The 72089-nt window shown below is 35.9% G+C and overlaps 5 protein-coding genes across 5 annotated transcripts; 4 read left to right on the forward strand and 1 right to left on the reverse strand.

The window, feature by feature from the left end:
- The first annotated feature begins 7330 nt into the window (after positions 1–7330).
- LOC101954626 (olfactory receptor 52R1) lies at positions 7331–8275 on the forward strand. The gene has a single exon (XM_005323112.3). The coding sequence runs from the start codon at positions 7331–7333 to the stop codon at positions 8273–8275; it is 945 nt and encodes a 314-aa protein (XP_005323169.2).
- A 7401-nt stretch (positions 8276–15676) lies between these two features.
- LOC101954903 (olfactory receptor 51F2) lies at positions 15677–16627 on the reverse strand. Its single transcript, XM_005323113.3, has one exon. It carries the CDS (start codon positions 16625–16627, stop codon positions 15677–15679), a length of 951 nt encoding a protein of 316 aa, XP_005323170.2.
- A 14851-nt stretch (positions 16628–31478) lies between these two features.
- On the forward strand, positions 31479–32423 carry LOC101962382 (olfactory receptor 52R1). Its single transcript, XM_005323308.2, has one exon. The coding sequence runs from the start codon at positions 31479–31481 to the stop codon at positions 32421–32423; it is 945 nt and encodes a 314-aa protein (XP_005323365.2).
- Positions 32424–48046: 15623 nt separating this feature from the next.
- LOC101955184 (olfactory receptor 51F1) lies at positions 48047–49006 on the forward strand. The gene has a single exon (XM_005323114.2). The coding sequence runs from the start codon at positions 48047–48049 to the stop codon at positions 49004–49006; it is 960 nt and encodes a 319-aa protein (XP_005323171.2).
- Positions 49007–56765: 7759 nt separating this feature from the next.
- On the forward strand, positions 56766–57722 carry LOC101955479 (olfactory receptor 51F1). Its single transcript, XM_005323115.2, has one exon. It carries the CDS (start codon positions 56766–56768, stop codon positions 57720–57722), a length of 957 nt encoding a protein of 318 aa, XP_005323172.2.
- Positions 57723–72089: the final 14367 nt, after the last annotated feature.

The raw sequence follows: 72089 nt of genomic DNA on the forward strand, positions 1-72089 counted from the left end.
GAAGCATGCAGCATTAGGAATTAGGTAAAAGTCTTAAACAGCTAGCTATTAAGGACCCTAAAATGAATACCACAGTTTAAAACCCACTTGGAGCTTACTTTGATGATTTAACTTATGGTTACGGGATACTTCAAAATTGTATAGCATAGTTCTACCAAAAATTCTGGTACAGTTTGGGGAAGCTAAAATTTCTGTGTTGATATCTTCTTTCCCCACAAGTGGATAGGTTTTTGCCTTCTTTCTGCTGGTGGTCTTCATCCCCAGGTTCCTCAGGCAAAGCTGAATCCCATGACATCCCAGCAAAGAAACAGCTTGAGAAACAATCTGAACACAGGGATATGCATAACTGAATGTTACCTTACATTCCAACCTCCCACATAGTCTGGAGACCACAAATATTGGAGGCTGTCTACCTCTGTAACATACCTAGGGAGTCAGTCAGCCTCCCTAGATTGCTTTATTTCTCAACCTCAAATGTTATGCTTGCTGTTGTTGTTCTTAAGTTCCCTATACACATAGGTACTTTTCTTTATCCATATTTCATAAAGTACCTTGTTTGATATCTTTATCTTTTAGGTATTTAATCCATTAATGGATAAATTTATCTATGGAACAGCACCAGTCTCCAACTGCTCAGCACTAAAGATGTCTCTTAGTATATCCAAGGTTATAGTGGAGACAAATGGGGGTCTCTCAGGATATGGAAGAGCACTCAATGCCTTGAAGATAAGTCCACTCTCATTGCCATTTCTTCTTATTCCACTTTATACCTACGGGCCAACTCCTGGGAGCTAATGCTATACATTATGTCACTATTGCCTTCTTAAAGTCATTCTAACATTACAGTAATTATCAAAGACCCCTTCTGATTCACATTTTTCAATGCTTCTCTGAAAAACTCCAGGGACAGTTTTAATGATGACCATGAGAACCAGAACCAGGGCTGTAAATGAATTATAATGAGCAGATTATTTGTAACATCTACCATCACCAGGTGGTAACTGAGATCTTTATATTGCACCAGCATCAAGTGTCTCTTATACCTAAGCATTCTATGTTCCCCCCTAGAGCACTCTAAATGTTTGGTCTTTTAGAGAAAAGTATCTGATAATAAATAATCTTCTTGTAAATGTCTTTTAGCAACACTGTCCCCACCTTCAATATTGAATCAAAAATTACATTTAATTCAAAAAATTATATTTAATTCAAAATTAAATATAAATTTAATAAAATGAAATATAAATTTAATAAAATTTTAAATCTTCAGCAAGATTTTAGTTGGAGAAGGATTTGCCTGCTTTGTAGTAATTTACCATATATTACAAGAAAAACAATATTAAAGTTCACTGTTGATTTTTTTCCTCTCATGGTAAAATGGTTTTTGTAATCTGTTTAAGAAATATTTACTTTCTCTAAGCCTAACCCTAACCCTATCCATTACCCTAAACCTAACTGAACCCTAAATATAACCTGAACCCTAAACCTAACCCTATCCATTATCCTAACCCTAACACTAATTTGAGCCCTAACCCTAAACCTTAACCTAACCCAAACTCAAAACCTGACTCTGATCATTATAATGCACCTAGCTCTAAACCTGAACCTTACCCTAAACCTAACTCTGACACTAGACCTAGCCATAAACCTTACCCTAAAACTATGGGTGTTTAGAAAGTGCAGATAAGGCTGGACACTATGAACCTGCAACATCAACAGATCATTTATGTTTTCATTTTTAGCAATAACTCAGTGGTACAGGAGTAGCAGTAGACAATGAAGTTTTGAATCAGTTCTTGAGTACGTTCATGAGTGGGGTTGAAATGATAGGCAATAAAAATTAGATTTTATACAAAGAAATTTAAGGAAAAAAGTTATGTATATATATATATATATATATATATATATACATATATATATATATACACACATACACACACATGCTACAGCTATCACTATATATTAAATGTGTATTAAATGTTTATAATGATCTTCATATTGTATACCATATACTACATGTACAAATATTCACATAATGTGTGTGGAATGGGATGATGAGGAAGAACACTGGATGAGCAAAAGCATTAGGAAAAAAAGGATATGGTAGTTAAATAGGAAGGTGCTCAAAAATACAGAGTGCTAGTATTTCTGAGCTGTGACTAGGTTCAGGTCAATTTTGTACATCATTGACTGAGTTACTATAGACACAAAGGTCAATGACAGTGAGAATATGAAAACTGTGAAGCTATAAAGGTGACCAAGTTTTCTCCATACATATACTGAAGAGTCCCAGGACCCTCATGTTAATATCCTCACCAACATTTTCTTCCATAAAATTTTCTTTCCGAAATCATTCTCTGAACCACTTCCATAAGCCCACAATCACAGTTTCACTGGGCTTGTAATACTACCCAGAAATCTTTGTGTATCTACTGGAGACAAGTTCAGAACAGGGCCAAGAGCCAGGATCCTAAGTTCTCAATGCATCCTGTAGAGTCAATAGCTTCTGAAATAAATGATAAGGGCACCATAAGACAGCCACCTGGGAAAATACTGAACTTTCTACTACACATTCCATCTTGAGGAAATTTACTCCTTGTAATAAGTTTGAAAAGTAGTGTTTTTGACCTACTAAATTAATTTCTTCAGGAAAATGGACATCATATCTTCTTGGGGTCACTGTCTTTTCAGGCTGGGAAAGAATCGGAAGATGTGAAAACACCAGTTCTACTCCCAGTAGTAACATCTGTTTGGGGACAAAAGTTCTCCTAAGATTTAAAAAAAAAAAAAAGGAAGAAGTGTATGCTGTCATGTTTAACTAAACAGAACAAATAAAAAAATAAATAAAAGTATTATTAAAAAAGAAAGAAGAAAACGTGAAAGCAAACTCACCTGATTTTATTAAACTTAGACTTAATATATCAAAGCTAAACAAAAGACTAGACAAACAAAAATAATTTACGTTTGTAAACTGAGATAACCAAAATTCCAATGTACCATTTCAGCCTGCTCCATAACATAATACAATTTTCAGTGTTTTCTGTACACTCAGAGTCCCCTTTAAAATTCAATTTTATCCCATGATTTTGTTATTCTGATATCTTGATATGTCCTGACCTTTGTGAAAGAGATCATCATAATCTACCATAGGCACCTTAATATAACCTTAATAACTTCGGCATTTTTCTTTCTAATGTTGTCTTTTGTGTCTTCTGGAGTCTGACAGTTCTCCCTTCTGCAAATTAACCTGTTTTTAAGTGCTTTTGTTTTTCACTTTCCTTTGACAACTCATGTAAGATGAAATTCCAAAAAGTCAGTGGTGTGCAAAAACAATGAATACGAGAAACTCAGCAGGACCCTATGTAGGAATTGGGAGAAAGAGCTCTGCAGGTTTTAACTCTTAAGTTTTAGGGAGGAGAGCATCACAGCCTCAGGAAGTTTCAAAAATGACCATAACAGGATCTCCAGCAGAATTTCCATTTCTTTTTGTATAAGCAACCATTCAGAAATGAGGGCCTTGGAACCATGTCAACCTCAGTACACAGTGAAGCACCAGTAGGTAATCAACACCCTCAAGACCATACCCCTTATATGTAAACACTTATTATGGTGTGGTGTTCCTCAAAATGCTCCTGCATTAATGAAGGAATAGTGTAAGTAAATGATTAGATTATGAGAGCTATATAACTTACTGAGTTCATCTTGGTTTGAACTGACTGACTTGGTGGAAACTCTAGGCAGATGGAGCATGGCTAGAGGAGAGAGCTTCACTGGGGACAGGCCTTGAAAGAGTACATCTTTCCTGTGGCTCCTTCTCCCCACCCTTCTCTCTCTTCTTCCCAACACTTCCATGCATTGAGCAGTTTTCCTCAACTCTGCCATGTTGTCCTTCCTCACCTAGGGCCCACAGTAATAAGATGGCCCTCTATAAATGGAGACATCTGAAACCATGAGCTCCAAATAACTTTTGCTCCTCCAAATTGTTCTGGTTGGGTATTTTGTTCACAGTAATAAAAAAATAACTAAAATAATACTCATATGCATGCATGCCAGTATGCCATTTTACACTATTAGGTATGTAGCTAGGCGTGTGTCTTCATAAAGCATGTGCATTCAGTGACTGCACACTAACAGAGTTACATTGTCATAATAATACTGCAAGCTTAAAGCAAAGAAGTACTCAATTCTTTCAGAAAACACAAGCTTATGCATACACACACATACATGCAAATCCAGTCCCAGATACAAATATTTATAGATAAACCTCTCTAATGCATACTAAAACACATGAAATATCAATATATTCTCAAATTACACAAAATATCCCTTCAATTATTTGTATATATATGTATATACTCTGAATAACAAAATATAGGTGTACAGTTTTATTTGGGAGAAGATAAGCTCACACATCTAATTTCACACATTGTTACACACGAATTAAAATTCCTTGTCTTTGCATTGTGTACACAGTGGAGAGAGGAAAGTTAGGGGTTAATCCTTCTAGCTTTGGTCTCCAGTCTCAGAGGAAGCCAGTATGAGTATGAGGCAGTAGAACTTGGGTTGGGGGGGGGGAACTAATGCTTGGAGGGAGGAAAAAAACAGGCATATCCTTTAAATAGACTCTACTCTGCAGTATCTGCCAAGGCTGAATCCCAGGGGCCTGTTAAAAACCTCTTATGGATATATGTGGCTTGGTCAGAGACAGAGCACAGCTCAGTGTGACTGATTTTCTGTCCCTCAGGCACCTGTGCTCTTCCAAGACTGCAGTGGGATTCAGAGCCTCCAGGAAGCTGGAAGGCAAGGAAGTGCACTGTGCAGAAGGGTCGGACTCTGGGAAAACCATGTCCAGAGATCCACGACCACTGAACTTTACTATGAGATGAAGAGAAAGAAGCAGGGCTCCATCTGTGTCCCCCATGGAGACCTAGAAAGGTATGCAGGCTGCCTCCCACACCCCTCCCCATAAAGGAAGTTGTATCTGAACCCCACCTGCCTTCCACCTTGGTTTTTGGTACCCCAAACTGAAATAACAGTCTAAATTTCCCTGAAGCTACTCTTTAGCAAGATTTCAGCCCATTTTACCTTCTATTCCTTCATTGCCTTCAGCAACACAGGAAACAGAAGGACACAATTACTTAACATAATTAGTGGATGGAGTAATGCTGGTTCAACAGAGCCAGCCAGCCATCCCTGGATTCAAACCCATATTCCCAGAGGATAACCGACTTCTATTCAATTTGTGGACATGGTTCTTGTAACTATATTTCCCCAACTAAAAGTTACACAGTGTCTTTACAAGTTTTATTTGGGAGAAGAGAAAAAAATTGAATCATAAGTTCAAAGTCAAATCACCTTAGATCTAATCTTTGAAAGGAATATGACTTAATTACAGCTTCCAGTGTGCACTGTGCTAAAAGAATTTATCTTGGGGGGAAAAAAGAGAAATGAACATATTTAATACCAGGGTAGAGAAGGAAGGAGTGTTGCAAAAGATAGGAAACTATGTCATTCTTCTATTTTTACCATTTAAGGAATGTGCATTCCCCTCCCTGAATCCAAAGCAAATCTGATAACCTATGTGTTCTGTACTGTTTCTGTCTCAAACAGAAAACATAAGACTGAGAAGATCAGGCCTTGCAAAACACAGAGGGCCCCGGCTGCAAATAATGTATTTCTGAAGTTTGGGAATATGCTTAGTAGTGATATTTGTTTTAAGCAAACCTATGCCTATTATATGGGAAGATTGGGAAAATTTAGGCGTAGAAAAGACCTCAAAAGTCTAAATCTCATTTCCTTCATAATTATAGGTCCAGGGCAAATAAGAATAAGTTTCGGCCTATTTGGGGTCTCAAAAATATCATTTATAAGAATAGCCAATCTAGTAAAACGAAACATATACTCATATCAAGAGGTGATTTGCTAAGCGGGGGCTAGAAAAGATATTTTTCTTGCCTAGATGTGTCTGTTATGAAAGAGATAAAAGCTAAAGCTTTGAATTGAAGATAGGAAAACTGAGGTTAAGTAGTGATAAGGTGCTAGGTGACAACAGTCACCTGTGTCCTATGGATTCTGAAATAGGGAACATTCATCAGGGGAATCTAACATGGAGTCAAATCACATAAGGCAAGTTCAGACAGAGGATAGTGCAGCAGTGTGCTGTCAGCAGGGCCACCTCTACTATGAGAAACAGAACTGTCTTAGGAGTAGAACTCAGAGTAGGGTTAAGTGGGTTTTTCTGGGCATCTTAGGATATTGTTATATAGATAAAAGGCTGTTACCACAAAATAATGACACTTATTTTTCATTTTCTTCAGCAAATATTTATTAAGCCTCTACTTGGTACAAAGCACAGAAGTGTTAGTCATAGTGTAGAGTTTCAGACTGACTCCATGTGAATTCAGCAGCTAGGACTGCCCTTGCCAGACCATAGCCTGAAAGCCAAATCCAGCTGCACCCTGATCTTTAAATAAGCTTTTACTGGAATAAAGTCACACACATGCATTTATGTATGGACCACAGCTGATGATTTTGCACTACAAAGATTTTTTTGTTTGTTTGTTTTGTTTTTTATTGATTAATTTAAAAAATAAATGATAGCAGAATGCATTACAATTCATATTACACATATACAGCACAGTTTTTCATATCTCTGGTTGCATATAAAGTATAAGTTTAAACTGATTAGATGGCACAAAAGCTGAAATTTTTATAATCTGAAATTTGACAGGTCAGATGTTACCTCTAAAGAAACAAGAGGAGTCATTACAAAACAGATGTTTATTTATAGATGAGCAATTGGTCCCTCAGCCATCTCCAAACCCAAATCCTCAAGGTAACCATCCTAGAGTCAACCCAAACTCAACATCACTCATACATACCTCTGGTCCTTTAATCCTTGCTGCTTTTAAACCCTAAAATGTTGCCTCAGAAACTTAACAGAGGAATAAAAGGACATATGGGAAAGATTAAACAATCAGATGCCTGTTGTGAAGAATTAAAGGGGTAAAACCACATTTGCCAAGATGTATTTTCCTTAACATATTTTACTATCAAAACAAATATTGATTCTGGAAGCATAATTATACTCAAAGATGGTATTTTCTAAGTCCATTTTGAATGCCATTAATATGAATACAAAATACTGAGCAGCAGCAACATTTTATGCTACAAAATTTTACATGTTAAAATAGTGAAATTGGTTTTGGTTTATCACTAAATCCAATTGCCCCATTCAAAAAGGCTTATAATTATTAACAATCATTGATTTGTTTGTTATCACTTGCAGAGTGTAGATTATGTTTACACCTGAGAAAATATTATCCTTCCCCTGATGTTGGCTTCAGGGAACGGCTCTTCTCATCCCGTGTCCTTCATCCTGCTTGGAATCCCAGGACTGGAGAGTTCCCACTTTTGGATTGCCTTCCCATTCTGTGTCATGTATGTCGTGGCTGTAGCTGGCAATATCATCATCCTGCATGTAATCAGGACCGACCACACCCTGCACCAGCCCATGTACCTCTTTCTGGCCATGCTGGCTCTCACTGACCTGGTCCTCTCCTCCTCCACACAGCCTAAAATGCTGGCCATACTCTGGTTCCATGCTCATGAGATTGAATACCATGCCTGCCTCATCCAGGTGTTCTTCATCCATGCCTTTTCTTCTGTGGAGTCTGGGGTGCTCATGGCTATGGCCTTGGACCGCTATGTGGCCATCTGCTTCCCACTGAGGCACTCTAGTATCCTCACCACATCTGTGGTGATCAAATTGGGGTCAGTTGTGATGGTGAGAGGGCTGCTGTGGGTGAGCCCCTTCTGCTTCATGATCTCCAGGATGCCCTTCTGCCCCAACAAGGTCATTCCACAGTCCTACTGTGAACATATGGCTTTGCTGAAGTTGGTGTGTGCTGATACCAGAGTCAATCGTGGATATGGGCTCTTTGTGGCCTTCTCTGTGGCTGCCTTTGATATCATTGTCATTGGCATATCCTATATGAAGATTTTGAGGGCTGTTCTTCAGTTGCCTTCAGGCGAAGCCCGTCTCAAGGCTTTTGGTACCTGTGGTTCTCATATCTGTGTTATTCTTGCCTTATATGTTCCAGCCCTTTTTACCTTCCTCACCCACCGGTTTGGCCATCAAGTGCCCCATTTAGTACACATCATTTTTGCTAATGTCTATCTTCTGGTACCTCCCATGCTCAACCCCATCATCTATGGAGTGAGAACCAAACAGATCAGGGACAGGGTTGTCAGAGGATGTTGTGGAAAAGAGCCTTGAACCAAGGATCACAGTGTCCCCACACTCTCAATTGCTCCATTGATCTGACATAATGATTAAAGTTTGATAAGCCACTATATATCATCAATGTTATAGTTTCCATATGAAGTGTCCTCCAAAAACTCCTGTATTAATGTAGGAATATCCAGAGGTGAAATGATTGTATCATGGGAGCTCAAACATCATCAGCCCGTCCTAGTTTGAATGAACTGAATGTCTGGTACGATAGGCATCTGGAACATAGCTGGAGATGAGTCACTGAGGGCATGCCCTTGAAGGGTACATCTTCCTTGTTGCCTCTTTCCTCCATTTCTATGCTTCCTTGTTGCCTTGAACAAAGCAGTTTCTCTCTACTGCACCCTTTTCTCATGATGTTCTACCTCCCCTGGGCCCAGATCTGTGGCCAACCAAACATGGGCTGAACCTCTGAAACCATAACCCAAAATAAACTTTTTCTCCTTTAAATTGTTCTTGTCAGGTCTTTTGATCACAGTGACACAAAGCAGACTAAAACAATCACAAATTTATCTCTGTGGACAACTAGCTCAGAAGCCATCAATTAATATTGTTTGGATACAAGGTGCTGCCCAATAAGCTCATATGATAGATAATCTAGCAATGTTCAGAGGCGAGAAGATTAGGTTGTGAGAGCTGTAACCTGTGACCTAATGAGTATATTAATCTAGCTGATGGATTGATCATTTGTAAGGACTACTGTACTCCTGTACTAGATGGTAACTGGTGAAAGTAGGTCCTGGGGTATATGCCTGAGCCAGCCAACCATGGACTAAACCTTTGAGGCCATGGGACAAAAATAAACAAGAACAGCTAAGTTGTTTATTTTGGACTCAAAACTAAATTGTTCTTCTCAGGTGCTTTGGTCACAGTGATGCAAAGCTTATTAATAAAGCAACTGTCCTGAAGAAAGAGGAACAGTTTTCATGATACTCCAGAATAAGGGATATCTGAGAAATATGATGAATAGTGCAAACTTAATTGACTTATGTTCATTATCACAAGAAAATTTTTTTTCATGTATTAAATCAGTAAATATTTTAAAATAATGCCATCTTCTATATCTTAGTGAGGTAAAAACATCTTTATGCTATCAGTAAAAGTGCGAAACACTGTTTAAAAACAATACAGAAATTTGCATCAGTTAAAAGAAAGACATTTTCTCCTAAGGAATCTCTTTGTAAAAACAGAATTTGTGAAACAAAACAAGTATAAAGACATGGATAAAGTCATTATTTGTAAAAATAAAATGGAATTATTGAAATATTATACTATAATAAACCAAGAGACACAATGTGTAGCTAAATACCGTGTTCCACTTGTGTGTGCAACAAGTAAAGAGAACTGTGAAAAGTGATCAAAATATAACATTAAATTAAAATAAATGAAAAAAAAAAAACAACTGCCCATGAAGCCTGATGCCAATTCTAAGAAGAAGACACGTACAAAAAAAAATATTTAGAAAATACATCCAAATGCTAATTAGACATCCTTGGAGCAATGAAGCTTGTGTCATTTTTTAAAAAGTGTTTTTAAATATACATGACAGCAGATGTTTTTTGACATATTATACATACATGAAGTAAAAATTATTCTAATTAGGATCCTTTTCTTGTGGTTGTACATGATGTGGCATTACACTGTGTTTCATACACAATGATGGGAAAGATACGTTTGATTAATTCTACTGTCTTTTCTATTCCCTCCTTCCACCTTTCCCTCCATTCCCCTTTGTCTTATTCTTCCCCCCCCCCACCCTCCCTTGTGGTGGATTTGCATCAACATATCAGGGAGATCATTTGGCCTTTGGTTTGGGGGGACTGCTCTATTTCATTTAGAAGGATATCTACCAGGTCCATCCATTTACCAGCAAATGCCATAATTTCATTCTTCTTTATGGCTGAGTAATATTGCATTGTGTGTGTGTGTGTGTGTGTGTGTGTGTGTGTGTATCCCACATTTTCTTTATTCATTCATCTATTGAAAGACACTTAAAATTGGTTCCATAGCTTGGCTCTTGTGGATTGAGCTTCTATAAATGTTGATGTGGCTGCATCATAGTAGCATGCTGATTTTAAGTCCTTTGGGTATATACAAGGAAAGGGATAACTGGGTCAAATGGTGGTTCCATTCCAAGTGTTCCATAGTGGTTGCACCAGTTTGCAGTCCCACCAGCAATGTGTCAGTGAACCTTTTCCCTCACATCTTTGCCAACATTTATTGTTACCTGTATTCTTTATAATTGCCATTCTGACTGGACTGAACTAGAATCTCAGTATAATACTCTATCTGAGGTACAGGCAGTAAAGATTTTCTCCCATTCTGTAGGTTCTCTCTTCATGCTATTAATTGTTTCCTTTGCTGTGAAGCAGCTTTTTAGTGTGATATTATGTCATTTATTAAGTCTGATTTTACTTCTTGTGCTTTAGGAGTTTTACTGAGGAAGTTGATTCCTAAGCCAACATAATGGAGAGTTGGGTCACTAGCAATTAGAGGAAATGCAAATAAAAATTACTCTAAGATTTCATCTCACTCCAGTCAGAATGGCAGCTATTATGAATACAAAGAACAGTAAGTGTTGGTAAGGAAGTGGAGGGAAAGCTACATTCTTACACTGCTGGTAGGACTGCAAACTGGTGCAGCCAGTATGGAAAGCAGTATGAATATTTCTTGGAAAATTGGGAATGGAATCACCATTTTACCCAGGTATCCCTCTCTTCAGTCTATACCCAAAGAAATTAAAAACAGCATACTACAGTGACACAGCCACATTAATGTTTATAGCAGCAAAATTCACAATAGCTAAACTGTGGAGCCAATCTAGATGCCCTTCAGTAGATGAATGGATAAAAAGAATGTGGCATATATACACAATGGAATATTACTCAGCAATAAAAGGAATAAAATCATGGCTTTGCAGGTAAATGGGTGGAGTTAGAGCAGATAATGCTAAGTGAAGTTAGCCAATCCCAAAAAACCAAATGCCAAATGTTTTCTCTAATATAAGAAGGCTGATTTATAGTGGGGTAGGGAGGGGGAGCATGGGAGGAATAGACAACTCTAGATAGAGCAGAAGAGTGGGAGGAAAAGGGACGGGAACGGGGTTAGAAATGATGGTGGAATGTCATGGACATTATTATTCAAAGTACATGTATAAAGACACAAATTTGTGTGAATATACTTTTTATACAACCAGAGATATGAAAAATTTGTGCTGTATATGTGTAATAAGAATTATAATGCATTCCACTGTCATATATAAATTTTAAAAATTTTAAAAAATAATGGAGAGTTGGGGCTACTTTTTCTTCTTGTAGGTGCAAGGTCTCTGATCTAATGCCTAGGTCTTTTATCCACTTTAAGTTGAGTTTTGTGCAGGGTGAGACATAGGGGTTCAATTTCATTCCACTATGTATGGATTTCCAGTTTTCCCAACACCATTTGTTGAAGAGGCTATCTTTTCCTCAATGTAAGTTTATGGCACCTTTGTCTAGTATGAGATAACTGTATTTATGTGGTATGTCTCTTTGTCCTCTATTCTTTTCCATTGATCTTCATGTCTGTTTTTATGCCAATATCATACCATTTTTGTTACTATAGCTCTGTAGTATAATTTAAGGTCTGGCATTGTGATGCCTCCTGCATCATTTTTCTCACTAAGGATTGCTTTGGCAAATCTGAGTCTCTTATTTTTCCAAATGAATTTCATGACTGCTTATTCTATTTCTATGAAGCACATCATTGGAATCTAAATAGAAATTACATTTAATTTGTATAGTGCTTTTGGTAGTATGGCCATTATGACAATATTATTCTGCCTATCCAAGAATATGAGAGATCTTTGCATTTTCTGAGGTCTTGTTCAATTACTCTCTTTAGTTTTCTGTAGTTTTCATTGTAGAGGTCTTTTACCTCTTTTGTTTGATGGATTCTCAATTTTCTTTATTATTTTCCAAGAGGAAAATTCATTGCATTGAGCTTATTCATTAAAAGATTAGAGAGTTACCAAGTAAATAACCTAACTTTACATCTCAAAGCCCTCAGGAAAAAAACAAATCAACACTAGAAGCAGAAGACAGAAATAATTAAAATCAGAGCCAAAATAAATGAACTTGAAACAAAAAAAATCAAAAAAATCATTGAAACAGAAAGTTGGTTTTTGAAAAAAATAAGTTGATAAACCTTTAGCCAAGCTAATGAAGAGAAAGAGAGAAAAACTCAAATTACATATACATATATTTAAATTTATATATAAAATACATATACACATATATCAGGAAGATGGACATACTATAATGGATAGATAATTTATTATTATTTTTTTCTGAGAAGAAAAAACACTCCTGCACTGAAGTAATAAAAGATAGGTTTCCATAAAGGAATCTGAAATATTTTAAATTTCAGAAGCTGTTTTTTCTTTTTTTTTTCATAGTTAGACTTATCTATGAAGATTGCTTCAATGGAAATAGGATCTTCATGAACAGTGAAGATGAAGGGATTTTGAGACCACATTGGCAGTACTTAACAATCAGCTATAATCAGCTATAATATAATAACTGCAAAGAGTAGCAAAGATAATGGTGTTCCTGGAAACAAGCCAAGTAGACAGTCAACTATGATGTTATTCGGCAAACATTTAGTTAGAGAACTGCTGGGCTCTAGATTGATCTTGACCACCATAATCAGAAATCAGGAATCCTCAGATTGTGTAAATATTTAAGTCACTCTATGTATACAGAATCCATTAGTTGAAAATAAGGCTTTGTCTCCTCCATAAAGTAGCCTGCAATGTCACTGCCAGAATAAAATTTAAAAATTATCCAAAGTTTTCCCCAAATGAATATAGGACCATTTAAAACTATAATTGCTGCATTGTAGAAAGAATAATACCCAGACTCTTTGAGAACTGTTGGATATAGGCTGTAATACTAAGCACCAAAAATGTCATCAAGCTCTTTTTACTGTAATATTATTGAGAAGGAATAGTTATTAGAGTTGTGGAAAATATTTATCTCAGAGTGAGTTCAGTTATTTTTCAGGTCTGCTGTGATTATTCTTCAAATGCTAAAGTGTTCACTTCTATGCTAAAATGTATAATTGAAGATAGTATCCTTAGCTGCTGGAAAAATTCTCATGTTCTACTCAGATCTGTGGCATTTGAAAGATTATGACAGTAAGGTAAAGTACAAGGTCAAAAAGCATCTAAACAGTTGGTCCCAAATTTCATGGCACATATCGATCCCAAATGATGGTGACTCCATGAAATCATATGCAGAGATTCATCAGGGGTTCCTGAAACAGTGCCAAAAAGAAGAAAATATAGGTTTGATTCACTGGTGAAAAAATTGGTGCTAACAAAAAATGAAATACTATGACACAATATGGGTGGCCATAAAAAACAGTGGTGAAGGAAAATCCTTTTAATGGACAAAGTTGTGAATAGTATCTTTGGCTATTAACCTGGGTATGCATTATGGGTTGGATATGAGGCATTCCCCAAAACCTCATGATTAGAGTATGAAACCTATGACCTCACTAGTGGATTAATCCATTTGATGAGTTTGTAATTTGAAAGGGTTACTGAACTGGATGATATCTGTAGGCAGGTAGTGTGTAACTGGAAGAAGTAGGTCACTGCAGCATGCCTTTGGGGTTTATACTTTGTCCCTGGAGCTTCACTTTCTACTTTTGCCATCATATGAGCAGCTTTCCTTCACCATACCCTTCCTTCATGATGGTCTGCCTCACTTCAGACCCGAGAAATAGAAGTGGCTGACCATGAACTGAAACCTCTGAAAATATGAGCCAACGTAATCTTCTCTCCTCTCAGTTATTCTTGTCAGGTATTTTGGTCATGGTGATAAAATGTAGACTGACACAGTATGAAAAAGGAATTATTTAAGTAGAATCAAATAGATTTTGCTGATAGGCTTCAGTTGTTGCTTAGGGTATGAGACCAACGACTTTGGAAGAAGAATAAGGAAGTCTGGAAATTATGCGATACGCATATGGATATAGACACAAAGGGCAAAAATATTTGTATCTCACATTAATCACCAGACAGTACCCACTTTAGAGTAGAAATTCAACAACCAGGTTTTAAAAAATATATCTGTATATGGATATCAACCAGCCTTGCTTCCCCAATGCTATCCCATTGAGCCCATAAATGACCTCATAATGGCAGAGTAAGTGATAAACATAACCCAAAACTATGTGAGTTCCCTTTCACAAGCCTAAAATTAAAGATTTGGAAAATAGAGTTATTCTCGTTTCTGAAATGTTACCAATAATATTACTAAATTTGTGTGCAGGTATCTTTCTCACTGGGGATAAAACCTGGGGTTTCTCTATCCCTCTTTCTCTCTCTCTCTCTCTCTCTCTCTCTCTCTCTCTCTCTCTCTCTCTCTCTCTCTCTCTCTCTCTCTCTCCATTGAACCCAAGGATACTTAACCACTGAGCCACATTCCCAGCCCTTTTTACTTTGAGACAGGTTCTTGTTATGTTGCTGAGGCTGGCTCTGAACTTGCAATTCTCCTGCATCAGTCTCCTGAGTTGCTGGAATTACAGGTGGGAACCAACATGCCTGGCTATTACCAAGTTTTAATGTTTGGCCAACAGTAGTGGTAACTGGGTGCTAAACACTTGATGTAATATTTTATGTTCATGTTGGATATGTTCTAGCACATAATAAAGGCAAGATATCTATAACTAAACAAGACCCAAAGTCAAATTACCTTGATAGGTAATTTTAGGACTTTCTCATAAAATTAAAAGTCACAGAGGGAATCAATATCCTCAAGAAAAACAATTGCTTTTGCTTGCCATTATGAAAAGAACAACCCACTTACTTAAAAAGTTTCCCACATTGAGCTGGGCATGGTGGCACATTCCTGTAATCCCAGAAGCTTAAGAGGATGAAGCAGGAGGATCAGAATTCAAAACCAGCCTCAGTGACAGTGAGGCACTAAGCAAGTCAGTGAGACCCTGCTTCTAAATAAAATACAGGGGGAAAAAGGGGGTTGGGGATGTAGCTCAGTGGTTGAGTTCAATCCCTAGTATCCCCCGCTCAAAAAAAAAAAATAGTTTTCCCACATTGTTTCTGAACTTTTAAAATTGTATGCAGAGTCTGAATTAACAATTAATACAGGTCTAACATTGTTTTCAAATATGAATGGTCATCCACCTATAGTATCTCACTTTACATTGAAAAATACATATAATTTAGATGTATTGGTATATATTTACCATCAAAGAAACTGAATAAGCAATAACATAAATCCAGTATGTTTATAGTTTGGACTCTTTGAGGCATGTTTGGTATTTCACCTGATTATTTCAGAACATTGTTTTCATAAATGGCTTTATCACTCTGAAATAATGCGATTAGATTTGGCGCTGCTTCTGAAATAAGATCCTGATAATGGCCTTTCGAATCTGCTTGGTCTTCACACTGTAGATGATAGGGTTGAGTACAGGAGGGATGAGCAGGAAGACATTGGCCATGATGGTGTGGACAAATGGAGGTGCTGAATGGCCGTAGCGGTGGATAAGAGACAAGCTGATGAGAGGGATGTAGAAGATGGCAACAGCGCTGATGTGGGATACACAGGTGTTGAAGGCTTTCCGCCGCTCCTCTGAGGAAGCAATGCTGAGAACAGATCGGATGATGAGAATATAAGAGAGCAAGATGCAAGGGCAGTCAAACCCTGTAGTGGAGAAGAGTGCAAACAGACCGAGGATGCTGTTGATTCTGTTATCTGTGCAAGAGAGCTGAATGAGATCCACATGGTAGCAGTAAGAATGGGAAAGGACCAAAGAACTGCAGAAGGTCAGCCTCTTGACAAAGAGCACGACTGGCAACATGACAGCAACATTCCTTATCAACATGATTACCCCAATCTGGGCAATCCTGGCATTGGTGAGGATGGTAGTGTATCTCAGTGGGTCACAGATGGCTACAAAGCGATCAAAGGCCATGGCCAGCAGAACCCCAGACTCCATAAAAGTAAACCCGTGGAGAAAGAACATCTGGGCAATGCAAGCATTTAAGTTGATCTCTCGGGCTTCAAACCAGAGAACACCAAGGGTAGTGGAAAGTGTGCACAGGGATAAGCTGAGGTCGGTGGCTGAAAGCATGGAGAGGAAATAATACATGGGCTCGTGGAGGCTCTGCTCACGGAGGACCACCAACAGGATCATACTGTTTCCAGAGAGCGCGATGACATAGAGGAGACAAAAGGGAATGGAGATCCAGACCTGGCCTGCTCTCAGGCCTGGGATACCCGTCAGGAAGAAGATCAGAGGGGGAGCATTGGTACTATTGAAGACCAACATAGTGAAGGACTGCGAAGACAGGGATATTTGAATAATGGAACACAACACATAATAAATATATGACTTATCACTTAGCACATCTTTCTGGCACTCCAAGTTTCACTAAATTATTATTACTAATTCTCAAAGAACTTTACTATTTTCTGAGTTTCCTAGAGCTGCAACCTTCTCTCTCATTCTCTCAGTGTTTCTCTTGAATAGGAAGGAGAATAATTTTATGCATTTTCTCAGCTTTATATTTCACCTATATTATGACGAATTTCTAATAAATATCTGAATGCCAGTTCTGGTTTCCAGTTTCCAGACCTGAATTTAGAACTTTCTTCTAGGCATTTCCATATGGATTTTCCCAGATAAAACAAACAATATGTTCAAAAGCAAATTGATCACTTTCTTCTAGAACTGCCTATTATTCTATTAGTATAAAACTTAAAATTTTCACAAACATGATCCAATTATCACAATTCTTTGTTTTTTAACCCCTTCCAATTAATTACCATGTATTTTCTACTTTACCTCTAATATTTCTCTCTTGGTCTACCTCAGCTTTAGCTGAGTACAAAACTATATCTTATAAATCTTGACATAGTCTAACTGGACTACTAAATTAGCTGGAAAATAATAATAATTTGTTATTTTATTTGTATAATAATAATTACATAATAATATAAATGGCAAGGACTTTAAAGCAATAACAACTTCCATTTATTAGCATTTTCTCTCTGCCAGAAAAATTATATAATTGAGAAAAAGAACCTTTAAAGAAGAATAGCAATAAGATAACCACTTGTGATCTTTGAAGTACCTGAAGATTATCCATTAGAAAACCAGAATGGAAATATTAATTATCTACATTTGCAATAAGAGAAGCTAGGAAAATATTTTTTAAAACATCAAAAGAAGAAATTCATGGAAATAAAGATAAAAACGAATTAGTTAACAACAAAACCAGAGCCGATTAATTTTTTAAAATAACTTATTTCAAGACTCATCCAGGAAATTTTTTAAAAGCACAAAAAATTAAAAAATATAACAAAACTAGAGAGAAATATTCCATTAAGCATACTTAAATAGTATGCATAATTATAGCAATATATTTGACATCATGTATATGGTAGATAATTTTATAGGAAAATATCAATCAACAAACTAGTTTAGAAAATAAAATCCCAATAAAGACTCAAGTCATGTACTGTGATTTGGGACAAAGACCATGTATTTTGATTTAAATAAACAAAATGAGTGTTTTATCTATTACAATTCATAAAGCAGGGAAGAGAGGACACATGGTGCCCCAGGGGTTATTTGGTTATGCCTAGGAACACTTTTCATTATCATAACTAGGAAGGGAGTGTTACTGGCAGTTAGTGCGTAGAGGCCAGGAGTGCTCCTAAAATTCACAAGACAGCCCCTTACAACAGAGAAATGTCCACCCCAAAATATCTATAGTACCAAGATTGAAAAATTCTAGAGAATATGAAAAGATAGAAAGTTACTCATCTAGTCACTTATGAAGGGAGATACAAACACTATTAATATGATATTTGCAACTCAGTACAACTCTTTTAAAAATAATAGTTCATATTTATTTATACTACAGACCTTGTCTTATGAATAAAAAAATTACTCAAATTAAGAAATCTATCAATGGTGTGATTATATGAGTAAATATAAGAAGAAACATGATTTTCTTAAGAGATGAGAGAAATCCAGGAAATTCAACAGGGATTCATGAAAAAATTGTGAATAGGAAGTAAGTTTTTCAGTGAGGAGTATCTTCCAGAAATTCAGAGCAAACATGAATATTAGTGAAATATCTACTAAAAGAATTTTCATTCAAAGTTTGTTTTCATTAAAATGAGATAACACATAAACTATTACAACTATTATTCAACATTTTTAGATAGTAACAGCAAAGAAGAAAGGTAAGCTAATAGGAAGAAAATGTATTATCTTGAAAAGAAATTTTAAAAGTCTTTATGAAGGTTTTTATTGATTTTTTTTTCTGAAAACCCTAAAAAATACTATAAACTCAAACTAGAATTGATAAGAGTAACTAGATAAAAATCAAAATTACAAATTAATAGATTTTTATAAAATTCATCACTTTGAGAAAATTTTATAGAAATAGGCTTTATTCACATGAGTTGTAAAGCTAGAAAAGTTATTGCTATTAAGTTCATGTTATGCAGCAGAGGGAGGTCTGTAATAATATACTAAGGAACTTTAAGAATTATCCTTATTTCTTAATTCCTCTCTTGAACCCAGGATTCTGCCATAGTGAATGTATAGGAATTTTCCCCTTAACACATAAATTCAAAGCATTATTTATCAATAACATTTAAGAATTTTAATTGAAAATAATAGATCCTACAGTATAGTAAGCACTATGAATATGCAAACCTGTTTATTAAAATGCTGAGACAACAAAGAGAGTGGGCTGGCCCTTTAACATATCAGAATATAATATAAAGCTAATGAAACTAATGAGGTATATTACTGACAGAGGTATAAGAATATGTATTCCAAGAAAAGAGTATTCCTTCCCTAAAAATGCAAATATGAGTGACAATGGTATCTTCTAGCATTAGAAAAACAGATTATGTGATTAAAGGATTTGTCCAATCAGCTACCACCTTTTTTAGAGTATGAACTCTATTTTACAGTTATTTCCTGTGTTTGCATTAACATTTATGAGATGTGCACCCACACAAAACCATACAAAACTACTAAAATGCTTTTATTAAAGTCACTAAGTAAAATACTAATATCAAACACTGCATCAAACTCAAATACCACTGATTAGGAAAGATATGCATAAACAAAAAGAAGCAGAGCATGTTCTTGTATTGGAGCACCAAGACCAGAGAATGCAGATGCTTCTAGTCAAAAGTAATAGTCTAAATTAAAGTACAGAAAGTGAAATAGAAACAGAAGCTTTGAACATATTTTTTAAGACAAAATAAACAAGATTTGGCAAAGCTGTGCAAAGCTAGATGTGGGGTCAAAAACAAAATAAAAACCACAACATGATATACAATATGGAATGGGACAGCCAAGGACAGAAAAGTCAGTAAACGCATGGTTAAACCCCCTCTACTGGGCTGGGTTTTGACTCAGCGGTAGAGTGCTCGCCTAATGCCTACAGGCCCTGGGTTCAATCCATAGCACCACATAAAAATAAATAAATTAAATAAAATAAAGGTATTGTGTCCAACTACAACTGAAAAATAAATATTTTTTTTAAAAAACTCCCTCTACTAAGAAGATAAAAAATGTCCCCCACAAACTCATCATTCACCAGCTTGGTGATAAAATAAACATAAAAATGCCTGAATTTTGATCTTAGCTGTTGGAGCCAACATAAATTTGCAAACAACTCAATACACAGCTTCTACCTTATGGACTTTTCTTTTAAAATTATTAATAAAAAGTAGACAAAATTAGTGTTTGTGAACCATTCCCATACAGTTAGAATCATCATCATTCATTTTTAAAAAATATGAAGACAAGCAGGGCTGGGTGATGCACACCTGTAATCCCAGCAAATAGGGAGGCTTGAGACAGAAGAATCAAAAGTTCAAGGCCAGCCTCAGCAACTTAGCAAGGACTTAAGCAACGTTATTGAGATCTTGTCATAAAATTAAAAAAAAATAAATTAATTAAAAGGTTGGGATGTAGCTAAGTGGCAAAGTACCCCTGAGTTTAATCCCTATACAAAAATAAAATAAAGCCAAAATCCCAGCAAACAAAAAATAAATCCAATATCTGGGGATAGTATCCCACATATTTCTATTAAGCTGGATATGTCTATTATTGCTGTTGTTATTGTTGTTGTTGTTTTTAGGTTTTTGTTGGGGGGTAGTAATGTTCTGTGGTTTGATTGATGGTAGGGCAGACTCAGAGGGCTACAATACTAAATATAGATGTCAGTATCCAGAAGTTTTGTTCATGGAAGAAATTGGAATACATGATTATTCTGGCCAAGGAAAATAATAAACATAAAGATAGAACTCTGTACCCTTGTTGAATACAAGTAGGAACTTGATAACTCATTACCATCTATGGTCTTTTACCTATAAACCCTGGACTTTAAAAATATCCCTGGTCTGCCTATTTCCAGTTAATTCCATGCTGGTTAAAAATGTGAAGATTTATTTGAGGGACATCCTTCTAAATATGAATAGGTACTATTAAGAGAGTCAGAGAGAGCTCGGAATACTAGGATCCTATAGAAATACAGAGCTGATGCCAAGTAATATGCCTACAAAAACTTATTTTATAACAAATAGGGACAAATAATAAATAAGCTAATTTAAAAGCTGAGTAAAGCAGAAATAAAATATACAATAAATATCATATTTAAGACCACTGCAAATCACAATAAGACTACCCAATTCCCTTGACATACTGGGCTTTGAGTTTTCTGGAAAAAAAAAATATGTAGTTGCAAGTATCTTGCTTGATCTCACTTAATCCCACAACCTTCCGCTTGAGCCTGTTACTCTGAACTCCTCTCCCCAGTATTTCTACCCTTCACTCTGATTCACAGTCCTTTGCCTCTAAGCACCTACATCACCCCTCTGCATCCCTATTTCTCTACTCTACCCCTCCCCTCCTCCCTATCTAGCATTCCACAGTCTCTTTCTTATGGGCTTCCTCTTTAGGTCCTAGTATCTTACCTCGCTCCAACAGAGGAGAGAAGACCTCTCCACTATCCAGACAGTCAGCTATATGTATGTCTGGCTCATCGACCTGGTCCTCTTAAAAGGATCACATAATGTAGTACAACCCTGCTGCTAAGAGACACTGAGGACTTCATGCTAATTGTGACAGCTAAAATTTCCCAGGAGACTCCTCACATGAGACTGAAACAGGTCAAAATAATGTTTGCATCTCTTTTTAACTATTTTATTATCTTTCCAATGTTTTCAAATATAATGTTCTTTATTACTTAATTGTATTTAGATTTTAATTCCTAAAATTGAAAGTCTGGAGAATGAATGTCCCCGTATTTCTTTCCTTTCTTCCCCATTTTCCAAATTTAGTCACCTATAGCATAATATTTTCCTAAACAAGATACATAACTTACTGTCTTACAGTCATAAGTCTATCTTTGTCTTAAGTTGTTAAATTTCAGTACTACGTAAGCTTTGATTGAAATACAATTAAATAAATTTATTTGACAAAGAATACAGAATATGTATGGTGTGGTTAAAAAAAAAGAATAGCACATTATTCTCTATAATTAAACATCTATCACTATAAAAGAAGGAGCCCCTTAAAAGAAAATTGATTCTTGCCTGGTATACTGGTTCAACGGCCCATCACTATGTCAAATTTCTTTTTAATTAATTTTGAACCATGGCTTTCTAGAAGAACTTTTATGATTTCTCAGAAATTCAGATTTTTATATTTTGCCAAATAGCAGAATAAGGAAAAGATTTCTTCATTTTTCTCCCAAATAACTTATTGTCATTTTTTCTTAAGAATATCAGAATTGTTCTCTTCTGAGATTACTTTACATAGTGGTTGAAAGTAAATTTAACTTGTAAATTGAACTTTATCAAAAGCTGAATTTATTGTATACCTTATTTCATTCACTGAAGTACATATTCTAGGTTTCTTTTTAAATTTATTTTGGAGAAAAAATGATGAATTGTCTGTATTTCTGTTTGTCTAGAACCTCTCTCCTTTCTTCTTGTTATACTTAACAATCACATTGACTGTATGAGGAGGAGGAAATTGCTCACATGGTAGTATTCAATAGATGAATGTTCCAGCTGGCCCACATTCTATTGAATACCTAGTGTTGTAGGTATATTTAATTTGACCTATTCTAATAAACTTGTAATGGGATCCCCTCATGGCATAAATTTCCATTTTCCTAATGAATAATGATGCTGAGCACATTGTCACGTGCATATGTTAATCATTTGTATACCTTCCTTTTTGAAATGTCTATTTAAAACAGTTGCAAATTAGTGCACTCTGGAAAGCAGCATGAAGATATCTCAAAAAATGTAAGAATGAAACTACCATATGACCCAACAATCCCACTCCTCAATATATATTTAAATGATCTAAAATTAGCATACTAAAAAAATTGAAATAAAAAATAAAATCAGCATACTATAGTGACACAGTCACATCAATATTTATAGGAGTATAATTCACAGTAGCCAAGCTATCAAACCAACCATGTTATCCTTCAACAAATGAATAAAGAAAATGTGGTATATATACACAATGGAGTATTATTCAGCCACAAAGAAGTATGAAATTATGGCATTTGTTAGCAAATGGATGGAAATATAACCTATCAACCTAAGTGAAATAAACCAGACTCAGAAAGCCACAGGCCAAATGTTTTCTCTGATATTCTAAAGTTAGTCCAAAATAAAGAGGAAAACTGAAAAGAGAGAAAAGGAGAGAGAGAGAGAGAAAGGGAAATTCAAGGTGGGGTCCATAAAAATAGTAAAAAGACTGGTGGACAAGATGAAGGGGAACGAGGAGGAGGGGAAAGAAAAAGGATAAAGGTAAGTGAAGAACAGAGGAATAAATAGAATCTAACTTTCTTATGTAAATATATAATAAATGCACCACAGTGAATCTCATAATTATGTATATATACAGACAGTAACCCCCCAAAATAAAAAAATTTTTAAAAACTAAAAGTAAATAGCAGAAAGATCCATAGAATAGAGCAAAGGGAACAAGGAGAGGGAGGAGGGGTGAGAAACCATAAATACTGAGTACTGAATTTGAGCAAATTATATTCCATGCTAATTAATTATTTCAAAATGAACCCTAATGCTGCATACAACTAAAAAGAAAAAAATTAAAAACCAGTTGCCTGTATTTTTAATAATCTCTTTTTTATTAACTGATTTGGAACTTTCTCTATCAGATATATGCTCTTTTTGGTTTCCATTTTCGCTTTCATAATCGTATCTTTTGAAGATCAGCCTTTTTCTTTTGATGAAATTCAATGTTGAAGTTTTTTCCTCTTTAGATTAATGTATTTTATTTCTTATATAAGACATCTTTGCATTCTCCAAGTTTATTTCATTTTCTTTTGAACTTTATAGCTTTATCTTTATACTTTTTGGTTCTATGTTACATCTCATATTAAGATTTTTAACCTTTAGATAGAAATCAGAGTATGTTTGTTTTTCATACATATATACAGTTGTTTTAGCTCTACCAAGACATTTTTTTTCTGCACTGAATTGCATTGATTTATCTGTGGATAACCAATTAATTACATGTTTAAAGAAGTTATTTTTTGGTTTCGTCATCATTTCTCAACAATGGGCAGCTCTATTTATAAATACAAGCCCACCCCTAGAGAATGTGGGACACTTGACAAATGTTTAGAAGGGTCTCTGTCATTATAAATAACTTCATTAAAACTGAATTTAAAAGTCTACTATCCAATATGAGGTATAGTATTTATAGATGATGACAGTTTAGAACAATAAGTAGATACACATTTGTTGTATTATTTTACTAGGACTGCTACAACAAACTACCATAAACCAAGGAGCTTAAACTGGAAACTCATTTTTTTCACAGTTTTGGAGGCCTCAAGTTCAAGCTCAGGTATCAACTGGGTTGGGTCCTATTCTTGAAACTGAGGGTGAATTTGTTTCATGCCCCTCTCCTGGCTTCTGATGGTTTAATGGAAATCATGGCTTACAGATGCATTACCTGGATCTTTCCATTCTTGTTTAATTGCCAGGTCACTATGTGTGTATCTCTGTATCCAGATTCACCATACTCCAGTTTGACCTTGTCCTAACTAATTTCACCTAGAGTTGCACCATTTCAAAATAAGGCCACATTTTGAGGTACTGGGCATTACGGCTTTAACATATGAAATTTGGGACGATACCATATATTCTACTTTCTGTTAGGCCACGATGGCCTCATTTTTCCATACAAAGCCAATGCATTTTATTTCTGAAGCTACGTTAGTGAAAATAAATATTTGTTACATTAAAATCAATACTTGTGCCATCACATTTTTTGCAAAAATAAATTAATTAAAACTAAATTAATTATGGGAGGTCACAATTTACCAATAATAATTGTTCAGTCAGGGCACATAGAGTGTCTTGGTTTGCTTTGGCAGTTTCTACAACCTTCCCAACAATGTTGCCATCAGCCTGATGACCTCAGAAATTAGAAGAAGACAGCCTCTGGACCCAGACATTTCTCCCAGCCAGATTTCTTTTAACCAGAAAGTGGTACTGAGCCCTAGGTTGTAGAAATAGTTGTGGTGAAAGCACCATGCTTAGATGAGTAGGAAGAATTGAAATGAACAAAGCCTGGAACACTTCTCTAGGCAGAGAGAGAGAGAGAGAGAGAGAGAGAGAGAGAGAGAGAGAGAGAGAGAGAGAGAGAGAGAGGAATTATCTTCAACATCATGCCTGGAAATTCTGCTTCCTTAGGAGATGCAGAGAATAATGAAAGAAATTTACCATAGATTAGGAAACAGAGTCTTTACAATAATCTTCAACATATTGTTATCATTATCATTTTCTTCTTTTAAATTTTTTTTTAGTTGTTGACAGGCATTTATTTTATTTATTTTTATGTAGTGCTGAGAATCGAACCCAGTGCCTCAAACATGCCCAGCAAGTGTGCTTCTGCTGAGCCACAGCCCTAGCCCCTCATTATCATTTTCTAATATCATGTCCTTGCACAGTTAAAGAGAGAGGATGCAAAAATAAGTTTGGGTATTTGGAAAGTGTGGATAAAGCTGGTCTCCATGAACTTGCAACAGAACAAACCAATCATGTATGATTGTTTCTAGCAGTTGCCATTGGTACAGAAGTGGCAGGAGACAGCAATGTGTTGAATGGCAACTATGATGAAAAATGATAGTAGAGGTTATTCTCATGAATAAAGTTGAAATAAAGTTACATTATATGTCTATATAATACTCTATTCTATATATGTGTGTGTGTGTGTATTTATGTATGTGTGTATATATATAGATGAATGGATGATATGGAAAACCATTCATGCATGAAAACAGGATGCTATATTTAAACAGAAGAATGCTTAAAAATTCAGATCCCCAGTATCTTTGAGCTATAACTAGGTCCAGGCCATCTTGATACATCTTTGACTGTGATACTATGGCATAAAGTTCAATAGAAGGGAGGGTATAAGAACTGTAAGGCAATGGAGGTGACCAAGATTTCTACATGAATATAGAACATAGTGAAGAGTCCAAGGACTTTTATGACATCACCCCCAACACCATTTTCATCACAAAAATTTCTCCTAAACATCCTTCTCTGCCCCACTTCCATAAGTCCACAAGTTCACTGTTAGCACTTTAACTTGGCTCATATCGTAAATCATTGTGCATCTACTGGTGACTGAACTTCAGGACAGGACTGGAGGCCAGGACAGGACTGGAGGCCTAAGTTCTCAGTGCATCATGAAGAATTACCAGTTTTTGAAAGACATAAATGATATAGACCCTGTAAGATGGTCAATGTGGAAAGATTGAGCTTTCTACTCCACATTCCTCACAGCAAGCTATTCCCACCTCAAATTGAAAAATAAGTGGTTGATTTAAGAAGTACCTTCCTTAGTTAGGTGTCTTTTTTTCTAAGAGTCATTGTGTCAATCAGGATTATGGAAAAACCAGGAGATGAGAAAAACGCTGTACCTAACCCCATAAGTCCCATTATATTGGGGGGCAAAAGACCTTTGAAGGAGGAAAAAAAGGAGGAATGAGACATGAACTTTGTTTTGTCTTTAATATACTGAGAGTTTATACACTAAAGTTAAATGAAACAGCAATGAAAAATAATATGCAATCACAGATAAAAATGAAAATTCCAATTGTAATGGCATCTTTATTCTTGATACAGAAAAAACTTAAAATATCTTCTGTAAGCATGAACTCCTTAAAACATTAATTATACTAATGATTTTATTTTGTTGGATATTTAATATCTAAATATGATAATCTCAATCTACTGTATGACTATTAATGTTAACTTGATAACCTTGGCAGCTTTTGTGTTATTTTTCCTAAAAAAGTGTATGTTGGGATTTGTGTTTTGTGAGGTGTATTCCCTGAAGTCTGATGGATCTTCACTCTGAGAATTAATCTATTCTTTCTATTTGTAAAGACTTCTTTCTCAAATATCCCTTTGACATTCATCAAAGATGAAATAAAAGAAATCAGGGAATTTTTAAGAAATAAACTAGAAAACACCAACAGTCCTACGTAGGGATTGACAAAGACAGGGAGCTCTGTGAAGACTTCAATTATCCATGTTTAGTGGAGGGCCTTCAAGACTCAGACATTTTCAAATATAAATATGGAAGTATCTTTATGCTTTAGTTGGCTTTTTCATTGTTGTGACCAAAAGACTTGACAAGAACAATGTAGAGAAAGAAAAGTTTATTTTGACTCAGTTTCAGAGGTCTCAGTCCATGGTCAGCTGACTCCATATCTCTGGGTCTAAGGTGAGGCAGAAAATTATGGCAGAAGAACATGGCAAAGGAAAGTTGTCAGGACATGGCAACAGGAAGCTGAGAGCTCTGCTAGTGAAGGTCAAAATATAACTCCCAATGGCATGACCTCAGTGGCCTGCCTCCAGCTGTACTCAACCTGCCTACAGTTACTGCCTAGCTAATCCATCAATGGATTCAACTACTGATTATGTTATAACTCTCCTAACCCAATCGTCACCTCTAAAATTTCTTGCATTGTCTTATGCATGAGTTTTGGGGAACCCAGCACATCCAAACCACAACACTTCATCAGAATTCCCTCCCTGGATAATCACCCATTCAGAAGTGAGGGAACTTACATTCTTGTTATAGTGAAGCACAAATGGATTATCAACATCCTCATCAAGCCCACACCTCTTACATATACATACCCATATATATATATGCTCATGAGCCATCTCACACTTTCAGGTATGTAGCAGGGCAAGTGCTTTCACAAAGCATGTGCTTTTAGTGACTGCTCATTCCTAGAATGATGATATTGCTAATTATACATACTTAAAACAAATAATTTGCCATTCTTTCACATATATGCAACCTTAGACACATATACATTTACATGTAAATTCAGTTCGTTACATATCTATTTATTGTCACATCTCTCAAATACATGCATTAATATACATGAAATATCAACACCTATTCAAATTGCATGAAATATTCTTTTATTTATAAATACATAGAAACTCACTTACAAAAAATACAATTGTACAGATAATTTCACATATATATAATCCCAACAATGCACATGCACTCAAATCTCCTCTTTGCATTTCTGTAAACAGAGAAGAGAGGGAAGTTAGGGGTTAATGTTTCCAGTTTTATCTTCTACTCTCGGAGGGAGCCAGTAGGAATACAAAGCAGTGGGAATTAGAGGGAGGGAGGAAACCAATGCTTGGGGAAGGGACAGATTAGTCATAGTCCTTTAAATAGACAATGATCTAAGGTTTTTGCCAAAGACTATGTCCTAGGACCTCTTTAGATATGCTTGTGGCTATGCTCAGCTTTGCCAAAGAGCAGAGCTCAGAGTGAGTGATTACCTGTGCCATAGGCACCTCCTCCCTTCCCAGACAACAGTGGGATTCACTATCTCCAAGAACATGCAAGGCAAAGAGATGTACTGTGCAGAAAGGCCTGACTCACTGAGAATCCCAGATCCTGATAGCCACGACTGTTGGACTTCATTCTGAGATGGGGAGATGAATCAGGGCTCCCATTCTGTCCTCCAGGGAGACCTAGAAAGGTAGGAAGACTGCTGCTACACTCAAACTCTCTGTGAAGGAGGTGCCATCTGAATCCCACCTGCTCCACACCCTACAGCGAGTCTAGTTCCCCAAAGTTATTCTCCACCAAGATCTCATTCCATTTACCTCTGTCACTTCACTACCTTCAGAAACACAGCTGACTGATGGGTACAACTACTTCCATACAAGGGAGAAGTCATTAAGCCAAGGGTACCAGAGCTGGAGTCAAGCCATATGCATAGATGAAAGCTACTCAGTGTGAGAACAATGCTGTATAACCAAATTTCCTCAAATGACAGCTACATAAAGGTTTTGAAAGTTATATTTTGAGGAATATAAAAACATGGAATCAGAAGTTAAATCATTCTAGCTCTAATGTTTGAAAAGCACATAACGTTGGGGCTGGGGTTGTTGCTCAGTGGTAGAGCACTCGCCTAGCATGTGCAAAGCACTGGGTTTGATCCTCAGCACCACATAAAAATAAATAAATAAATAAATAAATAAATAAATAAATAAATAAATAAATAAATATTTTTTTAAAAAAATTTAAAAAGCATGTAACAATTTAATCTTTCAATATGTATTGTGCTAATAAGAGTTCTTGCTGGGGTGAGGGAGAAAATAATTAATAGCAGGATAGAGTAGATCAAACAGGGGTTATGTTGGGGTTTGTATTGGATAAGCCATGTCTTCTGAAGGCTGACTGATCTGCACTATGAGAATTAATTTCTTCCTTCTGTTTTGAAACAGAAGTTTTAGGAAAGAAGGGAAATTATATTGTTCTTTTCTTATAGTTTAGGAAATTCTAAACCTCTCTAAACCCTACAGCAAACTAATAAAGCTGTGATTTTCTAATTTGGAAACTTCACATGCTAGACAAAAATGACTAATAATTGGTCAACATAGTATCTACTAAACATGACTTGTAGCCTTAATTCTGTCTGTGTTCAGTTCTTAAGTCTGAAAGGAAAAGGCACAGGAATTTCTGAGAGTGAAGACTCTAGATTCCAGGGAACAATAGGGAAACATTCAGAGAGAAAATAAAGCTACTTGTCAAGAGTCCTATCTCCCATTTCAGATGCAGTTCTAAGATCCTCCCTGTTCCTACATCACCAGCCCAAGCAAGAAAGTCAGAAGGAAGATAGAGCCCACAAAATCAATGAGGAAAACTAAGAGACACCTCTTAATAGGGGAGTTCTGGCCTCTAAAATAATAATTTGAAAAGCATGGGTATGAATGGAAGGGAAGACAGAAAGTGGATTTGGAAAGGGGTTTACCATGTAAGCAGTTGAAATGTGGTGGTGAAGGAGTCACTGCTCACAAGGAGGGTAGGAAAATTTAGGCTTATGGGCAAAAAACAATGAAGATGTCATCTGAGACACGGATGCCAGCAGGCATTGCTACAGCCTGGTCCAGACTCAGCAGTTCAGTGAAGGAGAAGTGATCCAGAATCCAAACGCTGATCTTTCTCCAATTCAGTACACATTGTACAACCTCCTTCATGTCTGCTTCTGTCATGATAAGTCAGCCACCTCTGCCACACCAAGCCAGGATGGGAGTCCCAACCACTCACTATGTAGCAATGGCAGCAGTGTCCACCATTAGGAGCCCTGACAATAGAACCATGAGCCCTGACAGTAATTTGGTATTTCATGGGAAAATGATCTAATGACTCTCAACTCTATTTTATCATTGTAAAATGAGGATACAGAGGTTTTATTTTAATTAGAAATAATAAATATGTAAGAACCTGCAGTGCTGTGTCTCAAAAAATAACAACTCATTCTACAGCTGATCAAAGACAGTGAGAAAGTGGACCTTTAGGTGATACCTTTTCCAGGATCTGGTGAAGGAATGAGGATGGCATAAGCATGATTTTCCAATTTGCACTTAGCCTTGGTGACTATGTCCCCACAATGTGAGAGTGAAATACAGGTGGCAAAAGGTGGAGAAAAAAGAAAAAGAAAAAAAAAATCTCTGACTCCAACAGAAAATCTAATGCTGGGAAGATAGGCCAGGAAAAAGTAAATAAAAGTGAGGTTCTAGACTCTAGAGAAGGTGTATATATGAATTGTCACCATGCTCTAAAGAACATCTGTCTTGAGCTAAATTCAGCCTTTTTCAAGACAGGATAGTATAGTTTCTGGTATAGAGCAAAATTTATAAAGCCTGATCCCCATTTCTCTCATACTATTATAATCTAGGAAATATTTAAAAGAGGCTTGGCCTAACTATGACATTAAAGAAACAGTTGTGGGAAACAATTCAGTTTAGGAAAATGAGGTTTTCTTAGTTCCCACAGATGATGTATTAAAGGGGTTTGAAATGTTATTCTTCTTTCATCAGTATTTCTATTTTGAATAGAGTAACAACGAAGGCTTTCAAATCAAGGCATAAAACAGCTAAGATTAAGTAGTGAAAAGGTATTGGGAATGAAAAAAGTCACCTCTGTCCTTATGGATTCATGATAATTGCATCCAACATAGGGATCAAACTATAGAGACAACCCACATAAGGCAAGGGCAGACAGAGTATGGTACAAATAGTGTGCTCACTGGCAGCAGGCCACCTCCATTTGATGAAAGGAAATAACTGTCTTATACTCAAAGTAGAGGCAAGATGGCTCTATCTTGATATTGCTATGATATTGTTAATCAGGTAATAATTTTTTCAATTGAATAATGGCATAGAGGGATAAAAAAGGACATATGGGAAAGGCTGAGTGATCAATTAGTTGTAAAGAATACAAGGGCGAAAATTATCATGACATTATCTATCATTATAATTTTCATTTAGCAGATTCTACATTTAAGAAAGTATTGATTATGCTAGAAATAATTATACTTTCAGCTACTATGTCCTAAACTCACTTTAAATAATGAATAACATCATTTTACATTACAAAATTTTATTTCTTTTAAGAGTTGAAATTATTCCAGATATTAGGGAGCCTACCTACCCTATCAACCAATTGTGGAATCAAAAGACCAATAAATAATAATAATTGCTTTGATTGTTATCATCTGCAGACAATAAATTACTTTTACATCCATCCCCTGATGTTGGCTTCAGGGAACAGCTCCTCTCATCCCATGTCCTTCATCCTGCTTGGAATCCCAGGACTGGAGAGTTCCCACTTTTGGATTGCCTTCCCATTCTGTATCATGTATGTCGTGGCTGTAGCTGGCAATATCATCATCCTGCATGTAATCAGGACCGACCACACCCTGCACCAGCCCATGTACCTCTTTCTGGCCATGCTGGCTCTCACTGACCTGGTCCTCTCCTCCTCCACACAGCCTAAAATGCTGGCCATACTCTGGTTCCATGCTCATGAGATTGAATACCATGCCTGCCTCATCCAGGTGTTCTTCATCCATGCCTTTTCTTCTGTGGAGTCTGGGGTGCTCATGGCTATGGCCTTGGACCGCTATGTGGCCATCTGCTTCCCACTGAGGCACTCTAGTATCCTCACCACATCTGTGGTGATCAAACTGGGGTCAGTTGTGATGGTGAGAGGACTGCTGTGGGTGAGCCCCTTCTGCTTCATGATCTCCAGGATGCCCTTCTGCCCCAACAAGGTCATTCCACAGTCCTACTGTGAGCACATGGCTGTGCTGAAGTTGGTGTGCGCTGATACCAGAGTCAATCGTGGATATGGGCTCTTTGTGGCCTTCTCTGTGGTTGGCTTTGATATCATTGTCATTGGCATATCCTATGTGATGATTTTGAGGGCTGTTCTTCAGTTGCCCTCAGGCGAAGCCCGTCTCAAGGCTTTTGGTACCTGTGCTTCTCACATCTGTGTTATTCTTGCCTTATATGTTCCAGCCCTTTTTACCTTCCTCACCCACCGGTTTGGCCATCAAGTGCCCCATTTAGTACACATCATATTTGCTAATGTCTACTTACTGGTACCTCCCATGCTCAACCCCATCATCTATGGAGTAAGAACCAAACAAATTAGGGACAGAGTTGTCAGAGGATGTTGTGGAAAGGAGCCCTGAGCCAAGGATCACAATGTCCTCATACTCTCAGTAGCCTCATTGATCTGGGGACATAATGATTAAAGTTTGACAGGCCATTATGCATCATCACAAAGTCATCTCCTGGACAGCCAACCCAGAAGTTAGCAACCCTCCTGAAGAAACAGGCACAAGTCTCAGGATATGGAGAACTCGAGATCTGAGTGATTTGATAGATAATGACCTAAGTTTACCATTACAAGAAAACTGTTTCATGTGTTAAATCAGTGGATACTTCAAAGAATGTTATCTACATATTATGAAGGCTAAAACATTATTTTATATGATTGATAGAAGGAAAAGTGCTGATGTTGAAGACCCTGGCTACTCCTATGGTATATTCTGAGGCCAGAAATTCTGAGATCAGAGGGGGAATAAAAGAAACACAGGTCAATGCCTGATTTTTCAGAGGATGACCCTTTCCTGAAACCTACCCCAAACCAGATAAAGCTAGAGTCTCAGTCTTCAGTTTCCAGTTCTCAATGAATCTTTCTTAAGTGCCCACCATCAGAGAATTCCCCAGAGTTGGATTTCTCTAGTTTCTGGAAGTCTAAATGACAGCCCTATTATTTCCTACAGGTTTTCATCACTGAAGGTTGGCACAGGCAAGCAAATGTGATAATCTAATTATATTTTTTAGATAAGGATACAGAAGCCAAGGAATTTAAGCAATGTCCTTGGCTTTACTTCTGAGATAGAAAATAGAGGAGAGCCAGAAATGGAAAAAATAAACAACAAACAAATAAATAAATAAATAAAAGCTCCAAGGCAGAAATTGGCTCTTCCTGAGAAATCAGCTAGAAGTCTTAGTGAGATATAAGTAAAAGGCTATGGATTGCTTATTTCTGAGAAGAAACCCAAAATTGTAATTCATACTAGTGATGCTCCTAGAGGTGTGCAAAATGGTGCCTTAGGAAGAAATTTAAAATTACACTTTATTTATACCAATGTTTGTATCCTGAGTGTGCTAGTACTATTTGAAACTTAATGCTTTGATAAGAAGATCAAGGGCACAGGGACAGGATACCTCCTCAACATATATTTTCATTTTAATTGTCTTTTGACTAGTGTAGAAAGGGGTCAGTGGATATTATAAACTAGACTTTCAGCAACAGTTTTCTTACTACCAAAAACATAGTACCTGCAACAGGCTGCTCTGGGAAAGATGGTATAAAGGGAAGTTCTACCATGGGAAGAATAATTTTTCTCTGGAAACAAAATATAGATGTTTAAAATGCAGTGATATAGACTCCAGATGAAATGGAATGATGACTTGAATTACCAACAGAACTTTTTTTAGACTTTTTTGGTGCATTATAATTATACATAATAGTGGGATTTATTGTGCCAAATTTATAGATGCACATAACATAATTTGATCAATCTTATCTCCAATAGCTTCCCTTTTCCTCTATCTACTTGTTCTTCCTATTGATCTTCATTCTGTTGTTGTTGTTGTTATACCACATTATTGCATACATATGATACACATGTACATGTATATATGATCATGGTCATACATGGAGATACCATAATTCAGTAGATTTAATTTCCCATTACTTCCCCATGTCCTCCACTCCTTCCTTTCTCTCAATCCTCTTCCTTTACTCTATTGTTTTCCCTTATATTTCTGTGAAATCCAGTTTTATTTCTCTCTCTCTCTTGCTCATTCTCTCTCTCTCTCTCTCTCTCTCTCTCTCTTTCTCCCTCTTTCTCTCTCTCCCCCTCTCTATCCTTCCCTCTCTCTCTCTAACTTTCTCATGTGAGGGAAAATATTTGACCCTTTACTTTCTAAGTTTGTTCTAAGTTTGGCTTATTTTACTTAGCATAATGCTCTCTAGTTCATCAGTTTGCCAGCAAATGACAATTTCATTCTTTTTTATGGTAGAGTAAAACTCCATTGTATATATAAACCACATATTTTAATCTATTCATCTGTGGATGGGCCCCTAGGCTTGTTCCATAACTTGATTATCAACATAACAAAGATTTGGTTCTTTGAAAAAATAAACAAGATTGATTTTGTTAGCCAATCTGACCAAAAAATACTCCAATCAACAACATTAGAGATGAAAAAGAAGATATTACCATAGCATTTCTAAAACCCACAGGATCACTAGGAGCTGTTTTGTAAACTTATATTCCAATAAATTTGAAAATATAGAAGATATGACATATTTCTAGACCATATGACCCTCCCAATTGAACCAAGAGTATATAGAAAACCTAAACAGATCAGTAACAGACTTAAACAATAATAAGACAACTTCCAAAAATAGAAAACAGTAATAAAACAACTTCCAAAAATAAAAAACCAAGGACCAGATGGATTCTTAGCTGAGTTATACGAAACATTTAAAGAAGAAATAATGCTAATCTTTCTCAAACTATTACATAAAATGTAAATGGAAGGAATACTCCCACATTCATTTTATAAAGCTAGAATCACCCTGATACCAAAGCCACACAAATAAACACATTAAAGAAAGAAAACTACAAAACAATATCCTGATGAACCTAGATATAAAAATCTCAAATACAGTATTAACAATCTGCACTCAATCTTCACATTAAGATGACTGAATACCATAATCAAGTTGAATTCATCTCATGAATGTAAGGTTGGCTCAACATATAAAAGTCAATAAATGAAATTCAACATATAAAATGAAATTAAAGACAAAAATCATATAATCATCTTGATAGATGCAGAAAAATCCCTTAACAAAATCCAACATTTATTCTCTTTAAAAACACTAAAGAAACTAGAAAGAAAAGGAACTTACCTCAATATCATAAAGCCTATATATGGCAATTCTAAAGCCAACATCATTGAATAGAGAAAATCTGAAAAAATCAGAAATGAATCCAGGATGTTCACTCTCAACATTCCTATTCAATATAGTTCTTAAAACTCTAGCCATAGTGATCATGCAAGAAAAGAAAATTAAAGGGATATAAATAGGAAACAAATAAGTCAAATCTTTTTTTTTTTTGTGTGTGTGTGTGTGTGTGGTGCTAGGGATTGATCCCAGGGCCTTATGCATGTGAGACAAGCACTCTACCAAAAATATAAAAAATTTTAAAAATAAGTACATGTATAAAGGTATAAATTTGCATGAACATACTTTATATACAGAGATACGAAAAATTGTGCTCTACATATGTAATAAGAATTATACTGCATTCCACTGTTGTAGTGTATTTAAAAAAAAGGAAATCCAATCATGTCTGTTTACAGATGGCATGACCCTATACATAGAAGACCCAACAGAATTTATTAATGAAACTAATTTTATTAAATCCAAGTGGAGGATTATTAATTCTGTCACATATTCCATAACTTCAATGAACATTTCTATGTATTGTTTTGTGTAACTATCAACAGTAATATTTTCCTTCTTTTTTTGTTTTTTTCTCAACTCACTGAGGCTTTTTGAGGGAAACCACCAAATCATTCTTTTTGGTGTAGGTTTAACAGTTCAATGGTAGCCTGGAATATGGTAAATGGGTGTAAGTAGGAAAAGTTTATTTGTTAAATGACAAATTTTACTTGAATGATAAATAGTGTGTTCTAAAGAGGTCTTGTGTAGGATTTTAAAACATAACTATCAATTTTATAGACTCTCTATGGACATTCACTTTCACCAGCCTATACAGAAGTGCATAAATCTAAACAGCATTGCTGGTTTATTTACATACTAGTCCTGGCATGCTTCAAGCAGCAGCTACTGAGGAAACTGGCCCTGAAACATCATCCTTTTCCCCAAAGTTCCCAGAACTTAGGCCTAGGATTGCCGGTGGTGTAGCCAAGGAGTGAGCAGAGAGCTATAGAGTTAGGTCACCTGGGGTCTAGTCCTAGTTCAGGTCTTTTGTTCAGTACCAATACCTTTTATCATTTCCTCACCTCTCAGAGAGAAACCATAATCGTTGCTTTCTTCCCCTCAAACAGAAAGTATGCTACAGTATGGATCTTGAATATCCTCCAAAGACCCATGGGTCCCCAACCTGTGACACTTTTAGGAGGTAGTAGAGCCTTTAGGAGGTAGACCTAGTGGAAGGTCACTGGGAGCTTACCCTTGAAGAAAATAATGGAACCACCCCATTCCTCCCTCTCTGCTTTCTCATAGCCTTGAAGTGAATAGGCCTCCACCACGAACTCCTGCAATGATGCAGGGTGCTGCCACAGACCAAAAGCAACAGAACCAAGCAACCATGTACTGAAACCTCTGAATCTGGGGGTCAAAATAAACTTTTCCCCTTTTATACTGATTATCTCAAATATTTCATCAAAGAAATGGAAAGCTGACTAGAACAAAGCATTTATGTATACACAAGGAGTCTATCTACTTATGAATTCCCCCATTTGAGGGCAGGGACTTAATGACAAGTATTCAGAAATACCTATAGTGCTTTACTCAAAAGCTGGAATATTGTACTGATTAGGAAGAAAGTATCAAGTCTCCATGCTGAGCATGGGAAAGACAGAGCCTAGTATTGAAATCAGTGCTTACAATTCAGTCATGAGAGAGAGACCTTTAAAAAAAAATAAATAGGGGCTGGGGTTGTAGCTCAGTGGTAGAGTGCTTGCCTCACGTATGTGAGGCACTGGGTTCGAGTCTCAGCACCACATAAAAAAATAAAGATATTTTTTAGAAAACTAAATAGAGTTTTAAAAAATAAATGAATGAATTAAATAGGAAGTATGTGTTCCAAGTAATACAATGACTCTGAAATTAGGGTGAAATAAGTTTAAGGTAGAAATGTGTTAAAATGATTCTGAGAACCAGAAGACATCACTAGAAAGGTGACAAGTAGTCTGCGTTCCAAATGAGTAGTTTTAATTCATCAGATGAATGAAAATGGAAAGGAAATTTGAGGCAGAGGAATTAACATCTGTAGACATGAACCAAGAGAGATCAAGACACAGGAAGTGGATACAGAGACAAATCAGGCTGTGGAGCAAAACACAGGCTCTGTCTTTCTGAAGAGCTTAGGTTTCAGCTTACAGGACAGAGATTACTCATTACACGTTTTGACCAAAGAATCCTGAGCAAATTCTGAGTGGGGATTTGTCCTTTAGGAATGCTTAGGGGAAAAGTTGAGTTCCAAGAGGAAAAACAAAAACAACAACAACAATAATAACAAAACCCTGAACTTGCCCCAGATCAAGAAGGCAAATCACAGCATCAGTTTTTAGGATGCTATAAGGAATCAAATGAGCATCAGGAGAACAGGAAAGATTCTAATAGCACCTGTTTCTCCCTCCCTCTCATCTTCTTTTGGTTTTTTGTTTGTTTGTTTGTTTGTTTGTTTGTTTGTTTGGTAGATAGAAGGGTATCAGGGACTAAACTCAAGATCACTTGACAACTGAGCCACGTTCTCAGCCCTATTTTGTATTTTATTTAAGGACAGGGTCCCATTGAGTTGCTCAGCACCTCACTTTTTCTGAGGCTGGCTTTGAACTCATGATCTTCCTGCCTCAGCCTCCTGAGCCACTGGAATTACAGGTGTACATGATCGCACCTAACCCTCCTCTTTTTAATTTTTCCAATTTCATTAAATTTCATGTTTACAAAAGGTAAGAGTGTTCATAACTGCACACAGGACTAATGTAAAATTAATTTATTTCTTTATATATAATTTAATTTTTAAAATTCTTATTAGTAATGATACAACACCAGGATTACACCCTGACATTATCACATTTGACTCATTTCTGTTGAAGATTTATTGATTGAAATTTTTATTCTTCATTTATAAATCTGAGCCTGTGGTTTATAAGTACTATCATTAGGTGAAATTAGATACATCCCAACATTTTTAGGTTTAATTTATAAAAAAAAATTTGTTTTTATTGGCATATGATAAGTGGCTTTTTGTTTAGATCATTTTCTAATGACTTTACATTTATAGTCTCCAGTCCTTCTAAAAATGTGCTTATTGCTTGGTTAGTCTCTGTAAAGTGTATGTATCTCCCTGAAATACTAGTGCAACCATCATCTTCTGATTAAGCACCCTCTCCCTGCCTCCCTGCTCACACACATACTTGCCTCTCTGTCTTTCCAGTGTGGGAGGATTCCCAAGTATGGATCTGTTTCCCAATCTTTATAGTTATGCCATGATTGTTGAGAGAAATATTGCTGTTTTCTGTGTGGCCTGCACTAACTAATTCTGTGACCCTATGCAATTCTTCCTGAGCCTTCTAGTTTTCATGGGGAAGTGTTCTCATGTCCATTTCATCTAAGACATTATCCATTTTATTGGTTCTAAGCCTATAAAATCAAACACTATACCTGCCTTGATCATTCCAGGTTTGCTTCATCCATGGTTTGTCTTCTGCTAGTCACAGGTGGTCAATAGATGCAGCCATCTGCCTTCTATCCCACCATGTCATTTCGTTCCAATTATTGGCACCAAGAAAAGAACAGTGATAGCAACACAGTGTTCTGTGAATGAACCCCCTTTTTATGTTCTGGATCCCCATCTGCTTCAACCAGGGCATCCCCTTGACTTCCGCTGGTGCATGCACACACCAAATCATATCTATGGACTCCTGTAGTCTTCCCATGGTTGGATTACAATAGCTATCAAGATGCTGTAGCTATCTTCTGGAAAACCTCTGCCCATGGTATTTAGCACATATGTCTGTACATTTGTGTCATCCTGTCCCAGTGTATCTTCAAGCTCTGTTTTTAATTCTCTCATTGCTTTAGTTGCCCTAAGCTCAAAGTGATTTCTGTCACTCTGCTCAATGTCTGCCTACTGGTGCCTTCCATGTCCAAAAACATGTCTTAATCTTTATCTTTGGAGTGAAGTTTAAGCATACCCAGGAAACCATGGTAGAGAAATGTTGTGGGAAATTTTTCCTAAAATAGAAGCATCTATTTGGTTTTCTTCATTCTTATCAGACAAGGGCCAAAGAAGTATAAATAACCATATTTCTCAAACTCATCAAAATTATTATCTATCATTAAATTTCATCTAAGAAAAATTTTTAAGCATATCTAAGTGAGGAAATACTCAATATGTTCTTGAAGAGCGAGGATTCAGGAATCTTTGTCATGAAAAATATAATGGCCCTCCATTAGATTTAAAATATTTAATCTATCATGATTTTACATAGACATAGAACTATTCTTAGGTCAACTGACAGAATAATTCCATGCTAGATTTTTGCTGGACTGTTTTTACTCTTCCTTATATTAATTGAAGAAAAACAAAACTTAAAAATAGACAACTGAACATATAAATTTTGAATCAAGTTGTAAAAGCCATAAATTTGTTTTATATGAGAAAGAGGGAAATATTGAAGGATTTGGTCACTTTTACATTCCTGAGGACATTTTTATCTGAAAGTCAGTTCTCACAGTAAGGGCCCTAGAGGCAATCTCCACTGACATTTCAGGATAGATGGGATCTTTCCGATACCCGGAAAGAATAATACCTGTATTTATACCCAAGAGTAATTGGAAAAATTAAATATAATAACTTGTGTAAAAATAGAAATGCAAATAGTCATGACATTTATACTATTTTCACTCACTGGCCTATGGAAATTGATTACTGGAAAATCCATGGGCTTAGCTATCAGGAAGATAGGAAACTCAAACTAGCTCAGCAATTCATGAATTGTTTTATTTGAGATAATCACTCTACTTCTTTTATTTTATCCTTTTGTTGTTACTAATGTAAGACAGCATGCTCATTTAATAGGGTTATAATGAAATGAAACATATAAATGAACTATCAAGCACCTGACTTTTAATGAGTATCCAGTATATTCTCATACAACACATAAATAGCAATATATGTAATCCCTGTTCCTTTTTTTCTGTGTGTGGCCACCTAAAAATCTGTAGCCCCATCTCAGGCAGTTAAAAAATCATCGCTTCTCCAAGAATACATCATGTATGTGACAACATAAATTTATGTTCATCCAAGACACCAAAATTGATTTTGGTTTACTGGTTTTTAAACCTCCATCTGATTTTCTTGTATTTCCTAATGATGCAAGTATTAATGACAACAAGCTCACTGTCCTGAAGAGTAAGCACCTTCTTATTCTGATCAGACAGAATGAGAATGATCATTGCTTCTTTCATTCGTCCCTTAGGGCAATAGAAAATTCGTAACACACAGCCAGGGCCTTCCTCCTAGATGTTGCAAGAGATGAGCACACCAGTCTTTGCAGCAGCCTATCTGCCTATGGAGAGAGCATTTATCAAAAATAACCTTCCCTGATCAAAATATATTATATGCATATACAAATATGCCACAGTGAAACCCATTAGTCTGTATAATTAAAATTCACTGATGAAGAAAAAGCTTCATTAAAGTATAATACTGAAGGTTGGTAAGGGGCTGGAGGAAGGCCATAAGGTGGTATTATATTGGAACCATTTAAAATCTCTTCTTCTTTAAGAGAAAAATCATCTGAATAAAATAATTCCCTAGTTTTCATTATTTATTATTTGTGCTTTCCCTAAGTCTGTATCTGTGCACTGAGCTGTCTGGGTGTGTGCACACATATTTTGAAAACATAGCTATGTGAGTGAATGTGAGTGGATACTCCTTTCTCAGGGTCAAGCGATTCTTCTATTTCTTTTGCTCTTTATTCAAAAACACTGAACTTCAAAATAGCTGGTAGACTTTTTAATGTCCCTAAAATAAAGAAATGATAAATGTTTGAGGTGATATGATTAGTACATTGTGTGAACATATTAAAATATCACACTGTACCCTCATAAATATGTACTATTATTACATGTCAAAATAAAATTTAAAATCTATAAAATTAAATTTTAAGAAACACTAAACTATACATGCACAAGTGGGCAAAGCTACAAAATACTAACAATTACAAGCAAAGAACACTCTCATGACCTCACATTAATAACCAAAAAGCAGGTGCCAAAAAAACAATGTTCTTAATATAATATCTGATTTTGTCTCTGCGTGTGGCTTTTAAGTCCTTATCTGGGTATAAAAGTCTCACTACTTTTCAAGTGTAAGCCATGCTCTGACAACTGCAATTTTTGCCATCCCCTTATCTCATACTCTTCCCAAATGTCCAGTTCCTGTGCTCTTGGGGAGAATAAACTACTCAGTTTTCAGAGCCCATTTCAAAATAGGAGAAAAGCAATTTACTAATGATGCAATGAAAAGTAACTTGAGAGAAAGATGGTGGGGCTAATGAAGAATGAAGCAAATTATAGCCAAAAGTCTATGTATTAATTTACCTTCCCTATCTGTGATCAAGAATTATTTACATGTATAAAATATCTAAGAATAAATCCCAAGTGTGTAGGGGGCCATTTTCATCCAGTATGAACAGATTAGATTTGGGCTAATTTTCCCAGGGATGCTGCAAAGACACAAAGATTTAGGAAGATAGGTTGCTTTGAGTAATGATTTAATTAAAATGAAAATATAACATATATTGCAATAAATGTCACTCTATATATTAATGTTTCTATGCTCATTAGCAACCACACATTGTAGGGTATAAAAGAACAATCAAGTTGCATTTCTTTAAGCCATTAAGTAGTGCCTCAAAACAACAGGAACATTTTATCTCTCAGTTTCTTTAAGTCAGGAGACTAGTACAGTAAGCTTAATCCTCAAAATAAGGCTGGTACCTCACTTCAGCCTTAGCTGAAGAAGGATTTGAAAATAAGAACAAAGGTCAGTTTTGGTCAGAAAATCAGGTCAGGAAGATGGACGCAGATTCAAAGGAATTGGAATGTTGATACCTTTAAGACACTTTCAGAGCTCTTCCTCACTTATGGTCAAGGTCATCTGCTTCCAGGGAATTGCTCCTCCCAGCTAGGAGTTGTTAATGAGTATCCCCAGGGTAGCTACATTTCTACCCTTGACTCCACCTTTTGGGCAAGGTGAGAGGAGGTGGCATGAAAACAAAGGAAACCTAAGATCTATAAAAGGGGCAAGCCACCCCCCAGTCCCTGGGGCACCAGCTCTGGATCCCCTCTTTTCTGGAGGAGTTTCTCTCCCTCTCTTCCTCTCTGCCTCTTTCCCTCTCTCCCTCTCTCCCTCCCTCCCTCCCTCCTTCTCCTTTAAATAAAACTTATTGCTCTTGCCTTGGTATTTTCTGGGTGTTCAGTCTTCAACACCAAGGAATAGGACCTGACCCTGATCTTCAAGACCAGTTTCAGTATGCTTCAAAGTTCTCATGGCCCTGAGCAGAATCTCATGGGTACTTGTGGCCTGTTGAACTGAAGGACTCAATTTCTCACTATGTATGTCTGGAGAAGGCCACATTTACCTCCTGGTTGATTGATGGCTAGAGCCTGCCCTCAGGCTTTGCTGTATGAACATGCCCAACTTGCAGCTTGTTTCACCCCAGTTAGGATGTGAAGCATGCACGTGAGAACCATCACCATCACCAGATTCTATTGGTTACAAGAGAGTCACAGTTCCTACCTCATGAGAGGATTACACAGGGGCTTGAGTACAAGAAGCAGAGATAATCAGAAACCATTTCATTATTTCCTGATCAAACCAGTATAGAAAGAATTGGGTATAAACTTTATTGAGGTTATTAGATCCTTGAAAGCATGGGTCGTGACCCTTCTGATTCTTTAACAATCACTCAAAATCCTCACAATGATTTGATCACTGTCCATTTTTGTTCTTGATATTTATCTGTGAAAATGCTCAGTAGGAGGCCTATGTAGTTACAGTGCTTGAATTGAACCCCTCAGGCTTTCTGTCATTAAAATTTCTAAAATAAGAAAACATGTGTATAATAATCACACAAAAATAGCTAAATGAGGATCAAATTGATATTGATACCTAAGAAACACAATAATCTTTCCCCATGTGTGTCTTCTCTATAAAGGAGAAGCACAATGTTCAGGTGTGGATCTTCTCCTTTCCTGTGGATCTAGAATAGCTGGGATGTCAAGAAGTCTACCTCCATTACCCAACAGCCTACATTGACAAGGGAGGTCAAACTCCTCCTGAGAAACTGATGTAACTCTATTTTTGAAAATAAATAAATAACAGCAGCTTCTATCTGAAGGCCTGTCCTAAGAAAGGGGGCATGACCCTTGTCCTTGGAAAAACCCTCAGAGCACTCCTAGGCACATACCCACCCTGCTGAGTTGTTTGTCTTCAAATAACAGGAGAAATCTGCAGCGCCAGGTGTCCCTGACTCAGTTAGGCTAGGTGGGGACCCATAGCAACCCCCCTAGCAACCTCCAATCAGCTTGAGACAGGGAAAATACCTGGGATGCCAGATGACCCCCAGTAATTTATGGTAGTTGATAATATGTTGGGAAACCATGTAGTTTAGCACATACTCCCCTCGTGGCTTAAACCAATCAGTACAAAGGAATCCCCCTCTTGTACTAACCAATCACCCCTACCCAACTTGTTTCCGCCAGTGAATGTGCTAATCAATGTTAAAAGTTGTTTGATTTTCCCGCAGTATGGAATGATTTGCTGTGTGATGTTGTGATGCATAGAGTATCTCCCCAAAACCTATAAAATCTCACTGAACAAAGGACTAAGACTCACTCCCTGGGACTGCAGCATGGGAATGGTTGTGAGTCCAGGCTCAAGCTTGCAATAAAGACTCTTGTGTGATTGCATCGGATTCGGCTCCTGGAGGTCTATTGGGGTCCCAAGAATCTGGCATTACACTCCAAGTCCAGAAACTTGAACTTACTACTTCACTAAAATATTAAGTAACAGAACAAGTACACATGTACATGAGTATTGTCCATACACCTCAGTGTCTCCAGACAGGAGTACAATGGGGCTGAAATATTATATCAGACTGTTAGGTAATAGGTAGCAATGGGCAATGAAATGCAGGCAAGGTCACAAATATTCTTTAAATTACTTTAGGATCCTTCTTTAAATGACTTCCAAAGTAAATGAGAAGCAAAGGAGGTGATGGGAAGACACATCAAGGTAAAAGTATTGATGGGACTAAATCTTGACAATGTCCACTGAGGTTGGTGTGAAGCTAGGGATTATGGCTAAAGGTATCTCCATTTGACTGGTAAGGAAGATTCCTTTAATAGCGCAGGCACACTAAGGTAACTTCTGACCAGCTATTGACCCAGTGACCACATTAACATGGCATTGACTTGAAGATGAAACCCCCTAAATAGGATGGCCACCATGACACTTCCCCATAGGACAAACTAAGGTCAAAAACTCCACAGCTCAAGGTGAAGGAGGAGTTGAACATCTGATTGGCAAAGAGTACAGAAGGTGATCCCCAGTTATCCTGGTAAACATCAAACAGTAATAAAATCGGGGACAGTATTGTCTCCTCTGTCATTCTCTGCTTGGAGACGGCCCACTCTCTCCGTTGAGAGTGCTTTTAGCTTAAGCCTCACTTTTCTTTTACTTTATTTTCACCTTACTTTCACTTCTAATAAAGTTCTCCTGCATGACTCTCCGTGTCTGACTAAATCTTCTTTCCTAGGAACACAAGGGCCTAGGTTTGGAGTGTCAGTTGCCTGCTTTCCTGTGATAAGATCAGGTACTGACTCATTCTTGGGGGAAAAGCTTGTAGGTTGCTGAAGAGAGATGGCTTTGAGAATGAACATATTATCCTCTTTAGGACTCCTGGGGATTGGGATACAACTTTTCCTCCCTCTTCATTATCACTGTGAGTATCCCAATCAACAGTAGTTTGTTTTCCTATCTTCCTGGCATACTTAAAATCCAAAGACAATAGCAAGCATACTCCTATTTCCCAGTGGTGAGAACAAATCTAAATTTTCCAAAATGGATCAAAATCTAGTAATTAAACCAACAATTTTGTGACTCCTAAAAGAAAACAGGGTCAGCACTCCAACCTACAGGTTCAGGCAACGACTTCCTCAATAGGACTCCAAAAGGCTCAGGAAATAGCATCAAGAATTAATAAATGGAGCCAGGCATGGTGGCACATGCCTGTAATCCCAGCAGCTGGGGAGGCTGAGGCAGGAGGATCATGAGTTTGAAGCCAGCCCCAGCAAAAATGAGGCACTCACTTAGCAACTCAGTGAGACCCTATCTCTAAATAAAATACAAAATAGCATTGGGGATCTGGCTCAGTGTTTGAGTGGCTCTGAGTTCAATTCCCAGCAGCATCTCCCTCCCCCCAAAAAATTAATAAATGGGATGGCATTAAATTGAAAACTTCTGGACAGTAAAGGAAACAAGACTGAAAATAGCATAAAGGATGGTATAAAATCTTTGCTAGCTAGTTTTCTGATGCAGGATTAATGTACAGAATATAAAGAACTCAATATACCTTCCATTTATTTTCATCATTCAATGTAAGTGGGAAATATGTTATAGGACCCTCCTACTACACACACACACACACACACACACACACACACACACACACATACACACACACACAACAGAAGGCACAGATGCTTTAATACCTTGTATAAAATGGTGTTGTGCTTGCATATAGCCTATGCGCATTCCACTGTACATTTTAAAGTGTCTCTAGATTATTTAGAATCTCTATTACAATGAACATGATACATAAATAATCATTATACTATAGTGTTTAGGGAATAATGACAAGAAAAAAAATCTGTTCAGAAAAGATGTCATTTTTTTTCCAAATATTTTTCACCTGTGGTTGGTTGAATTCACAGAGAACACATACATATGGAGAACTGTTTTTTAAAAGTCCCTGGAGACCTCTCTTCACTTGAATTAGTAACTAAAACCCTTCTGAGATTTCACAGCACTGCCTTATGTTTATAGATAGGGGAGAGGGATTTCAGCATTTCTTGGATCATGACCCAAGGAAGATCCATATCTTTCTGATGATCTCACAGTTCAATCCCAGCTGGGTATAAAGTCCGTGGCTTCAGAGTTTTATTCCATCTGCTAGCAAAGACAGAGAAGGCTCCTCTGCACATGTAGCTGATAAAAAAAAAAAGGTAGAGAAAAATGTTCATTGTATTGACTTTGTGCTTTGATTGCTTCTTATCAAATATGCCAATAGTCTTACAGAAAACTTCAAAACCAGTAGGGCACACAATAATGTAACATTATCTAATGATTTATAACTAAAAATTTGGAAGATTTTTATCAGAATTAAATCCCAGGTAATAAGAGATTTAACAAAAAATACTGAAAACTGACACTTAAAAATTATAATGTGTATACTTATTACAAAGGATTTATGAAATAAAGTTTATATTTTGAAAAGCTTGATTTAAAAGTACTAGAATTATAAGTAACTAAAACTGCTATTATTTCATTTCAAATCTTGCTAAATATTAGTTGTATAAATATATACCTTTAAAAATATTTGTAGAATTATAATTGATCAAGTTTCTATAACAATTCTTTGTCTATAAATTGCAGATCTCTGCCCTATCTTAAGCCAGTATCTAACATTCCACACTTTATGGATAGCAGGAAATGTCTCTGTATTTATTCAGAGAGAAAAAGGTAAACGTCTCAGATGATAATTGTTTTGCATAACTCTCCACCAAATTACACATTTACAAATTACTCAAATTAATGTCTATGGAAGTGCTAATCCTCATCTTTTTAATGTGTTTTACTATCATGCCGTGCATTAAGTCACCTACTACTTTCCTCAAGGACCCACATGTCAATTAATCCCTCTCATTCTATATTCTTATTCTGCCACCCTCTACTGTAACTTTAATCTTACCTTGTAAATGTATGCACATCACTAATTTTTTCCAATCTTTCAAAAACCCTCCATCCCTCCTGGCTTCATTAGTCATGGTCTATTTCTCTCCTTGCTCTCACTGCCAAGTTACTAGAAGTAAAACACATCAAAACCTCACTACTTACTTTTCCATCCATTCCTCAAGCCACTGTGTCAGGGTGTCTATTTTTACATGTTCAACTATTTTTTCCATGGTTGCTAATATGCTCTAAGCTGCTTTTGATTTTTCAAAATTTTTCCAGACTTGACTGCTTCAACAAATTGACATTGTTGTTTATTCAAAATCAGTCTCAGCATCGAGTTCCCTTGGTTTTTAAGTTTCTCTCCTAACATTAAGGAATACAGTCTTTTTCAAAAACTGCCACCAAGCTCTATCATCATTATATTTCTTTTGAGTCTACTATCTGAGGTTGTCCACCCACACTGTTGGATATAAATCATACAATTAAAGGATAACTTCTATATTATATATTCCTTATAAAATCCAGAGATCTGTGCATGGATATTCACACCTACAGGGCCACTTCAGACCCATGGACATTTTTTAGTGGATTTCTCTCACTCATTACACAGCGCAATATGTTAAAATTTTAATGCACTGATATTTCTCAACTATCTCTATCTGTAGAATCAGAAGGATCTTAAAAGGCTATAAATATAACAGTAATTATCATCAAAATGTGTAGTTATGTGAATATAGTAGACTTAAAAATAAAAATCCTGATATCTTTCCTAAATGTCCCTATTTATAAATGCTAAGTGAAATTATGATATAATTTAGTGTATTTTCAATGACAGAGACATTATCTATGACTATGGATAACTCTCTTAATGCAAATAACTCTAAATATTTCTACATAACAATGTAATTTATTACTTCTACAGGATGTGAGCCTTGTAAAAAGAAATGCTACAAATCCAGGACAACATGGACATCCTCAGTAATTTGACATCCAGATTTCCAACCTTCTCACTCACTGGCATTCCTGGCCTAGAGTCTGCCCAGGCCTGGATCTCCATTCCTTTCTGTTGCCTTTATGCCATTGCCCTGTCTGGGAACAGTATGATCCTGTTAGTCATCAGCACCCAGCACAGTCTTCATGAGCCCATGTACTATTTCCTCTCTATGCTGTCAGCCACAGATCTGGGCTTGACTCTTTCCACAATGTCCACAACATTGGGTATCCTCTGGTTTGACGCAATTGAAGTCAGTCTGGACAGCTGCATTGTCCAGATGTTTTTTCTTCATGGATTTTCTGTCATGGAGTCTGGGGTGCTGGTATCTATGGCTTTTGACCGCTATGTGGCCATCTGTGACCCTCTCAGATACACTACAATTCTCACTAATTCCAGGATCATTCAGATGAGTCTCCTGGTAATTACACGTGCTATAATATTAATATTACCACTACAATTGCTCCTTAAGCCTCTCTCTTTCTGTAGAATAAATACCCTTTCCCACTCCTACTGCTACCATCCAGATGTGATTAAATTAGCATGTTCAGACACTCAAGCCAATAGTATCTGTGGATTGCTTGCTCTCATCCTGTCCACAGGGATAGACATGCCATGCATTGTTCTGTCTTATATTTTGATAATTCACTCTGTCCTCAATATTGCCTCACCTGAGGAACAGCAGAAGGCTTTAAGCACCTGTGTCTCCCACATTGGAGCAGTAGCTATTTTCTATATCCCCCTGATGAGCCTGTCCTTGGTACATCGCTATGGTGGGTCAGCCCCCAAAGTGGTCCATTCAATGATGGCCAATATATGCTTGCTTCTGCCGCCTGTGCTCAATCCTATTATCTACAGTGTCAAAACAAAACAGATTCGCAAGGCTATATTTCGTCTGCTCCCTACAAAGTAAAATGGATTATTACTTTTGAGAAAAACCTGATATAATTTACTTACACTATAGGAAAGAAACCCTAGTAGGGCACTGCCTATTTAATATTACTTTTCATGTTTTCATTTATACAACATTTAGTAAATATATTTTGTATTCAGGCAAGAGCACTTTCAGGAGAATATTTAAAAGGTAATGATTGAAGAGAATAGCTTACGTTCAGAGAAGTAAGGTAGCTGCTTTGTAGTGGACCTAAGATACCTGGCAGAAGCTTGAATGGAAACGAGAAAGGCAAGAATTCAAGTATTCCACCAAGGCATTAAGGGTTGACCCCAACTAAGTAAGAAAAACTCTTAAGTTCTGAGTTATGAAGCCCTTTACCAGAAAGAAAATTAATCCCAGAAACTCATCCATTTTAGGTCTGCTGGTAGCAATCCAAGAGTGACCAAAACTGCATAGGCTTAGATGTTGTCAACCCCACACTTGTATCTCCAGTGTACCTCATACCAACATCATTATCATGCTCACTTGAAAATTTCAGCATTTGCATCTCTGTTGCTTTCTGTGATAGATTCCAAGCTTCCAGAGGGCATAAGATGTGCCTTATTTATTTATGCATTCCCTAGTTTCATCAGGGCCAGGCACATAGAAGATGTTCAAGAAATAGTTGCTGAATTTTGAGATGTAAAGATTGAGAATAGCTGGAAAACAACCTAGATGTTGGAGTCTTAGTTTTCAAAATGTAGATTTAGCAAAGTGAAGTGGTGCCCAGCTGAAATCCCAGCAACTTGAAAGGCAGAGGCATGTGGATGGCAAGTTCAAGATCAGTGTGGGCTATTTAGCAAGACCTTGTCTCAAAATAAATAAAAAGGAGTTGGGGGGAAGTGGCCCAGCATATGCCTAATATGCACAAGGCCCTGGGTTCAATCTCTAGTACCACTAAATATATAAATGAACAAAAACATAAATGTAAATAAATATGTCCATGACTTCTGCACCCACCATAATATTACAACTGGAAGGTGGCGGTTCAACTACAATTAGAACCAGAAGAGAAACTTCCATGAAAAGTTCTGAAAGGAGACCTCCCTATGAGTTACATTGTTTTGAGACCTTAGCACAATTGTTTTTGAATGTCAGTAACTGTTAAATATGGTGATCATAATGACCATGGTGTATGGTCTCTGAATTAGCACACAATGGGCATGGATATTCTAGAATAGTGAACCAAAATTATTAGAGATCCTCCGACAGCACATGGAAAAAAGTGCATGGTTCATTTGTGGTAGGAGCAGAGATGGCAGGTAGAGGTAAAGATATTTCAAAATCTGGTTTGTGGTTCTCATTGGGGATTATCATCCTTGTCTTCACTCATACATAGCCCCCATTTTAAGGAAGAGAACCATGGCATTATTTGGTACCATATGATAATCATTGCTTATATCTTCCGCCTAAAATTAGTTGTATCCCTTCTTCTGGAAAAAAGAAGATAGAATGAGAGGCCATTTCAATATATGAAATATTGTGAAAAATATTGAATTCCAAAGTGAAGCAAGAGGACCCAACAAACATTTTGATAATACCCCCAAACTCTCAAATTCATTGATTGTTTCTTAAGCATAGCTGAAGAAACTTACCATTGATTGTTTCTTAAGCATAGCTGTACATTCTAATTTTCAATATTTATACATTCACGTATTGAAATAGCTGCATAGGATTATTATATATTCTATAGGGTAAGTTGTTTTGCTACATATGCAATCTTCTTAAATATTTCTCAACATTGAGTGCAATTTTAAACCTGTAAGTAGTACACAATGTATGCTCAATAAATCTTGATTGAACCTAGGAAACATATCAAGTGTGAATTTCTCTTCTTTACAAAGGCATATTTTTACCTTCAATAAAAGATGCCTTCCCCTAAAATGTCAATGTGTATACTAAGAAAATCTATATTAACCTAATTTTTACAGATTTATTCCAGGTCAAAAAATCAGAATATAATTAGTAATTTTCTACTAGCATCTTCAAGAGAGATATACTAAGAGTATGGTAGCAAAGATCCCAGATGCATTGCATCTTCAGAGAAATGAAGCATGAGTACTTAATTCAACCTAATATGACACGTGGAAGAGAAAGAGGCTTCAGAAGCATACATACCTACATATACACATCCATGAAATCATTTTTATTTAAAACTTGACAGAGTGCACACAGAGACACATAGCAATCTCTACCATTACTTATTTATATTCAACATCCTCACACTTCAAATTAGAAGCTATCATTCTTCAATTAGATATTTTGTCTAAATATAAAATGCAAATAGCTATTTCACAGCAATCTTAAGCAGTCCTCTACTATAACAACCTACTAATAAGAATGAAATTATGTCTTTTACCGGTGAATGAGTGAAAATGGAGGACTCCATGCTGAGTGAAATAAGTCAGATGCAGAAAGTCAAAGGTCAAATGTTTTCTCTTATGTGCAGAAGCTAGAGAGAAATAAGAAATTTTTAAAAGTGGAGGGCAAGTGTCTCAAGAAAATGGAAGGGAGAACAGATGAGTAGAAGAAGAGGCAGAGAGGAGGAACAGAAAAGGGGAGGAAACAACAGAATGAAATCAACCTATGTCAGGTGCATGTGTGAAATTATCACAATGAAGCCCACTTTATGTGTATCTACAATGTGCCGATTAAAAATAAATTAAAAAGACAGTATCCAGCCCTATAATTTCTAAATGTGTAGGTCTGCTAGGAACTCACATACTAAATAACAACAGAACAAAACAGACATATTCAAATCACACAGCTCTGGTCCTTTGTCTGTATGCATCCATCTAACACATGCTTTCTTCTGGAGTTTTTAGTATGTGGTGTGTCTATTAAGTATGATAGCAGCAAAAATTAGATGTCCTTAGGTCCTTAGGCAGTGGCAGTAGCTCCATCTTCTACATATAGCTGAAGCATGACAATCCATAAAGAACACAGGATTTGGAGTCAGCAGACCCAGAATCAAACTCCATAGAGTTTTATTTTAAGTAAGTTATTTAATATTACAATCCCTCCATTTCCTCCTTTGTAAATTAAGATCACGGGTGTACATGCTGAAGAATCAAGCTTCAAACTGAACAAAATCACAAGCACAAAAGAACAAATGCTGGACATGAATAAGTGTGTGCTTGGTGAGTATTGTTGTTGCTTTTGTTGTTTTGTTGGTAGACAGGAAGTATGAGTCTATGTAAGGTGAAAAATAAAAAGAGCCACAGAGTGTGTCATTGGATCAGGTAGATTCCAACAGAAAAATCAGTTTTCAAAAAAAAAAAAAAGTAAAGCTCACCTAAGTTCTCAGAGGCTTGGCTCCAGAATTGCCTCTAACGGGAGCATCCAGTTCCCTAGGAGAGCTGTGCATTCATAAGGAAGAGGAATCTGAGATCCAGATGTGGAAGACATTCAGTCTAGATAAATGTATGGAAGGAAGACTGGGTCTTCAGACATGGTATTGCTGAGACATGACATGGTGAGTTGGTGAGAGCACATCCATCTGCATTGAGCATCCATACTCTTCAGAAGAACCAAACTCCAAATATATTTGTGCCTGAGAGACTGCTAAGCAGGTTCTCCAGATCTGCAGAGTCAGCGTAGGAGAAGAAAACTACAGAAGCACTCCTCCATTCATCAGTTCAGTTCCTTGGTTTCCAATACAGTTTTTCACACACACAATATTGCCTCATCGTAAGTCAAGAAAGTTTTAGCCGTAAAGGACCAGCAGGAGTACCCTGCACAGATGGAGAAAATTAGAGGAAATGGTGTTGAGATGGTGGTATACCTTGTCTAAGGATGCTCTCACACTCTCATGGCCACCCCACTACATTTTCAACGGCCATGGCAGTCAAACTCAGGAAAGCAAGCAAAGTCCACAAGATCATGGTAGGAATGTTGATATTAAATGTTGAGTTGTGAGTTATCCCTGGTTGTACTGTGTGCAGTTAGTGTACAAGAGTAAGTGTTGTAGATGATGGGGATTGGGGAAGAGAGGTTACAAGTGAGATTTTGGAGGAGTCTTTGTACTAGCTAAACTCCTTTGAGGTACAGAAGTTCAAAAAAAAAAGAGAATGATCAACTGGAATGGGAAGCATTAGTGGACTCCTTTATGAGCAACAGTTGTGCTCCAGATAAAACCATTCTCTCTTCATTCTTCTAATTTGTGGCAGTCATTAAAAATAGCATTTTCTTCTGTTGTTCTTGTATTAGTTCAGGCTACCTTGTAATAACCTTATCATACAATAACATGCTCATGCTTATAAGAAGTTATGTGTAGACCTTCTACACATGAGAACTATGTGTAAAAATTCTATAGTTGTGGCATCATGATCTACTTTAGGATGCTAAAGTTTCCAATAAAACCTCAGTTACTTAACTCCTCAGTAGGATTCTAAGAGCTCAAAGGAGAAGAAAGATTTAGTAGTGAAGTGTTGCCACTTTCAGAGTGAACTATACTATCCAGTTTCTGAATGCCTTCCTTTTTCTCCCCTTACAAAAATATCTCTGACAAACTATAAGAAACATGAATAAAGGTAGAGACAAAATTGAAAAGTTATGAAATATTTCTCAGAAAGAAATATATATGATGCTTTATTTTAAATAGTATGAACCTTTTTTTCATTTTATAACAACATGTAGTGAACTGGCATTAGGAGCACAATATCATTTCTGAATTTGCTACAAATAGGATTAGTTTTGCCTTTGTTGATATTCCCAAGAGCAGTATGGTATCTAAAGAAAACATGGTAAATAGAAAAACAATATTTAGATAGAAATGGCATAATAACCATTTACATACAAATTTGCATCTCATCACCTCATGATAGGTTTTATGATGCCTTTTTCATTTTGACCCTGCACAGATGAAGTCTCACCACTTTCTGTGTATTTTTTGTCATAAGGAATTTATTTTCTCACCTTCCCCTTTCTTCCACATCATATTAAATATGTGGACATACAGCCAGAACTGCACTTGTAGAGAAGATTATGGCCTTAAACCCCTATGTTAGGAAAAAAAGAGAACAAGGTGTTTTTAAAGATAGGTATCTCCATAATTTGATAAAAGAAATGCAAATTCATCTGAAAGACTAACAAGTTTAAGATATAAAAGGAATCAATTATAATCAAGGAAAAACACATATATATGTGTTTTCAATAATCTCATACATTATATCCATACTTATAAGTCAATCCAAGACAGGAAGGAAGGAAGGAAAGAAAACAATAAAGAGTGTGAATACAGAATCTACAGAATGGGAGAAAATCTTGGCCAGCTCCTCTTCCAACAGAGAAATGATGTCCAGAATATATAAAGAATGAGATAGATTTTCCATTTATAGTCATTACTTAATATTCATGGGAAACTCGTTACATGACCTCCAGTATACACCAGAATGCACAGATGCTTTAGTTACATATAAAATGGTGTCATATTTGCACACCCCACTGTATACTTTAAATCATCTCTAAATTGCCTTTAATACTGAATACAATAAAAATGCCATATAAATAGTTGTTATACTATAGTGTTTAGGGGACAATGATAAGTAACAGGTCTGTTCATGTTCATGCCAATTTTTTCCAAATACTTTCCATGTATGTTGGTTGAATTCACATATACAGAATACATAGATATGGAAAGCTCAGTATGAACGGATAATTTAGTTAATTTGGGATTGCTTTGCATTTCAAATATCTCTGGAGACTTCTGTTCACTTGAAGTAGTAGCTAAAACCCTTCTGAGATTTCATAGCTCTGCTTATATGTACAGAGAGGGAGAAAGGGGTTTCGGTGTTTCTTTGTCTGTGGCTCCAGGAAGATCCACATCTTACTGATGATACCACTTGCTATAAAATCCATGAGTCCACAGGTTTAGTATACCTTCTCTCTGCTAGCAAAGACAGACAAGACTCCTCTTTCCACCTGAAGCTGATAAAAAGGTAGAAGGGTTCGTTGTATTTACTTTGCATTTTGATTGCTTTCTAATCACAAATATGCAAACATACTTACTGAAAAGTCAAAAAACAGTAAGATGCACTATAATATAATATTATCTAATAATTTAAAATTAAAAACTTGGAAGATTTTTCTTCTTCTACATAGACTGAAATAATAGGGAACTGGAAAATTAACAGAAATACAGAAAGCTAACATGAAAATAATAGTAATATGTAGACTTATTACAAGGTATTTACTTTCATGAGGTAAACTGTACTCTCTGCTGCCTAGTATTTTTAAAAGCTTGATTGAAAAGTACTACAATTATAGTAACTAATATTTCCATACTTGGAATTTAAGTCTTCCTAGAATTGATTTAATAATGTAAATCTATTATTTTAAAATTTATATCTGAACAGGTTTACATACCATTTCTTTTTCTACACAGACAACTCTTCTCATTTCCTTTTTACTGAAAACTGCTACCTTATCATGAGTCCAGCATCTATCACTGCATTCTTCCTGAACAGCAGGAAATCCTCCCCTAGTGATTCACAGAGAAAGGTAGACATTGGTGATAAGTCCCTCATGTGACTCTCCACCACATTATCCATTAGCCAGTGTCTCTGCAGTACTGATGGAAATGAAGATCCTCACTTTTGAGGTCTAATTACAATCATGCTCTACATTCACTTACAAATATTTCCAGAACTCCATCATCACTTAATCCTTCTCATTCTATATTTTCAATCTCTCATTATCTACTGTATCTTTAACCTTACTTTATAAAATTACATATTCACTAAGGTTTCTTCATCTTTCAAAAATCTTCTCATAGGCTTCATTAGTCATGATTTATTTCTCTCCTTGCTTTACTGCTAAGTTACCAGGATAAAAACATATCATTTCTGCGATTTACTTTTCTATGCATTCCTTAAGCCAGTATGGCTGCTTTGTCTATTTTATCCTTCAAGTTCAACTGCTTTTTCTAGGATCACTAACGTGCCATAAGTTGCATTGGACTTTTTGAATCTTCCCCAAAATTAATTGCTTCAGCAATTTGACAATGTTGTTTATATAACAGTGCCATGTTCTCCTGGTTTGTAATGTTCCCCATAAAGCTTCTAGTCTCATCTGACTTTGATGCATATAGTCTTTTTTCAAAAATTTGTACAAAATTATCTTCATTGGTTTTATCTTAATAGTCTGCCATCTGAGGATATCCATCAATATTGTTGGATGAAATTACTCTATGTACAATGGTAATTTCTAAACCTATATTGCTGGCAAAATCTGGAGATCTTTGCCTAAAGATTGACATCTGCAAGGACTCTTGAGACAAATGGATGTCTGTAAGTGTATTTCTCTTACTTATTTCATTACATGTTACATTCAAAATAGAATGCACTGATATTACCTTTTTATTTTTGAGGTCCTGGGTGAAATGATAAAACTCAGGGCCATGGGTTTTATCATTTCACCCATGAGTTACATCCACAGCCCCTGATTTTTCTTAATTGTCTATATTCATAGAATCATATGACGATTAAAAGGCTATAAAAATAATTATTATAAAAACATGTAAAGTTATACAACATATTTTCCTTATGTTTAATGCTAAAAATATTTATACCTTGGCTAAATGTCCCTATTTATAAATGATAAATTATTATAATTTTATTTAGTTTTTTCAACCATACACTATTACCTTAGATAACTCTCTTAATGAAAATGATTCTAAATATTTCTATATAACAATATAATTTATTACTTCTACAGGATGTGAGCCTTGTAAAAAGAAATGCTACAAATCCAAGACAACATGGACATCCTCAGTAATTTGACATCCAGATTTCCAATCTTCTCACTCACTGGCATTCCTGGCCTAGAGTCTGCCCAGGCCTGGATCTCCATTCCTTTCTGTTGCCTTTATGCCATTGCCCTGTCTGGGAACAGCATGATCCTGTTAGTCATCAGCACCCAGCACAGTCTTCATGAGCCCATGTACTATTTCCTCTCTATGCTGTCAGCCACAGATCTGGGCTTGACTCTTTCCACAATGTCCACAACATTAGGTATCTTCTGGTTTAATGCAAATGAAGTCAGTCTAGACAGCTGTATTGTACAGATGTTTTTTCTCCATGGATTCACTTTTATGGAATCTGGGGTGCTGGTATCTATGGCTTTTGACCGCTATGTGGCCATCTGTGACCCTCTCAGATACACTACAATTCTCACTAATTCCAGGATCATTCAGATGGGTCTCCTAGTGATTATACGTGCTGTGGTTTTAATAGTACCACTGCTTGTGCTCCTTAAGCCTCTGTCTTTTTGTAGAATGAACACCCTTTCCCACTCCTACTGCTACCATCCAGATGTGATTAAATTAGCATGTTCAGACACTCAAGCCAATAGCATCTGTGGATTAGTTGATCTCATTCTGACCACAGGAATAGATACACCATGCATTGTCCTGTCTTATACATTCATAATTTACTCTGTTCTCAGTATTGCCTCCCCTGAAGAACGGTACAAGGTGTTTAATACCTGTGTGTCTCACATTGGAGCAGTAGCTATTTTCTACATTCCCATGATAAGCCTATCTTTGGTTCATCGATATGGTCGATCAGCTCCCAAAGTGGTCCATTCAATGATGGCCAATGTCTACCTGCTGCTGCCCCCTGTGCTTAACCCTATTATTTATAGTGTAAAAACAAAACAGATCCGCAAGGCTATACTTAATTTTCTTACAAAATAAGCAGAGATTATTAAGTTTGAAAAATAACCTGATAATGATTTTCACTGTAGAAAAGCAAGTTACTAGATTGGATTTTTTCCATATTTTTCACTTATTAAATAATATTTAATGAATATTTTTATTTTTTCCATTAAATGTATAAGTATGACATGCTACCCCAAGGATATTATAACCTAGCAAGGGAAATTGGAAAACATTAATAATGAAGTTACATAAAAAATACAGCACCTACCATTTCCTGATTGATTTATTCTAAGTGTTCTACTTAGGACATATTCTACTTATTCTCCAAAACATCACAATGAAATATATGACACTATTAACTATTTTTCTGACATAGATACTGAGGTTTAGAGACATTTAGGCCACCAAAGACCATACAACTAATTTGGAGCAGACACAATTTTAACCCATGATACCCCTCCTTCCATTTGTGAAATACCCAAAAAACTAAAGAATGCAACAAATGTATCACATATGGTAACTTTGAAATAAATTTTTATGCTCTTAAAGTTATCTATTCTTTTTAGAAAAGAATTCTTTCTTTCAGAAAAGAATAATGATAATATTCTTTAATATTAATGATAATAAATTATATAATTAGTTCTAGGTTATGGTCTGCAACCTAATTTAATGCACTGTGTCACTATTGTTGAAATATTTGCAGAATTTGAAACTTGGGACTTTATGGGTTAATCCTTCCCAGACATGTTCTTTATAATTTTATTATGTATTCTGCCAAAAGCATCTAGGAGAAAAGCTGTGATATCAAAAGTAAGACCCAGATCTCTATGAATACATGCCAGGTCTTTAAAAGTTTTAGTAGTCTTTTTATGGTATACTTGAGCTTTTTTCTTTGGACAATGCATAATACAAAAAGTGAAAATAGTTTATAGAATGTATGCAGAAATTATTATTAAGTGTTAGACATTCAAAAGAAAGGCTTCCAGAATTAAGGATATTTGCTTATTTGATACAGGAAATGGAAACCTTATAGAACTAGAAAAGATCATGAAGTAGGATGCAAGGAAATTTAGAACAGAAATTTCTACATTTTTTCTGCACAATGGTATTTTAAGAATTTAACATAATCTGTTTTCTTCCACAGAAAAATCTAAGATACAAAAAAATTCACATTATTTTTTATAAAATTTCAGGATTCAAAAATGTCATGAAGGATCACATATCTCTCTTTCCAAAGCAAAGAACTAAGCTTAAAAATGATGGTTTTGAGCCTATAAGCAGTTTTACACAGTTAGACTCCAAATATTTGGTACTTTGGATTAGATAAAGGGAAATGAAGGGAAGAGAGGGGAAATGGGAATAGGAAAGATAGTAGAACTAATAAGATATTATTTTACTATATGCATATATGAATATACACCAATGTAATTCCACAGCATGTATAACCAGAAGAATGGGAAGTTATACTCCATATAAGTATAATATGCCAAAATACATTCTACTGTCATGTATAACTAATAAGAATAAATTAAAAAAGAATGCATTTAGAGGAATGATAGTTAATAATAAAAGAGTAGCATTTTACCCTATTTTTTTTTTGCCACTTAAGTTGAAAGAGTTCCTAAGGGTGCATCGAGCATGTTTTGGAAGCAACTGTAGGAGAATGTGAAAAGTAGCATATCCAATTTCATTACTCATGGCAGAATGGGAGAATACTTTCCTGAGAGGTGAAAGACCTCTACAATGAAAACTACTGAACTCTAAAGAAAGAAATGTAAAAAGACCTTAGAAGATGGAAAGATCTACCTTTTTCTTGAATAGGCAGAATTAATATTGTCAAAATGACCACACTACCAAAAACACTATACAGATTTAATGCAATTCCAATCAAATCCCAATGACATTCCTCATAGAAATAGAAAAAGCAATCATGAAATTCACCTGAAAAAATAAAAGACCCAGAATACCTAAAGCAATTCTTAGCAAGAAGAGTGAAGCAGGTGGCATCACTATACCAGACCTTAAACTATACTACAGAGCAACCGTAATAAAAATAGCATGGTATTGGCACCAAAATAGTCTTGTAGACCAATGGTACAAAATAGAGGACACAGAGACTAACCCACAGAATTACAATTATCTTATATTTGACAAAGATGCTAAAAACATATATTAGAGAAAAGATAGCCTCTTCAATAAATGGTACCGGGGAAAATTGGAAATTCATATGCAACAAAATGAGATTAAACCCCTATCTCTCACCATGCACAAAACTCAATTCAAAGTGGATCAAGGACTTAGGAATTAAACCAGAGACACTGCATCTATTAGAAGAAAAAGTTGGCCCAAATCTCCATCATGTCAGATTAGGCCCCAACTTCCTTAATAAGACTCCTATAGCACAAGAATTAATATCAAGAATCGATAAATGGGATGGATTCAAACTAAAAAGAGTCTTCTCAGCAAAAGAAATAACCAGTGAGGTGAATAGAGAGTCTACTAATTGGGAAAAAAATTCTTACCACATGCACATCAGATATAGCACTAATCTCTAAAATATATAAAGAATTCAAAAATCTTAACAACAAAAATCAAATAACCCAATCAATAAATGGGCCAAGGATCTGAACAGATACTTCTCAGAAGATATATAATCGATCAACAAATATATGAAAAAATGTTCAGCATCTCTAACAATTAGAGAAATGCAAATCAAAAGTGTTCTAAAATTTCATCTCATTTCAGTCAAATGGCAGCTATTATGAAGAAAAACAACAATAAGTGTTGGAGAGGATGTGAGGAAAAAGGAACACTCATACATTGCTGGTGGGACTGCAAATTGGTGCAGCCAATATGGAAATCAGTATGGAGAATCCTTGGAAAACTGGGAATAGAACCACCATTTGACTCAGTTATCCAACTCCTTGGTCTAAATTCAAAGGACTTTTATTAAAAACAGCATACTACAGGAACACAGCCGCATCCATGTTTATAGCAGCACAATTCACAATAGCTAAACTGTGGAATCAACCTAGATGCCCTTCAGTAGATGAATGGATAAAAAAAATGGGTATATTATATACAATGGAATATTACTCAGCAATCTTAAAAGAGAATAAAATCATGGCATTTGCAGGTAAATGGATGAAGCTAGAGGATATAATGCTAAGTGAAGTTAGCCAATCCCAAAAAACCAAATGCCTAATGGTTTCTTTGATTTAAGGATGCTGATCCATATATGCTGGGGGTGGTACGGGAATGGGAGGATTAAATGAACTTTTGTTAGAGCAAAGGAGGAAAGGGGAGGGAGGGGAAGTGAGGGGATATAGGGGTAAGAAAGACAGTGGAATACAATGGTCTTCGTTACCCTAAGTACATGTATGAAGACACGAAGGATGTGACTCTAGTTTGTGTACAACCAGAGATATGAAAAATTGTGCTGTATACGGGCAATATGAATTGGAATGCATTCTGTTGTCATATATAACAAAATTTAAAAGAAATAAATTCACAAGTCTTATCTGTTCAGAGGGTATTGAGATACTGAAAACGAATTTTTTTCTTTCTGTTTTCTCTATCTGCTCATTTCCTCTAGTTGAATTTAGATCATAAAATTTGCATTTGGTGCTTAAAGAACATTTTTTGCTTGAACAATGATATTACATAGGGCTTTATGTGCAGATTTAGCTTAGAAGTTTGGCCATATTTTCTATGTTTTGTGTGTGGTCAACTCTTGCTCTAGTAATTGTACATACTTTTTAACTTCTTGGAACTTTAGAAAAAAAGAACAAATAATAATGCAAACTTTAAATGACTTTTACTTTGAGAAGCTCCAGGGGCTGTGTCATTGTAAAGTGTAATTCTAGGAGAAACTAGTCAGAGAAAAACCTCCATATTTGAGTGAGACATCTTTCCTGGAAATGAATGAATGAGAGAGAGAGAGATAGATGATGAAAAAGGAAATGTGTTCTTATACATATAGGTTAAATATTATAAGAGACAGAGTAAAACAAAACTTGAATAATTTCATTTAGCTTAATATATCTTGTATATCCTATACATATCTGGGATGCTACATATTCCTGAGTACAATTTATTTAAGGGAAGAGATGCATGTTTAGGTTAGTAGGGGTGGACTTGAGGTAAATTTACTAAGTATTCATTGTAATAAAGATTAGTAGCTCAAATAGTACCATTAAATATTACAAAAAATATTTAAAATCAGAAAATAAATAAGAGAAACAATAATAACAGGAGAGACTTAAGGAGCTGAGTATTTCATCCTGTTGATTACCCTCAACCAAGAGACTGAGAAGAAGAAGGAGAAAACACAGCTTCGGGCAGGTGAAGGCAGAGATTAATGTTTCCAGATGTCACTGGCCACAGTCTGTAAGACTCAATAAGCAAGGGTTAAGGGAAGAAGCAGCAGTCCCCCAAACTTTAGTTCATTCCAAGATTATAAGTGATATTCATCATCAGGCTCCTTCACCAATTTTCTCTAGATTCCCTATACTCTGAAACCCTTCCCATAATTCAGATGTCTGCTACTGGAATCATCTACTTTTTTCTTCAAAAAAGCTAAGTCCTGGTTACATTTCCTTCACTGGCCATAGTTTCTACAATTTCCCCTTTGTTTCTTTTATTTTAACAGTGTTATTGAGATATCATTAATATGTTCTCCCGCCCAAACTGCACATATTTATTGTGTATAATAGTTTAGACATATGCATACACCTATGAAGCCATCAAAGTATAATAATAATAATAATAATCACATCTATCAGCTGCAAAAGTTTTCTTACGTTCCATTGGCTTTTTGTTTGTCTTAGATTTAGTTTTGTGGTAAGAACATGCTATCTGAAATCACCATCTTAATAAATCCCTTAAGTGCACCATACAGTATTATTAACTATAGACAGTATGTTGTACAACAGATCTCTAGAATTTATTCACCTTCCAAAACTGAAAATTTATTCATGTTGAACAAAACCCCTCATCTTCCCCAAATTGCCTTTTTACTTGCCAGTCATTAAATACTAACAGTTGCCCCACTGAATTCTCCAAATTCCCTTTGACTCCCACTATGTAGCAACAGCCCTAGTTCCTCATGATAATGAGTCAGTTACCACCATAAATCAGAATATTTTTCTTTCCAACTGTTTTACTGGTATAAGTGACCAGAAATAAAACTAATTAATATTCAATATTAATATTCAATTAATATGATGAGGTATTAGCATAATAGAGGCCAGATCACAGTAATTAACCACCAAGAGCTAGAAACTATAATTATTAGAAGAACAAGAAAGGTCCAAAGGGTAGAAAAGAAGGGTTACAAGTAGTTGTAGAGACAGTTAATAGACTATGACATACCTGGGGAGAGATAAGCAAGAAGCCAACAAGGGGTAAAGTAAACTTTATCATAAAAAGAAGATATAGGAGGGGCTGGGGTTGTGGCTCAATGGTAGAGCACCTGCTTAGCATGTGTGAGACACTGAGTTCAAGTCTCAGCACTGCATATAAATAAATAAAATGAAGTCAATTTACAACTAAGAAATATTTTTTAAAAAAGAAGAGGAAGAGGAGGAGGAAGAAGAAGGCGGCAGAGGAGAAGCAGGAGGTTGGGAGAGCTGTCAAACTTTAAGGTCATCTTGACCTTGCATTAAAGAGAAACGAAAGGAAGTATGGTAGAAAGAAGCATCTTAGGCCATTGTGTAGTTCCAAACAGAGTTGGCCAAGGCTGTTGGGTACCCTCAGGCCCAAGTTTCTTGTCAGAACTGAGTCTTGTGCCTTCCAGGGAGTCTCATGCCTGACACATTTGGTCATTGTCCAGAAGCAGTTCACCAGAAGTGGGGCCTGCATAGAACATGAGAATGGACTAGGACCATGGTACCCAGAATCTGAGATGTGAAGGAAGCATTCCAATAACTACCATACTATCAAATAAAGAGGAAAAAACGGTAAAGCAATGCAAGGAGGAGCCAACCAACCAACCCCTGGGAAAAAAAGAAGAGCCAGATCAGCCCTGGTCGGCTCAAGAGAAGTTCAACAGTCTGCTGTTTTCCAGTCTTTATGGGTCTTTTTCTAAATACCCAGGAAATAGAATGTGAACGTGAAGGACATACGAAAATTTTAGTATCATTTTTATAGATTTTCTGTAATTCAGAAATCATTTTGAAATATATTTTAAAATTCTGATGGAAGAACACTGTTTGTTCCTGGTTGGGTCAGGTGTCCTAATCTCTTGGGTTGACATACCAGGTTCCTATGTAGAGGACCAGGGTATGAGCCCCACATCTATGTTTGGGACTGTTATCAGACATATTTTTGCCAAAGAATTACTACTCTTATACCAACAAAGTACATTAAGAACATTTGGATATTGACATATGTCTTAAGACAATGGTGATGATTTGGGGGATTTAAAATGACAAAACAGAAGTTTATAGTTTCCCTTTTAGTAAAATTGCTTCAGGCAAAAGTACCAGGGATTGCAAAATCACTCATTAGATGACTAACAGAACCATTACATAAAATTACAAAGTAAACACGTTTTAATATGTCAGACCTTTCCTGCAGCAGAGAGAGCATCTGATATTTCAAGTGAAGATTAAAACCTAATCAAGATTAAAAATTTACTCATTAAGCATATAAGCAATAAAATTTTCCTGCTTCATAAAATTCTCATAAGATTCTTCATAAAATTCTCATGCTTGTTATATTAAGAAATTATTTATTCTGACAATTACCATTTTAGGGATCTTATTTAATATTAAATACTTGGATACTAATTACAAATAATGCTGTGCCCTATTACACTTGAATAATTCGTAGTCTTAGACAATTTAGACTCAAACAAAATATACAAAAACAATTACAAGATAATCTATAATAACTTAAATCTGTTTCTGCACTCATTGCCATGTCTTATTAGACAGAAATTTATTACTCAAAACTAATTTCCACAAAGTTATACATTTATTATTTCATGATTCACTCAGTGACTATCAAAACCTGCTACATAAAAATAAATAAAGCATGCTTTGTAAAGATTTATACTCTCATGAAGCATTTCTAACCATGTCTTCCTACTGAAAGAATCTATATGTACCATAGGTTCCCAAATTTAGCAAGTCCAAAATCAAATTAGTTTATTTTACAAATAATCTGCTACTTCTCCTTGATAAGGGAGGTTATAAGGCAGTTGAAGTAGTTTTCTTTCTTTGAAGAAATTTGTTCAAGCACTTCTCAGGCCCCTGGTATCATGCCTTTCTGTTAAAATTTCTATTTGATCAGAACTGAACATTTCAGATCCTTCTTTAGTGATGCCACCTTTTTCCCCACCCAATCAAGCATGATTTATCAAGGTCACCTGTGACTTTTCTCTCCTCACCATTCAAACTGATGCCATTTGAGGTAAGTGCAGCTTCCTTAAGGCAGCACCTCAGGTAACTTACCACTTCTTGCTTCCCTGTTCTGTCTTTAGAATTTCTCTCACCGTAGGCATATTCAATCAGGCAGCCCATACCTACAATCTCGTTCTAATTTGTCCTTGATGCAAATATCAGATTAATCTTTTAATGGAATCATAAATTGATTAAAACAACCTTCCACAGCTTCTCTTCTTTTCTATATTGCAAACAAACTACAGCAGCAAAAAGGACATTAAATCCTAAACCTATGCACTTCTCTTTAAAATTTTCAGATATTAGATGTAAATGTATCTAAAAGATGATGTTTTCACTGTAACAACCTGGTATCTGAATGGTTTTTTAAAGCATTACACAATCTTGCAGTTAAAAGTTGGATTGTCAGAGATAAAATAATTAATAAAGAGTCCTAACAGTAGAAAAAAAAATTTCAGAGATTGACTATACCATCTCTCTATTTTACTGATAAGGAAACAGATGCACTTATCTATGGTGTTTTTTTTCTTTGAGCTATAGTATTAGGAGAACAAAGCTTTGTGGTTTTCTGGTTGTATCACACAGAGGACCTGGGACTACACTATGCTGCTTCTTTTGTTAATAAAAATATTTGAAATAGTCACCCTCAGTGAATCTTTGTTTCCCTAGTTTTCCACTTTTCTAAAAATGTATTACAATATTATAAGTACAAAGATTTCAATGTAAATTCTGAACAAACTTGATAGATTAGTCAGAAATCTCTATTCTCTCTCTAAATTATATTGACTGATTTCAGCATCTAGTTGAGCACTCACTCTCCTTCTTTAATTAGAAGCACCTCATTGCCCCAGTAAGCAAGCTATAGTCTATTGGATATTTTGGTTTTTGTTTTATTTCTCAGCCAGAATAATTTTTAAAGTGGAAATTTTACATGGTACATTAAAAATATAGCTTATGCAAGAAAGATGATATGGAGTTCCAATTCGCAGAACTATGTTCAAGGACCTGATCACTACAACAAAACCTGGTGAATAAATTACTTCCATAAGTTTTAAATTGAAATAAAATGTTCTGTGTAAATACAAGAACTTTATGGCTCCTATATTTAACTAGTTTTACCAGCTGATTAACCTAGTGGCCGTCACAAATAGAACTGGGTAGAATTGACTTCTACTTTCTTTGTCTGTATGATTCCCTTTCCTAGACTACTGAATAGTTCTTCAAGAATGGGAACAAATCAGTTTGGTAAACATTATTGACCACTGATTGTGTGTTAAACACTGTGTTCTGGTACATCTCAGGTAAATAAAATTTATTTTAGCCTAAACAACTAAGACTAGGACAATATACCTGAAAATACTTAGAAAACATTAAACCTTATATATAAGTTAATTAATATATCTTTGAATAAGTCAGTCTTTGCCCCTCTGGAAGTTACTTCCACTTAAGTTTCCTATCTGCCAAATCTTTCTTCTATGGAAAGACCAACACTTCCCCTCCTTGGATTTTCTTGATTCTGAAGCTCTAATTTACTGCTTGCTTCTAAATTGGAGAGATTCATCCATACATTTTAACAGGTCTTTAATGCAACCCGTGTACCTGGGACTACGCCATTACCTGGAGATTTTCAAAGCATCTGTTACTGCAATTATCCCTACAATAGATTATTTACAAGAAACACATGGCAGAATATGCAAAAATAAATACTGGAGCCTCGTCTTAAATGCTATATCCATCAACCAAGTAATGGTTCAATTTCATTTTTAATTACATTATGTCAATAAAAAGTTCCTGTGTCAATGTATTTTGGCTCTTTTCCTCTTATGTAAGCAGCCACATTTCCTTGACACTAACCCATGAGTCAGAGAGGTGCAGCACAACAGAATGGCACAGAAATCCCACAGGGGTACACTTACCCCACTTGGGGAGGGGATGCTACTGTCAAGTTTCCTTGTAAAATGTCTCATTCATAGAGGAAATGGGTGACTTTCACATGTGCCACTCTAAATACAAAATCTCTCTACCTCACATAAAGATCAAGTTGATCAGCTGCTCTTGGATCCGAAGTTGTATATTTCTGTGCCTATAATAAATGTGTCTGATGACTTTAAGTTGCACCATGAATAACTTAGCTTGGACAAAAACAAGAATTTCTTAAAAGTGAAGTTAACAGATAATGCCAGATTTCTGGTATCGCTCCTTCAGCACCTTTACTTGTAACCCTTCTAATTCTCCACATTTTGAAAAGTAAGGCCTCTACCCTGGTCCATGACCTCCAAGTCAACTAAGCTCCTGCCTGTACTCCCCACTGTTTTGTTCACTTCTGTGGGCCTAAAGTCCATTCAGAAACCCCAAATCCCACATAGATGTTTTATTTTTATCCATTTAGCTGATCATAGCAATAACTATACTTGTATGTAAGTATTTCCTGACACAAATAATAACCACAAACTACAATTACAGGCATATTCTCATTACTGTCTAACTTACATTTCAAGTTGATTTATACTACTTCAGCACATATATTACATTTATTCTCTTAAACTTGCATCCATCAAAGTTATTTCTTTCTAATTTATTTCTGAACACCAGAGAGGTGGTGTGCACAATAAAATGACCACACCTTTAGATTCAGTCTGACCTCCTATGTCTATCAATAGGAACTCAATAAGTTCTTCACTCTGAACCTGTTAATAAGCATTCCTTTGGTTGATGGAGAAATTGGAGAATCTTCCTATATTAATTAACAGTTATTTGAATAATTTCATTTTAATTCCCTTTGCTATTATTTCTCTATTCACTTTTGCACTGTTTTATTCTAAGCACATTACACCAACTGAATGTTGTATTTGCTTCAACTATTTCCCCCAGTTTGTAGTAAGTCTTAAAATTTGTGTAAATTGTTTTTGCTGTGAAATAATTCTTTGTATTTTATCACATGGAACATATCAAATTTTGCCCCTATGGTTTCTGACCTATTCTGACCTCTTCATGTTTTTATTTTCAGTTTCATTATTAGCAAATTATTCCCCACTTTTGGATTATATAAACAGTAACCGTGATTTAATCTAAAATATATGTGCTTTCTTGATAGTTACTTACTTACTTAACCATGAGGAAATAATTTCAATATAAATTGTGGTGATATGATTTTTTTTCCAAATGGATGGTTGGTTTATCTTACTCCTATTCAATAACTCACTTTATTACTACCAGTTTAAATGTCTATATTTAACAATGTTCAAAGTTCACCTGGGCTTATTCGTGTACTCTTAATTCTGCTCTAGTGTTCTATTTGTTTCCAAGCAGGTACTGAATTATTTTAATTATGTTTAATATGGTAATGTAGAAACATTTATCTGCATCTGATTCCTTCAGTAATCACAGCAAATCCCTTGGTGCTAACAAATACACGTCAATCCCTTCAGATGAAAAATTTATTTTCTTGATTTTTTTTTCTGTATTCTCAATTATCAAATGGCACAATATTTCAGGTTTTATATTAAAGATATGACACAGCATCAAAATAATTCAATGTAGAATTTTCCACTAAAAGGAAAGAACAATATAATTTGTTATTCAAATAAAAATAAATAATATGGGAAACAAAGAACCTAGTATTTTTTAAAATTTATTTTGTAGTTGTAGATGCCTTTATTTTATTTGTTTATTTTTATGTGGTGCTGAGGATCAAACCCAGTGCCTCACACATGCTAGGCAAACACTCTCTACTGAGCTATAGCCTCAGTCCCAAGAACATAGTATTTTTAGGATCAAATATTCAGAAACTCAGTATTAAGCTTCAAAAAGATAATTACTTTTGTTTAAATATAAAAGTGATTTGTCATTATTAGCATATGAGCTTTTAGTTAGTTTTTTCTAGTAATGGGGATAATAATGCTCTATTCAGAACAAAAGACTTTAATATCTTTAAAGATATCAGAACATTCAAACCAAGCTGCTAACAAACAAATGTATTTTAGGTCAGTTGATTAAGGTTAAATATGTCAGCACTCACTATGAAAATGGGCAAAATAAATCAAAGTGTTCCTAGCTCAAACCTATAATCCCAACATACCCTACTAGGCAACAGAAACATTAACTTAGTAGATGACTGTTGAAGGGGAAAAAAATCAAATGAATATTTGCCATTTTAGAAAAATATCCTCTTATTTCCCAGAAACATAAATGTGGAAGCAGGTAACAGGGCACACTAAAATCACTGGTAAATGTCTTCACATGTTAGAGCATTGACAGATCTGAGCAAGTTCTTAAAGAATCATAGATCTTGGGGCCATGAATACTTAGAGCTTTCATCATCATTCAGAAAGAGCTTACACAAAGTAAGATAAACTTTAACAGGAAAAAATATAGATAAAATGTCTGGTGGCCCTTTTGACATTCAAGAAAAATTCAGTATCAGCTAGGTCATACCTAATTATAAGAAATGGATATCGTGAATCAACATCAGTGTATACACCTCCAGATCCCAAAGCATTCATCAAGAAGGTTTATCTTTCTTGTATTGGAAAATCCAAGATGAAATATGATTATTCCTTAATTGTCTAAGCCACTGGACCACTAAAACTTTCACTGATGTGAGTGACCAGTGCATATTTGTAACGAAAATTTCTTTTCTTGACTTTTTTTCTGGAGAATGTTTATTAGCTACTTCTTGTCCATTTCACATAATGACCAAGGTTCACCAATAGAGCCGACTAGTATGAGTCTCTTAGGGTAATCCTACTGCTCCAAGTTTCTTCAGACTGTATTATGACAGAGATCCATAGAGACATATAGGCCTGGATCAAGGCCATATCAATAGCCACATAACAGGCATTGGAAGCTATGTCAATATGCTCTAGAACAGCAACAGCAAAAGAAAGGCTATGGTTTAGTTGAGTTTGCAGTAGTCAACTCTCATTTTCTAAAGTCTCTCTTTTTTCCAGAGATCAAAATGATAAAAGGAGATCTGGTGAGAAATTCCACCTCCACCTTGTAGATCTTTAATGGCGCCATTAATTCCTGCCATCTTCTTCCAATGTTGACTCTAAAAAACAAGGAGAAATCAGACTGCTGCTGTACCATGGGAACAGTGAGCATCATATCTGGAAACTCAGAGACTTCACTGGCACTACTTATGCTCCACATCCTGTAGTAAAGGCAAGTGAAATACTATGGCAAACCAGTAAGAAAGGGAAAGACCAATGAGGATACAGTACTTTTGGAAATAAAAATTTAGTTAAACCACCAGCCAAAGTGATAGCTAAGGAAAAGGTGATGTGTAATAGTGAGATTTTTTTTGTATCATAAATATAAGCTATGATTTCATGACCAACTACAAAAATGAAGACTGCATTATCTATGCATATTTAATATAATTACATTGGCCAATTATGTTTTCCCTTTTCCCACCATTTTGTAGGAGGAATGCTAGTACTGCTTAACTTCATAATTTATTACATATGTCATCAGTATGCAAGAATCACTGCCCGAAGCTTGGAAAATTTTTTATCACTTGGAGATCCTGTACTCCCAATAAACACTATGCTTAAAGGCTTTCTCATCTCTACTTTTTGTAGAGAAAAACAGGGTGGTTTTGTGTGTGTGTGTGTGTGTGCGCGCGCGCGTGTGCGAATCCCTGATATCTATTGGATTGAATCATAAAGCTATCAAATATATTTGATAAACAGTAAAACAACAGAGTGTATTGTGGTTACCTTGAACAAGTTTGCTCTCTAGTCCTTTTTTACTTACTCAAGTCTGCACAATATCTCAATGAAAACCAACCCTTGATGGTTGTGTCCTTCAGTTTTCCATATTAATTGTATTCCAACTGGGTTTTGTCCCCTGGAAGATATTAATATAAGACTGAGGGCAAATGAAGGCATAGGAATTTCTCCATGCCCCTCTGTGCTTTGGGTAGCTTCTCTGGCAGTCTTACATGTTCCCCATGTTCCTCCCTTCTATCTCCCTGAGATCCAATAACACCAAAAAGTCTCCATCCAGGAGGTCGGTGGTAGTTTCCTGCAATTGGATTAGGACATCATCACCTGCTTGGCTCTCAGACTCTTCACCACCTAAATAACAACATCCTTCTTTGAAAACATGACATGACTCCAGATTTTCTACATGAATTCCAACTTCTGTTTTTCATTTTTTATTTAACTTCCAGAGAGCTTAACTTACATATGAAACAGAGAGATGTTTATAGTAAATATTTGAAAGCTTCAGATAATATATTTAATGAGATTTTTTTGTTCACAGTAGAAGACTGGGAACAAGTTAAGTGTCTGTGAACAAGAAGACTATTTTTTTAAATGTGATATGTTTCTAACATAGGATCTTATACACATTTTAAAAGCCATACTTCATGTTACAAATATTATGGATATCAATATATACACTCTCAAAATAGTTTTAATAAATAGAGTGAAATGAACATTGGATATATGAAATACAAATCATTTATTTGACTTTAAAATCTTTAAACAATCTGTATATTAATGTGTGTGTGTGTTCAGGTATATGTACTCAACAAAAATTGTAAAGCTTTCAAGGAAATGATGTTCACTACTTTCAGATTAGTGTTGATCTCTAGCAAGCAATTCCGAGGAAATGAAGGGAAACAGAATGGGGGATAAACAAAAGGGAAATACTGGGCCTTTGATCTGGTTTGCACACAACTTGCAGCCACGCACACAAATGTGAAATGGATATTTGTGTGCAGAAAACTTAATAGAGTGTACTCCTGGAATAGCATCTATAAGAGAGTAAGGGAGACCTCACTGGGTAGAAGGAAATGCTGTCTTCCTCTTACTTAGAGGCCTCAAGAAGTCCCACAGGAGCCCCAGAGCTGGAATGATCTTCAGACCTGTCAAGGCAAGGTGTTGGTCCTCTTGTATTGGCCAACCGTTGGACTTGAGAACAAAGAGAAGGAGTTCTGCTGTGCAGGTGGAAACTCCATACAGCTTTGGTTAATACTCAGAAAGGGAAT

This window comes from Ictidomys tridecemlineatus, chromosome 4 (assembly GCF_052094955.1).
Source record: "Ictidomys tridecemlineatus isolate mIctTri1 chromosome 4, mIctTri1.hap1, whole genome shotgun sequence".
NCBI lineage: Eukaryota > Metazoa > Chordata > Mammalia > Rodentia > Sciuridae > Ictidomys > Ictidomys tridecemlineatus.

Bases quoted from the DNA above. Each gene is read 5' to 3' on its own strand.
- LOC101954626 (XM_005323112.3), top strand. From the start codon at position 7,331: ATGTTGGCTTCAGGGAACGGCTCTTCTCATCCCGTGTCCTTCATCCTG.
- LOC101955479 (XM_005323115.2), top strand. From the start codon at position 56,766: ATGCTACAAATCCAAGACAACATGGACATCCTCAGTAATTTGACATCC.
- LOC101955184 (XM_005323114.2), top strand. From the start codon at position 48,047: ATGCTACAAATCCAGGACAACATGGACATCCTCAGTAATTTGACATCC.
- LOC101962382 (XM_005323308.2), top strand. From the start codon at position 31,479: ATGTTGGCTTCAGGGAACAGCTCCTCTCATCCCATGTCCTTCATCCTG.
- LOC101954903 (XM_005323113.3), bottom strand. From the start codon at position 16,627: ATGTTGGTCTTCAATAGTACCAATGCTCCCCCTCTGATCTTCTTCCTG.